The sequence below is a fragment of the Lissotriton helveticus genome, chromosome 4_1, assembly GCF_964261635.1.
Source record: "Lissotriton helveticus chromosome 4_1, aLisHel1.1, whole genome shotgun sequence".
NCBI lineage: Eukaryota > Metazoa > Chordata > Amphibia > Caudata > Salamandridae > Lissotriton > Lissotriton helveticus.
In genome coordinates this window covers 1,026,395,916-1,026,468,004 of record NC_136063.1, presented here as the reverse complement: position 1 = coordinate 1,026,468,004, position 72,089 = coordinate 1,026,395,916, and positions in this window count along the sequence as shown.

The following is a 72,089-nucleotide window of genomic DNA, read 5'->3' as shown; positions in this document are numbered from 1 at the left end:
TGGTTGCTACCACAATGGTGGGGAGCAACCTGGGTTGTTAAAATACCCCTCACACACCAACAGGCCCCTTGGTGTCATGCTTCATCATCGGGGTCTTCGCAAACCTCTACGGAATGCGGCGTGCTACGACTTCACGACTACGCAGGAGCACTTTAAGGTGAACTATGTGTTTGGTGTGTGTGGGTAAACAATGTGAGTGGTGAGGTGAAGGTGAAAAAATAAAAAATACCTGGCACGTGAGTACAGAAAAATTTATTAGGTCTCCGGCTGGTATTATTAAAAGAGTGCTGTGATGGTTGTGGTCTACTGATTAGGGTAACCCAACCATGTCAGTGCGTCGACATGTTTCGGAGTTTGAAGAACTCCTTCTTCAGGACGAGGATGTGCACTACTTATCCCCACCTTACTCACATGTGTGTAGATATAAAAGTGTGCTCTACAAAAAATGGATATGGTGAAAATGTACCTATCTATGTTTAAAGTAAGGTCCGTTGCGCCCAATTGGCGATTCAAGACACTTATGGGAAGAGGTTTACATGGCCTCATGAGCCACAGCGTGTTGGGGGGTCCGTTCTGCCAGATGAGGCAACGGTTACTCTCAGGGCTTCCTGACTTCCTCCCTCTTCACGCGGCTCCGACGAGTGGGAGCCGCGAGTGGGACTTTGCTCAGAAAAGAACTACAATGGATTTATCTCTTACAGACCCTAAAACCACATGGATTAAATGATCGCGTCGAATACAGTTGTTATCTGTAACATGCTACCCAGCATATGTCACCATTCAGCGCATTGCTCTTTATTAGCTTGATTTATTTCTACATGTCTCATTTCTCAACCGTTTTTCTCTTATCTGTCTCATTCTTTCGTTTTTTATTTCTTATCATCAATTTTATTATTTTCTCTTTTCACCTACCACTGTTTTCACTCAACATTCCTCTTGCCCTCCCTATCATGTACGCCACCTTTCATCCACCTTATCCCATTCTAACATGGCCCCTGCACTCTCTTAGGCGTCCTGTCCGCTTTCTACCTCTCCACACCCGACCATAGCGTTCTATTGATCTCCTCACGGGGACCACCATAACCCTACTCTCTAACCTGATGCTCGCACCAGACTAGGAAATGGTTTTCCGTTACTAAGTAAGTACAGTTCACATTTTACTCTACGCATGTACCATCACCCGATTAACAAGCTCCGGCACCTGACCACACTTAGACCGTCTTCTTATCTGCCACGACCACCGCGATAATGCTTGTTACCTGCATGTTTTTATCACCTTCCCCGGCACACGTTTTTCACTATCCCTCTTTACTACCACCACTGCACATCGATCACAATACTTCACCGTCCCACACCCCAGGAACCAAACCACCGGCACTACTTATCACTACCCCACCCCCCTGTCCCCTTTCATATATACTTCATTGTTCAATTTTGTTTTCTGACTCTGGCTTATCTCTTCCTTTCTAGTTCTCCTTGACAAAGGGCGCTCCGCCCGAAATGCATTGGAGCATATGTACGAGCCGTATTGTGAATCTATTAATGATATGATGAAAATATCATTGGAACTTTGTTCTCTATGAATTAATATGGATGAATAAATTAACTTCATTACATTTACTTTGGTAATCATTTCGATGAACACTTAAGGAGTGCCTCATACAGGGGATGTATTTGCAAGTTCTTGCATACACTCATCTGTGTTATACTTTCAGACACCTAGCGGGACCGTCTCCCTGGAGAGCACCCATCCGCGCTTTAAATTCATTCGAATTTTGAACTATTCTGTTGTGCACCGCCCTTTTCTCTTTTTGTAACCTTTACGCCTCACCGCTCATGGGCAAGTAGCACGCCATTACAACCATGCAATTTGAAGAAATCAATAAGAGCACCGAAGCCAGGGCTCACACCCTTGCATTCAATGAAGACGAACGCCAACAAATTTATGCCCTCATTGAGGAAGACATTAGCCTCATTTCCCCATCTCGCAATAAAGAACAGTGCCTTAAACAACTTTTGTATCTCTCTAAACGCCACATCACCCAGAAACTCCATGCGAGTACTCTATTAAGATACCATCAAGCCCACAGAATTCCACGCGGCTTACGGATAGCACTCAAACCGTCCCTATGCAAAAACTCCAAGTCTTTCAAAGATAAATGGAATGGAATACTTAACAAATGCAGCCTAGACCTAATCCTTCTAATTGTCGAAGAACTCGCCGGCATCCTAAAGGACCTGGAACACGAAATTAAAGACATCCAAAAAGAACTTCAAGATGCTATAACACCGGAAGAACTCACTAAGACCCTAGAAGATGTTAAAACTATTCTCGATAAACACCAAAGAGAAATTAATGAACGCAAAATCCGAAAATATCGAAGAGACACGCTTGATTACAAGCTTGATGAAGTGTACACTTGGGCCGAGGTATACGCCCAACGCCGACGCAACCGACCTTACAACGCACAAACAGACACTTCATCCTAGCGGGACCGTCTCCCTGGAGAGCACCCATCCGCGCTTTAAATTCATTCGAATTTTGAACTATTCTGTTGTGCACCGCCCTTTTCTCTTTTTGTAACCTTTACGTCTCTCTTTATGTTGCAGAGTAAGACACAAATCTCAGAGACTATAATAGTAAAATTGTTTAACAAGAGTAACATTTTGCAGCTAATATTTAGCCATGTCCAGCGATGCTGAGGAGGTGAGGCCTATGTCCAAGTTTTCAGTGAACAGGACTCATCTCTTCTTAACCTTGGATAAGCCTCACCGACTCTGTGTCCCCTGCACATACTTAAATGTAAAGGGGCAGATTTATGTTAACTGGCACATCCCCAGGGATTCACCAGTTAACGTGCACCGCTGCTCTGCCACCCATGGTGTGCCGCATTTACAATGTGGAGCACCATTGAGTAAAAACAGCACAGATGCGTCACGCATCTGTGCCGCAAAAGCAGCACATTGCAGGAATCACGTCATAAGCACGACATGTCTACTGCAATGCACAGGAGGAAGCCACACATTGCATGGTGCATCACTCCTTAGGCTATTTCAAACAGGCATAAGGATTTGATTCAGCAATGCTATAAAGCTGACTCAGTGAAATCTTCTAAATTTCACTGTGTTAGTTTTACAGGGCTTTCATGCAAATGAATGCCCACCCTGCAACAAAACACCTATATGAAACCTGACGCAGGTTTCATGTGGCACAGGACTTTACAGCATAACACATCTGCCTAGATGCATCAAGTTGTAAATATGTCACAACATAGCAAATGTTTTGCACCGCCGCTGCATCACAAAAGTGACGCACAGCGGCACAAAAGAGGCACACACCTATCATAAATCTGTCCCTAACATTTTAAATGATTGATTCAGGATGACGATAAGGTGTAGCCTATCCAGAGGTTTGTTTGAGGTGAGGCCTACTCAGGGTTGCAGATGAAATTTAGGGTTGTTGAAGAATACAGAAGAGATAATACATGTGCAGGCCTACCAATGAAGTGAGTCATATCCACTTCACTCTTGAACAAAGGCCAGACCTCTTCTGTGTCCGTGGACAGACCTAAACCTCATCTGCACAATGTCATTCGTAAACTTAGGAAACACAGGTGATGTAATTGAAAAATGTGGAGTTTCTTTTCCTCATTTCACAATCACATCACCTGTGTTTCCTTTGCTTAGGTATCTCGTAGTGCAGATGGAGTCTAGCATATCAAAGAGTACACAGAAGTTCAGCAGTGTATACAACAATTTTGACATTTACAGAAAATTCAGCTTCTTATCTTGTTGGAGATGAAGTGAGGCCTGTCTTGCAACATGGTGCATCTTTTGCATCACTGCTGCATCGGTTTCATGTGGCACGGGACTTTACAGCATGACACATCTGCTTAGATGCATCAAGTTGTAAATATGTCGCCACATAGCAAATCTTTTCCACCGCCGCTGCGTCACAAAAGTGACGCACAGAGACGCAAAAGAGGCACACACCTATCATAAATCTGTCCCTAACATTTTAAATGATTGATTCAGGATGACAATAAGGTGTGGCCTATCCAGAGGTTTGTTTAAGGTGAGGCCTACTCAGGGTTGCACATGAAATTTATGCTTGTTGAAGAGTACAGAGGAGATAATATATGTGAAGGCCTACCAATGAAGTAAGTCATATCCACTTCACTCTTGAACAAATGCCAGACCTCTTCTGTGTCCGTGGAAAGACCTAAACCTCATCTGCACAATGTCATTCGTAAACTTAGGAAACACAGGTGATGTAATTGAAAAATGTGGAGTTTCTTTTCCTCATTTCACAATCACATCACCTGTGTTTCCTTTGCTTAGGTATCTCATAGTGCAGATGGAGTCTAGCATATCAAAGAGTACACAGAAGTTCAGCAGTGTATACAACAATTTTGACATTTACAGAAGATTCAGCTTCTTATCTTGTTGGAGATGAAGTGAGGCCTGTCTTGCAACATGGTGCATCTTTTCCATCACTGCTGCATCGGTTTCATGTGGCACGGGACTTTACAGCATGACACATCTGCCTAGATGCATCAAGTTGTAAATATGTCGCCACATAGCAAATCTTTTGCACCGCCGCTGCGTCACAAAAATGACGCACAGCGGCACAAAAGAGGCACACACCTATCATAAATCTGTCCCTAACATTTTAAATGATTGATTCAGGATGACGATAAGGTGTAGCCTATCCAGAGGTTTGTTTGAGGTGAGGCCTACTCAGGGTTGCAGATGAAATTTAGGGTTGTTGAAGAATACAGAGGAGATAATACATGTGCAGGCCTACCAATGAAGTGAGTCATATCCACTTCACTCTTGAACAAAGGCCAGACCTCTTCTGTGTCCGTGGACAGACCTAAACCTCATCTGCACAATGTCATTCGTAAACTTAGGAAACACAGGTGATGTAATTGAAAAATGTGGAGTTTCTTTTCCTCATTTCACAATCACATCACCTGTGTTTCCTTTGCTTAGGTATCTCGTAGTGCAGATGGAGTCTAGCATATCAAAGAGTACACAGAAGTTCAGCAGTGTATACAACAATTTTGACATTTACAGAAAATTCAGCTTCTTATCTTGTTGGAGATGAAGTGAGGCCTGTCTTGCAACATGGTGCATCTATTGCATCACTGCTGCATCGGTTTCATGTGGCACGGGACTGTACAGCATGACACATCTGCTTAGATGCATCAAGTTGTAAATATGTCACAACATAGCAAATCTTTTGCACCGCCGCTGCGTCACAAAAGTGACGCACAGCGGCGCAAAAGAGGCACACACCTATCATAAATCAGCACATTGCAGGAATCACGTCATAAGCACGACATGTCTACTGCAATGCACAGGAGGAAGCCACACATTGCATGGTGCATCACTCCTTAGGCTATTTCAAACAGGCATAAGGATTTGATTCAGCAATGCTATAAAGCTGACTCAGTGAAATATTCTAAATTTCACTGTGTTAGTTTTACAGGGCTTTCATGCAAATGAATGCCCACCCTGCAACAAAACACCTATATGAAACCTGACGCAGGTTTCATGTGGCACAGGACTTTACAGCATAACACATCTGCCTAGATGCATCAAGTTGTAAATATGTCACAACATAGCAAATGTTTTGCACCGCCGCTGCATCACAAAAGTGACGCACAGCGGCACAAAAGAGGCACACACCTATCATAAATCTGTCCCTAACATTTTAAATGATTGATTCAGGATGACGATAAGGTGTAGCCTATCCAGAGGTTTGTTTGAGGTGAGGCCTACTCAGGGTTGCAGATGAAATTCAGGGTTTCTTTTCCTCATTTCACAATCACATCACCTGTGTTTCCTTTGCTCAGGTATCTCATAGTGCAGATGGACTCTAGCATATCAAAGACTACACAGAAGGTGAGAACTGTATGGAACATGGCTATGTAAGTCAAATAATCAAAATCTAAATTTGCCAAGCACACATGGGGGTGTATTTACAAGGACCTTCCACCACAAGGAAATGTCTTTAATTAAAATGAGAAAAATAACATCAAAGGGACTCGAATGCCTTTTAAATATACCCCAAGCAACCTATGAAACTGTAGCACTACATATCAAGAAACCTAATTGATTTCAAAAATCGTTTTTAAACACATCATCTAAATCAATTATATACCTACATTCAAGGGGAAATGACTTAAAATGGCCTAAGACACATGAAAGCGTTTTTTTAAGGCCCTTGCACCATTTTTGGGTCGCTTTTAACATGGCTATGTTAGTCAAAGAATTAAAATCTAAATTTGCCAAGCACAGATGGGGGCATATTTACAAGGACCTTGCACCACGGGGAAAGGTCTTAAATTAAAATGGGAAAAATAACATCAGAGAGACTCAAATGCCTTATAAATATGCCCCAAGCAACCTATGAAACACTAGCACTACATATCCAGAAACCTAATTGATGTCCAAAAACGTTTTAAAACACATCATCTAAATCAATTATATACCTACATTCATCAGGAAGTGACTTAAAATGCCCTAAGACACATGAAAGCGTTTTTTTTAAACCCTTGCTCCATTTTTAGATCACTTTTAACATGGCTATGTAAGTCAAATAATAAAGATCTAAATTTGCCAAGCACAGATGGGGGCGTATTTACAAGGACCTTCCACCACAGGGAAAGGTCTTAAATTAAAATGGTAAAAATAACATCAGAGAGACTCAAAGGCCTTATAAATATGCCCCAAGCAACCTATGAAGCTCTAGCAGTACATATCAAGAAACTTAATTGTTTTCATAAATCGTTTTTAAACACATCATCTAAATCAATTATATACCTACATTCAAGGGGAAATGACTTAAAATGGCCTAAGACACATGAAAGCGTTTTTTTAAGGCCCTTGCAACATTTTTGGGTCACTTTTAACATGGCTATGTTAGTCAAAGAATTAAAATCTAAATTTGCCAAGCACAAATGGGGGCATATTTACAAGGAGCTTGCACCACAGGGAAAGGTCTTAAATTAAAATGGGAAAAATAACATCAAAGGAACTCAAAAGCCTTGAAAATATGCCCCAAGCAACCTATGAAACTCTAGCAGTACATATCAAGAAACCTAATTGATTTCAAAAAACGTTTTTAAACACATCTTGTAAACAAATTATAATCATACATTCATGGGGAAGTGAGTTAAAATACCCTAAGACACATGAAAGCATTTTTGTAAGACCCTTGCACTATTTTTGCGTCACTTTTAACATGGCTATGTAACACAAAGAAACAAAATCTATTTGTAAAACACTTGACACAAAGCAACATTTTAAATACACAACTTTCTTCATAATTTTCTCCCTAAAGCATACTATTCTCTATCTAAATTAAATGAATCTTTTCTCACCTTAGCAAATACTTTATGAGTTTCAAAACAGTCTCAGAAACACACCAATTTGTCTTTAGCAGAGCAAAAGGTATGCACTCCAGAGTCTGCAGCCATAAAAAGCACAGAAATGCTGTAATTCATCACACATATCTCTCATGTCACCCAATCAAAACTCTTCCCTCACTTTTTTCAAATCAACACCCTTCCCCCCTCTGCCCTTTCTGCCTTTTTTGCATAGCAACCACCTCCTGAAAGACCTCTGATGTTTGCAAGTTCACACAACAATGTTTCAATTGAACTCTGAACTCTCAGTGCACCTGCATATCCAGTGCAATCTTTCATAAAATGATTTTTTCTTGACCATTCAAATTACATCTTTCAAAGAACTCATCCATGCACCCTAACTTTCTGTTTTCAGCAATCAAAATCCACCAATCACTGCTACTGCTTCCTTAACACAGAAACTCCACAGTTTTTTTCATTTTAAACTCTTATTTTTTTAACTGCCATTTCATTGCCACACTTCATCTGACTGCAGCAGAACCTTCTCTCACCGTGTTTTCTGTCTGGATTGTTGGACATAGTTACATCTACTGGGCTCAGAGGTATGCTGATAACAGAAATTTACCTAACCTCAATTTACAAAATGTGGAAATTAAGTGGATTGGCAACAGAGGATTAAAATGTCACCAATTGATACCATTGGTGAAAACCTTTATGCATTTGCCTAAACCTGACCTGTTAATTTTGCACTGTGGAGGTAATGACTTGGGCACTTTGACTGGGGTCGGTCTGGAAATGCTTTTAAAGGACACCTTTGAGCAATTGATGGCACTTTTTACTCAAACTGCCTTGGTATATTCAAATATATGCCAAAGACAGAAATGGAGGTGGTCAAACCAATTTTGTCCACAAATTGAGAAATCGAGGAAGCATGTAAACAAATCTGTTTCAGCTTACATGAGAGACCATGGAATGGGCTCCATGTACAACAATAACTTGCGTTACTACATGCAAGATATCTACAGAGGAGATGGAGTTCACTTCTCAGATGAAGGGAACAGAGTTTTCATTCTGAATTTAAGACTGTGCATTGGTACCTACTTATAAGTACCTAAATGTACCATAAACCCAAAAGCTCTTCTCAGAGCTACCCTACATCTGATCACTCACAATTATTATTTTACTCTAACTTTTTTCACTAATTTTAAACAAAGTACGCTCCCCGGAGCGCTACCCGGTACGCGAACCGGAAGCTAACCGCGCGAAATTTTTAAAAAAAATGTTTTTTTTCGCACATATGGGCCTCCTCAGCCATCCTCAGAAAACCTAGGGGGTCAAAATACGTCTACCGTGTCCCCTTCTACCCATTCTGAATATTATTTGCCCTCCATCTTGTATCTTAATTCGACCGAAACACAAAATGGTGGACTCCCGTAACGCTGCAGGTTCGCGTACCGGGGCGCTCACCGGGAAGCGCTCCATTAAAAAAGGTGGGAAAGTAATTTACAGAAGAAACCCTGGAGACACTTTCCCCAAATATAGATTTGCTCATACTACATACCAATCCCTACCATTTTCACAAATTTGGTTGGAATTCCATTTAGCCATTTAGCCTGTAGACCTCTCTAAATACCCTGAGGTAAATTACTTCACAAAACACATCTGAAGTGTTGGAATTGACAACCAATTAAAATGTTACTTTCATTTTCTACTTTTTTTACCTGACATTTGATTGGTTATGTACCTGAATATATATAAAAAAAAGAGAGAGAAACACAGCCATTTTGACTACTACTTCCTGAACTACATTGCAAGATCATTTTCACTCACAACTTAAACTTGTTTTTAAAAGGTAAGATATTATTTCATAAATTTGAAAACTTTTTCAGATAGTTATATACTATCCCTCTGTAAGAGTTAGACATTGAGAAAGGCTTGTTTATTATAAGTATGGATTGATTTAGGTTTCTGTGGTATAATTATGAATTTACATAGGCTTTCTCACAGGCACTTTTTAATAGTACTACTTCATGCTTCAAAAGTACCTGTCTGAACTTAAACCCAACAGTGCCCTATCTCTACTGATATATTTATTTTTTATTCAAATTTCAGCACAAAAATGCAAGGAGAACAGAACGTTTCCTTTGAAATTGTCCTAGACATGAATAATGAGGAAATAATTGAACCCATTGACTTGGAATTCATGGATGAATCACGAGACCATGAACTTCTACAATGTGTAGAATCTGTGGAGTATTTACTTCATTATGATGACGGTCAAATGTGGGAAGTTATGTTCACTCAACAAGAGGACATATCGGACAGTCAAATGTTAGACGTTCTATTAAATTTTGAAAAAGAATCGGAAAAATAAAATTATATTTAATATTAAAAAATTGTTTGAGTCTTTAATCATTTTTATATGTAATTCATAAACTAGTACCAAATTGATTATAATGTAAAGTCAGACTTATAGTATACTGTGCACAATTCCAAAAATACATTTATATTTAATAATCATTAATACTGCCACTTAAATAAAATAAAAAAAACAACAAAAAGAACAATCAATAAACATACAATATTTCAAAATATCATAGTCTATCATTCTTTTTTCCTTATAGTATGCTCCCCGGACCGCTTCCCGGTGTGCGAACCGGGCGCTCCCCACGCAAAAAAAAAATTATTTTTTTTTTTTTGCCCCACGGGGCCCTTTTAAAACCTCCACATCAAACCTAGGGGGTCAGGGAGGATCTACTATGCCCCCTTATGGTCATTTCCCCCTTTGTTTTGGCCTCCTCTTGTCTCTCGATCCTACCGAGAGACAAGATGGCGGCCGCTCCGTACTATTTAGAATGTTGACAGGCACCGGAGAGCCAATCAGCTTCGCTTCGCGAAGTTCCGTTACGCGTCAAGTACGCGAACCGGGGCGCTGCCCGGAGCGCTGTTACAGATATATATATTTTTTTTAACCTTAATTTCTCAAAATCCACTGGACCGCATATATTGAGACCTAGCAAAGGCACATTGGGCTACCAATCCCTACAATTTTGCCAAGTTTGGTGGAAATCCATTCAGCCGTTCGGGCTAAAAGTGAGTCCAACCGTCCTATGGAAATTAACATGGGGAAAACACGTTTTAGGACCCCCCTTTTATCTCGGCCCCCGCTTGACGAATCCCCCCCAAACTTTCAGGGAAGGAGCGTAGCGGAGCTGGCCATTTTCGTGGAGAAATTCAGCCAATTCCCTCCATCAACGCCAAAGTTATTCCCAATAGAATGTTGCGGATTTCCTATGGAAACTAGGTCCTAACTATAACTACCTACTGGCGACCGCCAGTAGGTAATATATATATATATATATTTGTAAATTTTTTCATTTTTTTATAATTTTAAAATGTCAAAATACATTTAAATTAATAGTTTATTTATTGTTTATAGTAAATAAAAAAATATATATATTAATTATTATGTATGTGACCATCAAATACCCTGGGTCCAAGAATCAATATTAAATTTCGGTTACCGTGACAAATAGGTGAGATATTATTTGCCTTACCAATGAGATTGTATTGACTATTGGTGTCTGTGCCAGTTAAATAGGATATATATATCAAAAATACAGAGTTGCCTTATTTGTTCTTTTTTTATATAAACCATCGCCGCACATCAAGAAATAAGGTAACCACAAAAAGAATAATATGATGTAGCGGACATATGCGAGGTCTATATCAGTGAGCCTCATTCGTATGTTTATGTTTGACCGACAGGGTCGGCTTGAAGTTAACCAAACTAAATGGTCAAGTGAACTCGTTTAAGAAACGAATTCGAGCCGTTTTAAAGGTAATCTCCTATGTATAAAATCGATAGGGAAAGAACCCGCAAATCTGATGATGGTCCAATGCGAATATACCTGGATCATTAATAGTATTTGTATTATATTTCACAGATTGCTTTATTGTTACATTGAAATATCCCGCTTATGAAAATTGAGAATGATTCTCACACATGTGCGATTGCACAGGTGAGTTACTAAATATACACAGTGTGGAGTGAACGGGTTATTGAGAAGGAGAGAGTGTGTTTCTTAATACTGCACTATGAGTGAAGCACTTACAAAGAAAAACAGGGGAAAGAAAGGGTGGGGACAATGAATTTCAGTACATAGAGATATATATGTGGGGGTGTGAACCTTCATCTTATGATGTTTTAATAATGTTTTTAACTTTGATAATAATGGTGGAATTTCCCCTATCGTGTATGTTTATTTGAGCTCTGTCCAGATGAGATTGTAGCAGCCGGGCTCAATTCGATGTTGTAACATTGATGTTTAAACATTGTTTTCATGCTTGAAAGGTAAAAAAATGTTTTGTTTTATTTTGCATTAGGTGACATCAATATTAAGGAGAAATATATATAAATTGTCCTGATGAAGGTGGTTGTAACAATGTAAGATCACCGAAACGCGTCGACGCTCTAGTGTTTGTTAAAATTGAAGGGGTCAACAGCATCGGGTGACAGGGTATGAAAACTCAGGCCTCTGTTGTACCAAGTCAATCTAAATTAACATCAGTAAGACAAAGTCAATTGTCTCATTTTTCTCCTGTTAGTTTGTGTGAATATATTCTGTGTTTTTAATTACATTTCTTCAAGTAATTATTTTTAATACATTTGTGCATTCGGGGTCATGTTTTTAATTTGAAAACAAAAAATCTGTTTTGATATATTTTAGAGAGTAATTCTTCCTTGTAAGTGTTTCACAATTTGCTATTGGCTTAAGTAGAGTGCCTGAGATGAGCGAATAGGTGTGATGTAATTGGTCTTGACGTTATAAAACTACAGAAAGGGAAACCTTTTGTTTTACTTCATAAATTTGAAAATGGCAACCATCAATATGCTAATTGTATGCTCATTTATCAATGCCAGTTCCTGAGCTGATGAATATAGATGAAAGTCAACACATACATGTAAACAAAAAGTCCCACATTGATCTTGTGCCAACAACCTCTTCAGTACATCAACAGGGACTAACAGAAGGCCATCCCATGGAACAAACAATTAAGTGCAAACACAAATAACTGATAGTTACACCTGTTGATCATATGAAAAAGCTCAGTCTCAAAATGTGTTACCCTATGACATTTACATGAAAATAAATTAGTCCAAAAATGTGCCTCAATGATGATAAGCACATAGCAAGAAATGCCCTTGCGTGAGTGCGCGCTTGCACAGTTTTCACACGGATTAACAAGATGGCGACAAAGAGGAGGAGAGCAGCCCTGGGGCACCGCAGTACAAGTAAGTGGTTTTAAATTTATTTTTTAGTAATGTATAATTACTTGTGATAAAAGGGGCGGTGGAGGCGGGTGGCGTTGCGGAGCTCCACGTAGTTTGTTTGCAACTCTGTGGACCTCCGTGTAGCCCCACTATGCACACTACGCTAGGGGTTAAAAATAAGATGTACTTCCTCTTAAACAATTGCAGGTCTGTAAGAACCAAAGAGCTTAGGTTCATATGAGGAAACTTCATTAAGTGTGTCCCATCATTTGAAGAACTGACCAGCCCTTTCATATCCCAAATTGATAATGACATACCTCACTAGAGTTCATGCAATCAGGACTGTCATTGTGTTGCAATAGTCCCAAAAATGTTGGCGAATCTGCTTTGGCAGTTACCTCTTGCAACAACCCACATCCAAGCTGAAATGTAATATATGTCCTGCTTTAAAAACCAATAGTATCATACCTAACAGTTGTGCCATCTTTTTATAGATGATCCCACCCCTGCTGCATGGCAGAGTCAGGCCAGGGAGTAGACTCAAACAAAAGGCCAGGAAGATTCCCAAGAAGCCCTCAATGATGACCATGACCTCGGAGACGTGGACGCTGATGACCCTCTTGGCACTTCTGGGCAGTGTAGCCAGAAAGACTCAGTTGGTCCCATTGGGCTCACATCTCCAACCACCACAACTGGTACATCAACATCCACTACTAGTGTCCCTAGCACAGGTGGGCCCATACTTCGCTTCCAAGTCCCACCTCCTCAGGTGGCTAACACCACCACAGACACTGAGGAGACTGGACCAAGTGACAGTAGGCTGTCCTGTGCAAGGGCAATGACAGTGGGGCCATGCGTGGTGAGAGGAGAGTTGTGCCCAACCCATTTGAGGCCACTGAGGAGACTGACACCAAGCCTGCTGAGCAGACACACTCAGTTGGTGTTCCTGGGCCTACACCTCCAACCACCACAGCTGGTACATCAAGAGCCACAACCAGTGCCCCTAGGACAGGCGGGCTCATACTTTTCTCCCAGTCCTGCCTCCTCAGGTGGCTAACATTGCCACAGACACTGAAGAGGCTGGACTAAGTAGCAGTAGGCTGTTTCGTGCCAGGGCAGCGATCAGTGGGGCCAGAAGTGGTGGAAGGAGAAATGTGGTCCGCCCAGCTGAGGCCACTGAGGCCATACAACAGGAGTTATCTGGGATGGGCACAGAGGTGGCCTCTCTGGTCAGTGTCATGAGGGACATCAATACAAACCTCTGCCAGGCTTTCCCACCTATATCAATCACATCCTCTGGTCCAAGTACATTGCAGCCCTCAACATCAGTAGCAGCCACAGGATGTGATGGCCTGTAAGAAGGGGACTGTCCTGCAGAGACCCAAGATTCACCAGCTTTAGATCCCACCCAAGTTAGGAAGAGGAGACATCCACCCAAGAATCGAGGAGGAAAGATTTCCAAGACCTCAGGGCCCACCAGTGGTCCACCTTGACCATGATGTCTATCTGTGTGTACAACACCTCCATTCTGTTGACTGTTCTTGGCCACCAATCCTGGCACTGATGTGGTTAGCATGTAGGACTTTTGTTCAGGAAATCATGCACTCTATTTTATTGATGTCATCTGCCATGATAGTAGTACTTAGCATATTTTTTGTTACTCACATATAACCTAATTTGCTGTCTTGCACTGTTTATGCCACCTAATCAATTTTTTCATTCAATAAGTATCAGTCACTTCATTATGTTTCAAGTCCTCTTTTTTTCAAAATAGATCATGTGGGTGTGGTATGATGTGAACATCTCCAATTCATGATACAATTCCACTGGAACCATGATAAAGTAATCTCGAAAATGTGTTGCCTGACGAATTAAACAGGATGTAAATGCATAATGTACACAAAGGTGTCTGGACTCGTACCATCTTCATTCTCACATTGAAATCACACTCAGAGATGGTGTCAGAATTTTCAATAGAAAGTAAACTTTACTCAGTCATGCACTGTTTTCAAAACATCTGTGGATGTAGCAAAACAATACATGTTAGAAGTTGACACATCTATCACATCTTTGCTCCACATGCTAAACTCAATCCATAATGTCCAGCATTAGGTGGAAGGTGACAAATCCATTTCAGTGGCATGATACAATCACCTCAAACAACATAGAAAAACACAGAAGCTACAACATCCAGGACCTGGACATTGTGGAGGCACACATGAGAATTTCAGAGTACCCTGCTTTTGCCACAACACATGTGATTTCACATATCAGACACATTGGCTTGTTCAACCAATGCACGTGAAAACAGATGTACCTTAGAAATCAAGTCCCAGGCCTCCATTTGGTGTGCAAACTGTCTTGTTTGTGATTCTGTACAGCACACCTACAAGACACACAGTTCCCAGGAACCTTCAATCTCCACTTCGTACATCTGAACTGCAGCAAATACATACTGAAGTTACTACTTGAAAATGTCCTAGTGAAGAAGACGTGGTGTAGACACCTGGAACACAACAACACTGATACTTCAGATCTACATACATAGGTTTGCGAAAAACTAAATTGAACTTTACTGTTGCACATTGGTGACCATGATAGTATAAATCACATGTGGGCAACCTACCAGCATATACAGCCTTTATCATGTATCCACACTCCTTACCACATACCTGCTATTGTGAGAAGTAGTGCTGTATACAATGCAGTCTAACATCTTCACCTTCATCTGCCTCACTGTTCTTGTCTTTATTAGGCATTTCACTGGCCTCACTCATTGGGATTTTGTGGCCTGCATCATCATCAATGAGGAGGGCCCCACCAATCTTATGCATGCATTCGAATGTGGCTTTTAGGAGCCCAAAAGCCCACTCCACTGGCCGACATGTCCTGTCAGGGTCCTCTTGGTAGTGGACTTCCCCTGGCGTTGTGGGATTCCCCAGCGGCATCAATAGCCATTGCATATTTGTATATGCTGAGCCACCTAGATGTTAAAATGATAGTAGTGTACAATGTGACCACATGAACTTGAAACACTGCACAAGACATGTCACATTAGAGAGGTACCAGACATGACACCTACCCACAAGCCAGGTGCTCTCTGGCCTGAATCATGACATCAGCTGTGCAATGCTGTTGTTTCATAGTATGAAGCCATCATGTGCAGATCCTGGAAACTTGGTACAGATGTGGATGATGTACAAATCTGCAGGGCAAACTACTTGCACATTAATGGAATGAAAGTGTTTCCTGTTCTCAAATACCTGCTCACGGTTGTGTGGTCGAACCAAGCCGATATGTATGCCATCTATGGATCCGATTACGTTGGGGATGTGACCAAGTGCATAAAAATTTGCCTTCAGGTCGGCCAAATCCTCATGTCCTGGAAATTGGATTTAGGTGCCAATGTTTTTCAATAGAGCTGCAAGGACCTCTGTGAGCACCATACTAAACTTTGGTTGTGACATTCCACAAGATGTGGCATCTGTGAATTGGAAAGTTCCTGTGGCAAAGAAATACAACACAGCCAACAACTGTGATATTTTGTGGATTCACAAGTCCAGGTGAAATGTCCAGTTGATGGTGCTTAGTACGATCCAAAATAGTGTTGTGGTCCAGACTGTATTTCTGGATGATATGTCTTTCTTGTATGGTATGCAGATCAGGGAATGGTCGAAAAAGTGGAGGCACATGTCTCCTCCTCCTACGGTACCTAGGGGTGAGAAAGAATCAACATGTAAAGTTGAAGGGGGAAAATGATGAACAAATGTGTTAACTGGATTAGGAATGTCTATGGAAATGTATTAAAACCTACATGAAGGACAACAAAAGTGGCCTCATGACATTACTACTTAGCTCAACATACATTACTTGGCTATCTCACATATTTAGGACAGAATCCAGACAATAATTGTTACTTTACTAATCAAAATGTTGACAGTACTAAAGAGTCAATTTCATTACTTGTGGGTGCAACTATTTTCACCAAGGAATAGCTGAATAAGTCTGATGAACAACACAACTGGACTGGCTAGCGATTGACAACAATTGTGTGTAATGACTGTACAATTAGTAGGTGTATGTGAATACGATATACCAGTGATCAAGCTAAGCATTTTGCAAATTAAGTCCCATAAATTGAATAAAAAGTCAATTTTATTGAAAGGATACAACCGCTATGATGGCGCATGCCCTACATAGCGATAATGACTCATGAAGGCTCCTAACGTCAGCTGTCCAAGACCGCGAATCTGGGGCATACTAACACGGCAGTCTCTCCCAAAGGCTAACTTTGTGGAAAGTGACCACGGCAAGCCAATCACTGTGCACGTATATGCGCATGACCACGTCTGCATGGTACAGCTACGTTCAGGTTTGAAATTACGCTCCATTGCCTAATGATACTGCAGCCACACACACCTCCTTGCCATCAGCTGCTGTGTACGACCTCTGAGAGTAACAATGCCAGGGCAAACAGGTGTGAGGGCTCCTGCCTTCACTACGGAGGAACTTGAAATCCTAGTTGAAGAGGTCCTTCCCCTGTATGGGCAATTTTATGACCTTTCAGAGGAGCAAGTGAGATAGGCAAGATGCTTGCTGCTCCATGGTGTCTTTAACTCTATATGTCTTTTTCTAACAAAATTTAATAGTATTATCTGTGATAAACACATATCCACATGTTATATCTTAGCATCTCTGGCAATGTAATGACTGTGGTGGATGATGTATGAATGTTCAACTCCTGCACACTTTATACTACAATGGGTCTGACTTGCACCATCTTCCTACTTAGGACCATGCATGATCTTCAGGATGCATTTAGCAAAGTTCAAGAAGTCGTAAACCACAAGGCAAACTTATGCCCAAGTGTCAGTTAAGCCCAATTTTGTTGTGTCAGTCAGTCAGTCAAATTAACTTTATTCGATTTGTTAAAATCATACAAAGTACATAAAAACAGTATTATTTACAATTTAAGAAAGAATTAAACAATTTCATTTACGAGCAAGTTAATTTGGATAAAAAACACATTATGTACATCAAATTTCCAAATTCATGCCCCTTCTGGCTCTGGATGCTGCCACAAGAAAATTGGCCATGGCGAATGTGATACAGATGTTACCCAGTGATTTTAAATATAACATGGCTGGTCTCACCTGGGAGAAGCCCGCTTCTCTTAAGACTGGTAGCAGGTATTTTTTCCTTTGGTCGGAAAAGAAATCGCAAAACATAACAAAATGTAAACTGTCCTGAACAGAAAAATTGTCACAAGTGCAAGGGGGAGCTAACTCAGGTTTCATCCAGGTGTTAAAATGGCCCAAATAAAAATGAATAGTGTTAAATCTGAATTTTGTTAACAAGAATCTATGAAACGGATTAGTGACAAAACATAAATAGGGTTCAATTGCAAGTGACTGGAGTGACAAAAAATGCATTCGAACAGAAGGTTTTGACAATTCGACTTCTTCACGCAACATGTATGCCCTAACCATAAACTGTTTTTTTATAAGACTCACATCCTGCTTAGTGATACACGAAGGGGAGGTAAATAAATCTGGACGACCTAGTTCAGTAAAAGATTTGTGCAAATACGCCATCCATGGTATCTTGTGACTATACTCTAAACTCATCACATCCCTCATGATCGTGTGATTTAACACAAGTTCAGGATTTAACCACGTCTTAAGCCAGTATATTAATGGGGCCAGTCTCAGTTTGTCCTGGATGTAGTCCAAACCAAGTTCTGTATGGATTGAGAACACCGGGGAGGATTGGGGGAGGGACAGGACAGAGCGTAAAAAACTATTTTCAGCTACCTGGATTTCTTCTAGTCGTGCATAACCCCATAAAGAGGCACCATACAAGGCCACGGGAAGGGATTTACTGTTATAAACCTTGATGATGGCCTTCATGGGTCTATGTCCCAGCCTTTTGGTGAAACTTAAAATGGCCCTAGATGTTCTTGTAACCGCTAGGCTTTTTGCACGTATCTGTGGGCCCCAGGTACCCCTGCAATCAAAAAGCACGCCCAGGTATGAAAACACGGGAACTCCCGACACAATCTCTCCTTTGCAAAAGAAGGTTTTAATTCCTCTCTTGCCGCTTTTCCCTTGTGTCCCTACAACCATGGTGTGCGATTTGGAGGCATTGACCTTCAAGTCCAACCGGTCCATAAAAGTCCCAAAAGCGTCCAACAATTTTTGGAGACATACCCCTGTGCGTGCAATGAGTACAGCATCGTCCGCATATAGGAGAGCAGGAATCTTAGCTTCTCCTACATGCGGTACGTCACATGCTGCCTCAAGTAGATGCTTGCCTAGGTCATTTATATAGATGGTAAACAACAGGGGGGCCAATATACATCCCTGCCTAACGCCCCGTACAGATCGAAAACTTGACGTACATCTTCCCTCTTTGGTTACTCTTACAGCAGCGAATAAATCCTGGTGCATAGAAGCTATAAAAGCCACCAGATCGGCGTCAATTCCCATATTCGTTAGGATTTCCCAAAGTTTTGATCTGTTTACCAGGTCGAAGGCCGAGGAGAGGTCCATAAATGCTAAATACAAGGTCCCCTCCTTGGCCACCGTATACTTGGAAATCAGAAGGTGCAGGTTTGAGCACTGTTCTAACGTGCCCCTTTTTTCCCTAAAGCCGTACTGTATGTCAGCCAGGCCACCACGCTCCTCCAGGCTATCTCTTAATCTCACTAAAAGGACTCTGCCCAGGATCTTAATGGCAGAGTCCAGGAGAGAAATGGGCCGGTAACACCCTGGGTCATCCCTTCTGCCCTTTTTAAATATTGGGACGATGGTAGACGTAGCCCATGTATTTGGAGGGGGCGAGGTGTTTGCGGCTGTGAACACATTGGCTAGGATACCAGCCCAGAATTTGGGGGAATGTAAATAAAAATCAGCTGGTACCCCGTCTGGTCCGGGGGCTTTATTCTTTGTTGTAGCACAAATTGCTTTTTCCACTTCCCCACTATTAAATTGTATAGGTGTGGCCACCAAACCTACATTGTTTTGTGGCAACGAACAGGCACCAGACTCGCCATAAACAGAGCTGAAGTGGGCCAGCCACTTCTCATCGGGTATTACACAATCGGTATCTAGATTTGAAGAATCAGAAAAATAAGGGTGATTTACTACAGCCCAGAATTGCCTGCTGTCTCTCAAGATGTTAATGTCGTTTAGTTGGTCCCATGCCTCCTGCTTAATGCTATCCCTTCTAGACTTTGTTGCGGCCCTGTACTCTTTTCTCAAGGCTGAAACCAAAACCCTATCCCTAGGTTGTGCTTTAAGGGCCATTTTTAAGGCTCTAAGGGCCCTGGTGCAGTCAGAATCGAACCATTTGTGCGGCTTTTGTTCACCCCTACCCCTTAATACCGTAAGGTTCTCGGCCACTACATGGCATATTGATTGAAAGGCGGACATGGTGTCATTACCTGGCACGGTCGGGTCTTGGCAAATTTTGATGTGCTCTTCGATCTGCTGACCGATATTAGTGTAGAACTCCTCTGCCACCACGTTCCCCCATTTCAAACGCCTGCCTTGATCTGTTGTGCGAAGGGTGAGGCCCTGTTTGGAATGCCCTGGCATTGGACCTAAGGCACCCCCCCAGCAGATGGACAGGAAAACAGGATTATGGTCGCTAAACGGCGAAAACACAGTACAATAGGTAATAATGCATTTACAAATGGCAGAAGTCACAAAAATATAGTCAATAACAGAGCCCATGGGGGAGCCCTTAAACGTTGATGCTCTAGGGGCCCCCTCTCCTGCTGTGAATTCAAGAAGGTTATATTTGGCCAGAAAATCCTCCAGTTCCTCTCCTCGCCTAGTATGTTCGAAGTGTGGGCCCTCCTGATCCCAAGCCTCCGTAACTCCTAGGGCGGGGCAACCCAAATTGCAGGGGTGAATGTTAAAATCACCCATTAACACCAGTTCATAGCTAGAGAGGGAATTTTGAGTAAAGGCGGTTAAAAATGCATCCAGTTGGGTGATGTTATTGCCCCCGAGTTCCTTATTGACAGAATTATAGAAATTAATGAACAGAATGCTCTTTGATGGGCAAATTTGCCTTTCCACAATTAGGCAATTTGGGGAATCACACTCAATTTTTTTCAGCGTGCCAGCAAAGTCTAGAGAAAAAAAGGTCGAGAGGCCTCCCCTCGCTCTACCTGCGGCACTTGGGCGAGCCGCGACTGAGAAGCCAGCAAAGCCATCCAGCCATTGATTGGAAGACAAGTCCCAAGTCTCTTGTAGGGCGATAACGTCGTGGCTTGCGACAAAGGTGACCCACTCGTTGTCGCTCCATTTTGTACTGATTCCGGCAATGTTCCAACTAATAATTTTACATCCTGTTTCTTCCTTCAAGATAGGTATAGTAGGAGAACAGGGGTGAGTAGTGGACTTGTGTGATGCCCTGTCACCATTAGCCAGATTAATGGTGATTACATTTGATGGGCCTGGGGGGTCATTGAACAGATACCCCTGGGTACAGCCTGTTGTTAAATTGCTGATTGCGTCCGAAGTTCTTTTGTCAGAGCAGGGCAGGTTGATGGGATTACCGATATGTGGTTGTCAATCGCAGTCATCTAAATTAGAGAATGCAGAAAAGCGATTTTCCATCCCCAAGCCCCAATCCACCGACGCAACATCCTTCCTCCCTCTTTTGGTCACAATGTTCCATTTGGTTCTCAAGATGTTTGAGTTAGGACCACTGCCCTTTCTGGGATAGAAAAAATCCAGAGTCAATGGAACTATAGAGGTTGATCTCCTTTGTGGTGGTAGGATGTTAGGAAGGATATTAGGCAGAACCCCAGGGTCAGAGAAGTGTAAAACGACACACTCCCCTTGAAACTTTTTCACCCTCTCCCCGATCCACTGGACCCTTCTAGCTTTGACGAGCTCTTGGGAGAGTTGTTGTTTTCCCCAAGGAGTGATTACCATATTGTTGGATAGCCAGGATAAGGATTTGTTAATTAGAGAAGATGTTGTTTCCCGCTCACCTTGAGCCAAAGGAGGAACATTGGCGAGGACAAGTACCAATGGGGAAGCTTCAACCACAAGCTCGAAGGTCCCTTTTTCTGTAGATGGGTCATCAGCAACAGCAGCAGAGGTCGGTGCGAACAGGGGGGCACCAGGAGGAGTGCTATTAGTGATATAGTTTATTGGCGGAGGGTTTGAAGCAGGGGTAGGTATAAGACCACTGATAGCTGTGGATACCGATTTGTTTAAAGATTCCTCTATCTTAGCAGAGACGTTATCAGGGAGTTTTCCTATCTCAGCCATAGTCTGTTGTAATAGGCCTTCCAGTCGGTTGACTTCCGATGTTAGCTTGTCTATTTTGCTGACCAGAGGCTTAACCACGCCTTTGATTTTAGTGTCCATCATAGCCAATAATTTGTTGAATTGGGCGTTTGTAAAATAAGCTTCACTGGTCAAGTCTAACTCGTCTTCCTCAGAATGCTTCCTCGGGAGGTTAGCCACTTTATTTCTAGCTGATCTTAGGCATTCCCGTTTTCCCGGAACAGGTACTAGTGGGGAAATATGACGCTCAATACTAGTAGTTGACTCTAGCACTGTCTCCTGCGTGCTACACTCTTCAACGACAATACCACTAGGCTGAATAATACTAGTGTCCGGGAATGGGTTAGGTGTATCATTGTTTATACTAAAGGTGCTCACAAGACCAAAGGGGTCCTCTGACTCAATGTCTATAAAGGGGGATTGATTGGCTGAGTCTATGCCCAGCGAGGCTCTCCTGTCGCAGTTGATTTTTTCAACGACTTGTACCAGGTAGTTCTCTATAGAGTTGCTGGGTGTGGTTACCTTTTTAGGAGGCATTGTGCTGTTGACACACGATCAAAGTTTTGCAAACACTTACGTGAAAAAGCACGGAAGCCTCGACCGCGGGACAGGGAACCAAGGGGCCAGTCCCAACCCAACCGTGGACAACCTCGGACGGCCTCAGACGGCCCGCCCTTTGCCCGGGCTTAGCCCCGGGCGTCCCGCTCGCGTCCCGCGACGCGGGGGCTCTCCTCCCTTTCTAGGGCTCTGGCGCCCTCTGGTGCACGACGTCCCGCGTCACAGCACACGCGCCGCCGCGAGGCCTGCCGGGATTTGTGGTCTCCCGGAGCGGCGGCGCGGAGTCCGGTGCCCTGGGACTCTTGGCGGTGGCGGCGTCGGTGTTTGCGCTCCTTCGCGCCTGCTGCACTCTGCTCCAGTGACTCTCGAGGCGGTGGCGGCAAGGTCTAGGTAAGAGACAGGTTGACATTGTTGTGTCAATATGTCAATGGTGAGAAAGTAGTCAATATGTGTGTGTTTAAACATGATTTTTATCATTTGAACTTTTGATATATTATTTCTCAGTGAAATGTCAGAACACTGCCTACACATGTAAGTGATACTGTTATGCGAAGTAAGGGCTGAGTACTCATTCTCTCCCTCTGTTGTATCTATTCAGGTCAATGCCCATCTCAGGCAACGTCACTGGAAAGCCATAGCCTGGAATACGGGGTCCTTGGGAGTCCGTCACCGGTGCAGCATCCATTTCCAAAAAAGGTGGGAGAACCTACGACGGAGTTGCTACTACATCGCACAGTTCTAGCTTGGAAGGTCCACCCACATCGTAGGAGCGCGAGCAGGACCATGAATCCCATGATGGACTGTATCCTGGTGGTGGCCTATCCAGAGCTAGATGGGCTGTTAAGAGCCAAACAGCAGCTTGGAGGCTGTGAGTAGTGTACTTCACAAAACACATACAGCTTAATGACTTTTGTACGTAACAGGCAATGCCATTCCCAACTAGCTGAAGTGTGATTGCTAATCATGGTTTGGCCTGCTTTGCTAATTAAACAAAAAAATGATATGGTTGTCAGCATAGGCACAGTCGTCTCTTACCATTGTCAAGTTTGCTAATTATGCTCCTGTCAATCTGATGTCTTCAAATGTAAGCCATTGCGCTAAGCACAAAGGTGTATTATGTGGAGAAACGTCTTTGGACATTTGCGGCGTGGACACCGGAGATTTTTAAATCCCAGGCACGTAAGCAACGTCATTGACACAAGAATGAAAACAATAAGGAGGATAGAAGTTCGCGGACTTCATCTTTAGTGAGAAGGATTGACAATTTGAATCTAGTGAGGCTCTAAGCAATTAAGACTGGCACTCGTGAATAAACCCTGTCTGCCTATTTTATTGGGTGCGCAGAGATTGGAATTGTGACCCCTCTGTTTCTTGGTGGCCGAATCCTTCTGTCCAATTGACATTTAGCATTGGAAGGAGAGATTCATTATCAATAGAATCCTCCTATATGAATATCGATCCAACTACATCCTGGTAGCTATTGCTGTCAAAACCAAGTATTAAGAAGCCTGAAGGAGGAGGTGGACCTGTGTAACCTTCCGAAACATGTCGCTTTTTTTTGGCCTACTAATAGAAACATAACAATACAAAAATTATTTTTTAATAATTTTATTTGTGTGACAAATTAACTATGCAGAATTGATATGTTAAACCTATGAGTCCAAGTTATTGTGGTTATGTCTTTATGAATTGTTGATTCATTGATATCATGTTAGAATGTTTTATTTTTATGGTTTTTAATGTCTATAACTATGCTGTATTATTTTTAATGTGAAAAGGTGCTCATATATATATATCCTTTGGAATGAACTCTAATAAAATTCAACATATTTTTTTTATAAACTGTATTAAGATTTGAATTTCTGGCAACTGACATATTGACCCGGTGGTGTCTAAGTGGAATATGTGGTGTGATTGCATGATTGGTATGCTAAGTGAATATCCCAAAGGGAGTTTATTCTAGACTTTATCGTCTTTGTGGTGTCCTGTCCCTTTGGAAGTGTTGGACCCCTCTCTCTTTTTTTAGAGAAACATATTAGACCGCATCATTGCCCGGTTTTTATGATCATAAATGTGTTGAAAAGTAAAGGAAGGTACTAAATTCAATGCAAAACATGAGATGCTGATGGGGACCAGGATATGTACATGGTCAGAGGTATATCAGTATTGTCTCAATATGAGATGTTCCATACTGGTGACCAGCCATTACTCATGTATTTGACATGAAAATGACATTACATGAGAATAGTCAAAATACTCTGCCTTAAATCATATGTTGTATAGTGTGTCCATATTACATAAAGTATGGGTACACGTCATGGGGTACATAACCATGATACTGTTGTGTCAGTTGAACCTTGTCATTAGGTGTCTAGTGTCTATGATTTCACAGTTCTCAGCAGTGCCAAAACTTAACTAATTTAAATATGCTTTCTTAATTAGATACAGATACCTTGTATGTAGAATCATTTGGAAGGCATATTGGCTCAGAACAGTTTGGTGTAAGTGTCTGACTTGTGCATATATTGTGCCAACATTGACAACAGAGATATCATGTATGGTAGAAATGTAAAGTGACTGATATATTCAATCAATCAATCAATACATTTGTAGAGCGCGCTACTCATCCGTGAGGGTCTCAAGGCGCTGGGGGAGGGAGAGGAGGGAGTGCCGCTACTGCTCGAAGAGCCAGGTCTTGAGGTGTTTCCTGAATGTGAGGTGGTCCTGGGTCAGTCATAGGTGTGCGGGGAGGGAGTTCCACATCTTGGCCACCAGGTAGGAGAATGATCTTCCTCCGGCGGTGGTTCTGCAGATCCGTGGGATGGTGGCGAGGGCGAGGCTGGCAGAGCGGAGTTTGCGTGCTGGAGTGGAGAACGTGAGGCGGTTGTTGAGGTATTCGGGCCCTATGTCGTGAAGCGCTTTGTGTGCGTGCGTAAGGAGCCGGAACGTGATCCTTTTTTTGATGGGGAGCCAGTGCAGGTCTCTCAGATGGGCTGATATGTGGCTGTGGCGGGGGATGTCGAGATGAGTCATGCGGATGCGTTCTGTATGCGTTGGAGTCTTCTCTGAAGTTTGGCTGTCGTTCCTGCGTATAGGGCGTTCCCGTAGTACCATCGGCTGGTGACGAGGGCCTGGGTGACCGTCTTTTTAGTACCGGTAGGGATCCACCAGAAGATCTTACGGAGCATGCGCAGGGTGTTAAAGCATGAAGATTAGATGGCGTTAACTTGCTTGGTCATCGTGAGAGAGGAGTCCAGGATTAATCCCATGTTGTGTGTGTGGTCAGTGGGTGTCGGGACGGAGCCCAGTTCTGTGCGCCACCAGGAGTCGTCCCAGGCGGATGGGGATGGTCGGAGGATGAGGACCTCCGTCTTGTCTGAGTTCAGTTTCAGATGGCTGAGTTTCATCCATTCAGCGACGTTTCTCATTCCTTCCTGGAGGTTGATTTTGGCAGCGGCTGGGTCTTTGGTGAGGGAGAGTTTCAGTTGGGTGTCGTCGGCTTATGAGATAATGTTGAGGTTGTGTTTGCATGCGATGGTGGCGAGGGGGCTTATGTAGATATTGGAGAGGGTTGGGCTGAGCGATGAGCCTTGGGGTATGCCACAGATGATCTCGGTGGCCGTGGCGTGGAAGGGAGGGAGGCGGACTCTCTGGGTTCTGTCAGAGAGGAACGAGGTGATCCAGTCCAGGGCTTTACCTTGGATCCCGGCATTGTGGAGGCGGGTCATTAGCGTGCGATGGCAGACTGTATCGAAGGCGGCTGAGAGGTCTAGGAGGATGAGGGCGGTAGTTTCCCCGTTGTCGAGTAGGGTGCTGATGTCGTCGGTGGCTGTGATTAGGGTGGTCTCGGTGCTATGGTTGGCTCGAAATCTGGACTGGGATGGGTCGAGGGATCCATTGGCCTCAAGGAATGCTGTCAGCTGTTTGTTGACAATCTTCTCAATCACTTTCGCCAGGAAGGGAAGAAGAGAGATGGGGCGGACGTTTTTGAGGTCTTTAGGGTCTGCTGTGGGTATCTTCAGTAGGGCGTTGATCTCTGCGTGCTTCCAGCTCTCTGGGTAGGTGGCGGACCCGAGGGAGTTGATTATGTTGTTCCGCTGGTGGGTAGCGATGATGGTGTCGGCTTTGTTGAAAATGTGGTGAGGGCATGGGTCGGAAGGAGAGCCGGAGTGGATGGTGTTCATAGCGTGGGAGGTGTCTTCGGTGCTGATGGGAGTCGAAGCGCTGAGGGTGGTTGTAGGGGGTGTTGGTTCGGTGGCTGGGGACAGAGTCTGGGCACCAAAGCTGTTGTGGATATTGGCGATCTTGCGGTGAAAGAACGAGGTGTTCGGTGGTGGTGAGGGCATGTTTGGAGTTGGTCATGACATCAATGGTGTTCCTGTAGATGACGACAATTCCTCCTCCGGTTTGGTTGATTATGCTCACCTAAAATCGATGAAGTGTGAGTACATATTGGACAACTGTCTTACCAGGACATGATGGCATGACAAGATTAATCTCTCAGTCCCATCTGCTGTAAGATTACGGGATCTAGGCTGGAGGTCCCCAAGCACCACTTCATTATCATGTACACAATCTTCCAATTTGTGTTAGTCAGACTGTAAGAGGTTGAAGTCGGAAGTGATGCTGTCCATCCAACTCTCTAGGAAAGTGCATGTCTGTTCCAGTGTTGTGCCTATTTTTTCCACTGCGGCCAGCACTGAGTCTAACTTGGCTGCGAGGTCAGGCTGGTTTGGTCCTGTGGATGTTCCAACACTCTTGGGCATTCCCCTGTTCACTTCATGTGACGGGTAATCTTGGTGGGCGTTTGAGCAGAGACAGCCCATGGCTAACTGGTGTGTGCTAGGCATGGGGGGTAGAGTGTGCACAACTCTTGCCTGTGGCCATGGTTCCGTGAGAGGTACTCCGGCAATAAACTATACTAACCTCCCCTCCCAGCCACTTTCAAGACATGCTATAACTTCTGGGCTGGTTGCGGTGTAGGTTCCTAATGAGTTGCTTACACACCCAGGCTAGCAGACTGCCGACCCCCACACCGCACTTCTATTGATGCAGCCGGCAGCACTATTGTTCTAGATTGTTTTCCTAATGCTGGAAAAGGGGCTAGAGACCAGCTCCATACAGGGAGCTATATGCAGCACTAATGGGTCCCTTGTCAAGCTGGGGCCCCTTTTTTTCTCCCACTCCATGAAGCTGAAGTGTTAGCTCCTCAGGGGGAACTACCCAGGAAGCTGGGCCACAGTCCTGGCAATCTTTTAGAACCTATGGGCCACCTGGGTCCGTCTTCACTGCAACCACACCACTTGTCACTTCCACGGTTCCAATCAGAAAGGGGAGAGACAGCACCCACTCATCATGCCCACAAAACAGGGCCAGACAACCTCGCCCCCTTTGTTCATATGCATGTTGCAGCTACCTAGCAGGGCCCAAGCACGCTCAACCCTCCGGGCCTCTACTACGCCAATTACCGACTTGAGGCTGCCGTGGGAATGATCAAGCAGGGGAGTCTTGGCCCGACCAGCCCCTGGATCTCCCCCGCGTTGATCACCTGCAAACACAAAGTCCAGAGTCTCTTTAAGGATCCGATATCAAGCGGGGGTCAGCTTAGGCCCGAAACGGCCTCCGCACTGCTTGTAAGTGTCAGGCAGCTGTTCCTATGCCACCATACACCACCCGGTATCAGTTTGCCGCTGTGTATCTGCACACAAGGGGGGGGCTGGGCCTGATCAACCCCTGGACTGCCCTCACCCTTCACCACATCACAACACCACTGCTACAGGCTTACCTGTCGTGTCCCAAGACAAGGAGTAACTGGTTTCCTGGAACGGTGTGTTCTGTTACGAGAGGGGCTCCAACTGCTACCTCTGCTTCTTGCCACTCCACAGCGCTGTCACAGGCCGCCACGTCTGCTCAAGCCTGCCTCAGGTTCCGGCGGCTCAGAGGGCGCACTACGTGCACACCAAGCACAACGGGCACTGCGTTCCTGGCTCTGGCGTCAACTACCTCGTCCCAGGGGAGTCACTCATCCGGCAATATATGCGGAGCTCCAGGGCCGGTTCTAGGATTTGCGAGGCCCTGGGCTAAAAGGGAATGTGTGAGGCCCCGCTAATGTAGATAAGTGGCCCCTTGCAAGGAGACCATTCACAGACACTGTGGGAGGCCTATTGTCCAGCATTTTGTGGCCCCCCCACAGTTTTAACTTTGAGCCCATAAGCATTTCTCACACCTTCAGTCCGATAGGTGTGAGAATTGCTTGTGGGCTAAAAGTTAAAACTATGGGGGCGCCAAAATGATGGACAATGGGCCTCCCACAGTGTCTGTGAATGGGTCTCCTTTCCATTGAAGGAAGCGTCTCCCTCCCTTACGTATCCAGATACCATCCCTGAGAAGCCCGGGGAGGGGGGCCCCTCCATTTCAAAGAAAGGTGACACCTTTCTTTGAAATGGATCGCCAGAGAACCGACAGGACACATCACCAGTGCGTGACCCCATGCTGGTGGGTTGAGTGCTTCGCCCTGGGCAGCTGCCCACGCTGCCCATGCCTAGCGCCGGCCCTGCGGAGCTCTACGGCTGACATCTGTGAGGGAGAGGTGCCCCTCCTCAGACCCCGAGAGGGCTCCTCTCCGTCTTCCGCCCTAGCAGGTGCCTTTCACCACTGTCTGTCACAGCTGCGGCAGGACCGTTATTGTAGCCTCATTTTACGCTACAGTTGCTCCACAGGGCTCCGCATCCACTCTGGTCTGCCTTGAGTGCCCGTAGCTCTGGAGGGCGCCACCCTGCAAGCACCCCAAGCACAGAGCATTCCGCATCCCTTGTTCCAACGTCCTCCACCTCGTCTCAGAGGAGCCCGGTCAGCTGCGTGTCAGGCCACAGTCGTAGAATTCTGCCAGAGCTACACATGCAGGAGAGAGGAACCTCTCCTCAAACCCAACGAGGACTCCTCTCCGTCCTCCAGTCCAGCAGGGTCAGTCTCCAGCCGTCTTTCGCCACTATGCACAGGATAACCGGGGTCGGGACTCGGAGCACCATTAAAGCACAACCGCCATCTTAGGTGCTTGACCACGCCCCCACACCTGGGTGACATTCATAGTGTGGCATGTATGTCCTACAGGGATCTTTTCAATCTCTGGGCTCCACAACAATGGCAGCATTACACCCACCCCAGCCCTCCCACCCACATTGTTCCTCTTCCCCATCCCTAGTCCACATCTCTAAGCCTCTACCTGTCCAGAGCACAAATACACATGTCCATGCATGCACACAGACAGGCAAATGCAGCACATCACAGCCATTCCCACCCAATCATCCAACCCACCACACCTGCCCCCAGTCAGCCTTGGCTACCCACAGACATTCAACCCACCACAACTTCCCCCATCAAGCCTTCCCCACCAACAGCCATCCAATCCACCACACCTCCACACACAACACATGACAACATTTCAGTTCATTCCACTTCCTCTACCTCCTAAGCTGACCCCAACCTTGATTTACCTGGACCCTCTGCCCAATCCCAGTTCCTCATGTGTATTGGATTTTGCCCTGTTGGAAAGCTTCCTTCCAACCTGCCAAGCAAGTCCGCTTTTACCATCCCCAGCCTATATACCACCATGCCCAGACCCACCCGTACAAAATCAGCCCCCCGAAAAAGTAGGAGGAGGAGGTGTGCCTGCCTTCTGAAAAAAAAACCTTCGAAGGCAACATTCATCCCTTCCAACACCTGAGCCCCCTTTTCTGAACAGTAGTCTGTTTCTCCCTTGTGTGGTCCTTGAAGTGCCTATCTGTTGCCCCTCCCGAGGTGGGATTTTTTTTGCAGAGAACAGTAGGCAATGGTTTAGGCACAGATGCCTAGTGTACAAAAGATCTTGCCAAATGGACTTGCCTAAGGTCTTGTTAGGTGTACATATTTGGATGTTTCATTTATTAAAGCACTTCTTTCAAATTTCACCTTGAGTCCTGCCAATGTTTATCATCAAAATTGTAAATCTGACATATTGATTTCATTAATTTGTGACATGTGAGGACCTCACATCTTGATTTATGTTGACTGATATGAGCCAGATTTGATGAGGTTGTGAATGTTGGAAAACTACAGGAGCAGGTAAAAAAATCCAGTTATATTAAATGTACCATTCTGACAACTTCACCTTCAACAATCATATGTATTTCTGTGATGGCATTGTTGAAAATGTGAGATGTCATGAACATGCATCCAGTTGCTTGGTGGAATGTATGACGGGCTACAGATGTAAGGCTACATGTGTGATGCTGTACATACATGTATTATGCAGTTTTGGTTGATCTAAATTCATAATATACGAAACCAGTACCAGTTTCGTATGCAGATCATGTGTTCAGTTACACATCTAAATGAGTTTGCATGTCTGAAGGTGCATTACAGATGTGCTCTCTCTGTATACTGGATGAAGGCACTATAGATACATATATTGCTTGAAAACAATATTGGGCATTGACAGTAGACATTTCAGTCACAGCCATCAAAAAGCCCTATGCTTCAGTGAGAAACATGACAAACTACTTTTCCTTGTAATATGTATCATGGTTTGTTACTATGCTCACATACATGATGAGTCAATCAGGTTATGAAAATGGAGAGGTCTCAAGAATTTCAGACACTAATCTGGGAATTAACGTTTAACACATTGTGTGCGTCTTGTAATGGCCGCATGACTATGTTGTGATACCAGTGCAACACAAACAATCGATCCAATTTGTACACTGACATACCAGCAAACTGTAGATGATTGAGTAAAATCACAATGGGCATTGATGTCACCCTTACAGTGGATGTCATGTCAATTTGATATCCTCTTATGTACATCACATCATGATATCTGTTGTGGAGCTGCAGATTTATAACTGAAAAAAACCACTCTCAGATAAGTAGCTTTGAGTAAATACTTGCCGTAAACAAGGTGATACTGTTTGCTGTTGAGTAGATGGGGACATAGGAGGCAGTGGAGGGAAGATCAGTCTGTGGATGAAATATTAAATATGGATTCTTCTAAAGCATCTGTGTATGTTTTTTTAAAGTTATTAAAGATGGGGCAGTTCCTCATATGCCAGGTGGTCACCAAGGGTTGAATCGTTTTTCTTCCACTACTGTTGAACGAAGAACGGAAAGTTAGATCTTGGTGCCCACACACACCTGTTAAAGTGCCATGCTTCATCATTGATGGTGCTCCTCGTCGGGCCGGTGCTGCAATGCCTTGAGGAACTACCCCAACTTTGATAATTATTATGCTGTTCTTTGGGACAAGCATAGGTGTAGGACCTCTGTAAAATAATGTGCTCTTCCTTCCCTCCTTTGATCTAGAGTGCTTCTTTTAAATGCCTGTGGCCAGCCTGTTTCTATGGGTCGCTTGATGTAGACTCTGTTGATGACCCCTAAAATGGTGCATGTGTTGCCTTGCATGTCATTTATTTCTTTTTCAAATGTTGCAAGGGCATGTTCAATGCACCATAGGCAATCTTGACCATGGCTTGAACTTCCTTTGTACAGGATTGGATATTTTTTAGCATTGTGGTCCAATAGTGGTGTGCATTCATGACGTTTAAGTATGTGGCGTCTATGAAGGGGGCAGTGACTTGACCTCTTCACTTGCCAACTGACACTGCTGTCATACATACCGCCTCAACATTAGCCGCTGTTTACCTTCTCTGTTGGCCATAATGGCAGGTCCTAGAGGGTTGAGGGACCAGTGGCATAGCTAGGCCTTGTGCAACCCGTGGCAGCCTGTGCACTTGTCTCCGCGGCCGAATTTAATTGTGGCGGGCTGGTGATTTCTGTGTTATATACTCCTCGACAGCTGCAGAACTTCCCCCCCCCCCCATGCTACGACACTGTGAGGAACCCTGCCTGCTATACTGAAGAGCTTGAACATCTGGTACAAGAGAAAGTCTTCCCTATGTATGGGCAGCTGTATGGCTCAGCAGAGGAGCAGGTGTGTACGACAGCTCGAATATCTTACTTTGTCAGGATGCATACCTTTCAGAGTCTCGTTAAAAACTGTGTTACATGTGTGCTATATGTATCATGATTAATGAGAATGTGTGACAGTATTTGCTCTCTATGTCAATATCCTGTACATGGAGAATGTCTACAATGTTCATTAAAAGAGACTGAAGTTCAATATCAATGAGCATTGGTCCGTTCTGGTTTCCATTAACAATGGGCATCATCTGTATGAATGATACGAGATATGATGTATTATCTTAGGTGGACATGTATCTGATCAATTATGGTTATTGGGCTTTCTGTATGTCATGTGTATATCTCATGTGACTTAGAAATAATGATGATGTTTGGCATGTGTGTTAAATGAATGTTGATTCATTTGAGATCAGTGATTCTAATGACATGTCCATGACCACATACATGTCAATGGTCACATCAGTGAGACTCACTAAGCTGTAGGATCATGTAGCTTGACGTTTTCCATGTTATCAGCCTGTTTCTAAATATGTGATGTGAACAGCACACTTTGTGCTGGCAAAGAGGGATGCTGCAAGTGGAGGCAGAGCCATTGACTGACTCCACATAAGCATGGTTACATGATATATATGCCCAGGCCATTTGAGTGTATTGTAAGGACCTGGTGTGACCAAAATCACATGACTGTTCTCAATCAGACTTATTCACCATACTGCTCTCTCCATTCTTCTTATCCATGTAGATAAAAGATTTTTAGAAAAATGTCTGCCACTGACCATGGACTTTTCCATGTAGTCCCACACTGTGTTGATAAGTGTTGGAAGTGAGTTTGGGCAGGGTGGTCTTTGGTGTGTTCTTCTTACCAATATTGTGACTGAGGAAGTGATGTACTGTTGCTTATATATATATGTTTGACATGCCTTTAACTAGTCCATGTGTGCACAACTGAACTTGCCCAGTTGTCATGCTCCTTCAGACGTGTGCATTGTATCTGCATGTCATAGTATTTGGGGGGGTCTTCCATGTGACATTGATGGTAGGTAGTATATACATGTGTTAGCTCTGCATATCCCTTACATCAAGTTACACACGTTTGACATTACCGGATCCTTGTCTACATGACCTTTGCCTGCCACTGTGTCAGATAAAAATGTGACACATGCTAACATACACCCTGTGCTGTAGATTTTTGATGTAGTACATCATATTGACTGTCAGGCAGCATGTGGCATTAGCTGGATGATGTTATGCCAGATGGATACAGGGTACATCCTGACATGGCTAAAATTCTTGTCCGTCATCGGTTTGCAATGGTTTTGTATGTACCTCTGTAACACCAGCAGGCAAAGATGAGCATAAACATGAACATGTATGTTTTATGTGGAATGTGTACCAGGACGCTGTGTTCAGGCATGTTTCTTAATGGCTGTAGGACAATACCTTATTCTTCTCCTCTATCAAGGTGACATTGACTTGGTTCATCTTTGTATTTATGTGCAGGTCAACGCCCATCAGAATCAGGCATTTTGGAAAGGCGTTGCCTGGAAATTGCAGGCCCTGGGAGTCTACAAGTGTTGTAGCATCCACTGTTGCAAGAGGTGGGAGGACTTCAGATGTAGATGCCACAACAGCACTGAGTACCAGCTGGAAAGGCCCTTTCCACGTCACAGGGGCGTGCGCCATCCCTTGACTACCCTGATGGTCCGTGCCCTGGCCTATTTGGAGCTTGATGGGCAGTTGAGGGCCCAAACGGCAGCTCTGAGTGGGTGAATGTAGTCTACCTAACGTTCTCTAACATTTTACCCACTTTCCAGACTGATCTTCATGTAGAAGGGGTGATGGAAATTTTCCACACTTGAGGCTGGTGTTTTATATCACGGCTGGATAGTAAAAAGGATGTATTTTTCTTGAAATCTCATATCTAATTTTGGAATCTGATTATAGCCATCACATGGCTTAGTGATGTGTCATGATGCGTACAATTTTGTGACGCTGTGATAGTCAGATATCCCACTCATGACAGATCACAAGTTGTTGTTCATGAAGTTGCTGCAACAATTGTGTGTGGCATGCCGTATTAAGTGTTCACATATGTCATGTTTGGAAATGGCCTGTTGACACCCATACTTTTCCATATTTGGCCTTGCTATAACGGTGTTTAATCTATATAGGGAAGTCTGTATATGATTCAGAAAGGGGGGTGGTGATGGACAGAGTATCTGAATTAAGCAGAACACTCCTACCCAGTCAACAGATCAGGGCTTGATCCATCACCGTTTTTTAGCTCACTGCACCATCCCAGTTCAGAACCTGACTACATGCAAATTAGTCTGTCCCTGGCCCAGTGCATCATGGGAACAGGGCAGACCAAACTACCAAGCCAATTCTTTACTGGAAAGGAAACAAGCTTCCGGGGACCGGTTTCTGGCATTACAGCCGTATTCGGCCCGGCTTGCTTGAATCCTGATGGTGCAGTGAGCAAGGGACTCACATCTGAGCATACCCTTCCACACTTGTGGTGGCCAAAACGATTCAGAAAGGGGGGTGGTGATAGACAGAGTATCTGAATTAAGCAGAATACTCCTACCCAGTCAACAGATCAGGGCTTGATCCATCACCGTTTTTTTAGCTCACTGCACCATCCCAGTTCAGAACCTGGCTACATGCAAATTAGTCTGTCCCTGGCCCAGTGCATCATGGGAACAGGGCAGACCAAACTACCAAGCCAATTCTTTACTGGAAAGGAAACAAGCTTCCGGGGACCGGTTTCTGGCATTACAGCCGTCTTCGGCCCGGCTTGCTTGAATCCTGATGGTGCAGTGAGCAAGGGACTCACATCTGAGCATACCCTTCCACACTTGTGGTGGCCAAAACGATTCAGAAAGGGGGGTGGTGATGGACAGAGTATCTGAATTAAGCAGAACACTCCTACCCAGTCAACAGATCAGGGCTTGATCCATCACCGTTTTTTAGCTCACTGCACCATCCCAGTTCAGAACCTGGCTACATGCAATTTAGTCTGTCCCTGGCCCAGTGCATCATGGGAACAGGGCAGACCAAACTACCAAGCCAATTCTTTACTGGAAAGGAAACAAGCTTCCGGGGACCGGTTTCTGGCATTACAGCCGTCTTCGGCCCGGCTTGCTTGAATCCTGATGGTGCAGTGAGCAAGGGACTCACATCTGAGCATACCCTTCCACACTTGTGGTGGCCAAAACGATTCAGAAAGGGGGGTGGTGATGGACAGAGTATCTGAATTAAGCAGAACACTCCTACCCAGTCAACAGATCAGGGCTTGATCCATCACCGTTTTATAGCTCACTGCACCATCCCAGTTCAGAACCTGGCTACATGCAAATTAGTCTGTCCCTGGCCCAGTGCATCATGGGAACAGGGCAGACCAAACTACCAAGCCAATTCTTTACTGGAAAGGAAACAAGCTTCCGGGGACCGGTTTCTGGCATTACAGCCGTCTTCGGCCCGGCTTGCTTGAATCCTGATGGTGCAGTGAGCAAGGGACTCACATCTGAGCATACCCTTCCACACTTGTGGTGGCCAAAACGATTCAGAAAAGGGGGGTGGTGATGGACAGAGTATCTGAATTAAGCAGAACACTCCTACCCAGTCAACAGATCAGGGCTTGATCCATCACCGTTTTTTAGCTCACTGCACCATCCCAGTTCAGAACCTGGCTACATGCAAATTAGTCTGTCCCTGGCCCAGTGCCTCATGGGAACAGGGCAGACCATACTACCAAGCCAATTCTTTACTGGAAAGGAAACAAGCTTCCGGGGACCGGTTTCTGGCATTACAGCTGTCTTCGGACCAGCTTGCTTGAATCCTGATGGTGCAGTGAGCAAGGGACTCACATCTGAGCATACCCTTCCACACTTGTGGTGGCCAAAACGATTCAGAAAGGGGGGTGGTGATGGACAGAGTATCTGAATTAAGCAGAACACTCCTACCCAGTCAACAGATCAGGGCTTGATCCATCACTGTTTTTTAGCTCACTGCACCATCCCAGTTCAGAACCTGGCTACATGCAAATTAGTCTGTCCCTGGCCCAGTGCATCATGGGAACAGGGCAGACCAAACTACCAAGCCAATTCTTTACTGGAAAGGAAACAAGCTTCCGGGGACCGGTTTCTGGCATTACAGCCGTCTTCGGCCCGGCTTGCTTGAATCCTGATGGTGCAGTGAGCAAGGGACTCACATCTGAGCATACCCTTCCCCACTTGTGGTGGCCAAAACGATTCAGAAAGGGGGGTGGTGATGGACAGAGTATCTGAATTAAGCAGAACACTCCTACCCAGTCAACAGATCAGGGCTTGATCCATCACTGTTTTTTAGCTCACTGCACCATCCCAGTTCAGAACCTGGCTACATGCAAATTAGTCTGTCCCTGGCCCAGTGCATCATGGGAACAGGGCAGACCAAACTACCAAGCCAATTCTTTACTGGAAAGGAAACAAGCTTCCGGGGACCGGTTTCTGGCATTACAGCCGTCTTCGGCCCGGCTTGCTTGAATCCTGATGGTGCAGTGAGCAAGGGACTCACATCTGAGCATACCCTTCCCCACTTGTGGTGGCCAAAACGATTCAGAAAGGGGGGTGGTGATGGACAGAGTATCTGAATTAAGCAGAACACTCCTACCCAGTCAACAGATCAGGGCTTGATCCATCACCGTTTTGTAGCTCACTGCACCATCCCAGTTCAGAACCTGGCTACATGCAAATTAGTCTGTCACTGGCCCAGTGCATCATGGGAACAGGGCAGACCAAACTACCAAGCCAATTCTTTACTGGAAAGGAAACAAGCTTCCGGGGACCGGTTTCTGGCATTACAGCCGTCTTCGGCCCGGCTTGCTTGAATCCTGATGGTGCATTGAGCAAGGGACTCACATCTGAGCATACCCTTCCACACTTGTGGTGGCCAAAATGATTCAGAAAGGGGGGTGGTGATGGACAGAGTATCTGAATTAAGCAGAACACTCCTACCCAGTCAACAGATCAGGGCTTGATCCATCACCGTTTTTTAGCTCACTGCACCATCCCAGTTCAGAACCTGGCTACATGCAAATTAATCTGTCCCCGGCCCAGTGCATCATGGGAACAGGGCAGACCAAACTACCAAGCCAATTCTTTACTGGAAAGGAAACAAGCTTCCGGGGACCGGTTTCTGGCATTACAGCCGTCTTCGGCCCGGCTTGCTTGAATCCTGATGGTGCAGTGAGCAAGGGACTCACATCTGAGCATACCCTTCCACACTTGTGGTGGCCAAAACGATTCAGAAAGGGGGGTGGTGATGGACAGAGTATCTGAATTAAGCAGAACACTCCTACCCAGTCAACAGATCAGGGCTTGATCCATCACCGTTTTTTAGCTCACTGCACCATCCCAGTTCAGAACCTGGCTACATGCAAATTAGTCTGTCCCTGGCCCAGTGCATCATGGGAACAGGGCAGACCAAACTACCAAGCCAATTCTTTACTGGAAAGGAAACAAGCTTCCGGGGATCAAGCCCTGATCTGTTGACTGGGTAGGAGTGTTCTGCTTAATTCAGACACTCTGTCCATCACCACCCCCTTTTTGAATCGTTTTGGCCACTACGAGTGTGGAAGGGTATGCTCAGACATGAGTCCCTTGCTCACTGCACCATCAGGATTCAAGCAAGCCGGGCCGAAGACGGCTGTAATGCCAGAAACCGGTCCCCGGAAGCTTGGTCCTTTCCAGTAAAAGAATTGGCTTGGTAGTTTGGTCTGCCCTGTTCCCATGATGCACTGGGCCAGGGTCGGACTAATTTGCATGTAGCCAGGTTGTGAACTGGGATGGTGCAGTGAGCTAAAAAACGGTGATGGATCAAGCCCTGATCTGTTGACTGGGTAGGAGTGTTCTGCTTAATTCAGACACTCTGTCCATCACCACCCCCTTTTTGAATCGTTTTGGCCACTGCGAGTGTGGAAGGGTATGCTCAGACATGAGTCCCTTGCTCACTGCACCATCAGGATTCAAGCAAGCCAGGCCGAAGACGGCTGTAATGCCAGAAACCGGTCCCCGGAAGCTTGGTCCTTTCCAGTAAAAGAATTGGCTTGGTAGTTTGGTCTGCCCTGTTCCCATGATGCACTGGGCCAGGGTCAGACTAATTTGCATGTAGCCAGGTTCTGAACTGGGATGGTGCAGTGAGCTAAAAAACGGTGATGGATCAAGCCCTGATCTGTTGACTGGGTAGGAGTGTTCTGCTTAATTCAGACACTCTGTCCATCACCACCCCCTTTTTGAATCGTTTTGGCCACTACGAGTGTGGAAGGGTATGCTCAGACATGAGTCCCTTGCTCACTGCACCATCAGGATTCAAGCAAGCCGGGCCGAAGACGGCTGTAATGCCAGAAACCGGTCCCCGGAAGCTTGGTCCTTTCCAGTAAAAGAATTGGCTTGGTAGTTTGGTCTGCCCTCTTCCCATGATGCACTGGGCCAGGGTCAGACTAATTTGCATGTAGCCAGGTTCTGAACTGGGATGGTGCAGTGAGCTAAAAAACGGTGATGGATCAAGCCCTGATCTTTTGACTGGGTAGGAGTGTTCTGCTTAATTCAGACACTCTGTCCATCACCACCCCCTTTTTGAATCGAAGTCTGTATATGAGCTATTGTCAAAGTCAAAATAGTCAAAATATGATTTATTCGATTTTAGCCATTAAAAATCATAAAAGCAAACAGGTAAAATACAAATATGCACTTGTCATATGTATTGTTGAAAATATCTTGGTCTGTTTAGCTATGATCAGATGTTGAGCCTTAAATGGCCATGTACATTTCACTGTGTATTAAACTGTACATATATGTTCAATTTGATTGTGTGACCTAGTCATGTGTTAGCAGATAAATGAAGGGCATTATTTTATCACTCTGATTGTGTGTACATGAGTGTACACCCAAACAGTGTGTCATGTGTAAGTTGATCATTTCAACATTGTAATGGTGTCATCTCCCTTTGTTAATGGTCTACTGTGGGGCCTATGTCTGTTTTAGACTGTGGAGTTAGAATTGTGTTCTACATTCTGGTTATCTATGGGTAGTATGTGATATTGTATGACTATGTTGAGTAATCAATTCCAAAGTTGATGTCGGTCTCAAATCTGTACTACTATTATAAAGAGAGAGCTGAAACGTTTGAGGCGGGTAAACTCAAGAAGTACAGCACCAATCACAACACCCAATACAGCATTGTAAAGGGGAGATGCAGCAGATGGACATAGGCTATACAGCTGCCCACCATATGCATTACAAAGGTCAAACAACCTTAGGGGTAAAGTAGTCCCTTGTGGGCGTTGGTGTGGGCGTGTCAAAGTACACTTGGGCGTTGGCGAGGGCGTGTCAAACTCCACTACATTATTCCTTTGTGGGCGTGCAGCATTGACAGAAGGGCATGGCACAACAGCGTTGTCAGGGGGGCGTGCCACGAATAAAACAAAAAATGGCCCCGTACTTCAGTAGCACGCCTTTCACAAACAATGTGCGCGCCCATTCACGATACACCTTCGCGTCTCACACGTCCGTCTACAAACACCAAGCTGCACCGCATTCACGCACATTCCCATTCCGGCGCCATTAATCACATATAGTACGGCACAACCTTTGTGGGCGTCAGTGTTGTCAGTGTTGTCAGAGGGGGCTGCACCAAAATTAAAATAAAAAGGAGCGCGCCTTTCGCCAGCAATGTGTGCGCACATTCACGCTCCACCTTGGCGTTCTGATGACGCGACATTAATGATTGATAGGCTTTATTTTGATATATAAAAATATCATAAAAGCTTTACATATTATTTAAAAAAGACACAATATTTACAACAGTCACAATACAAATATATGATCCTTAAAAAGGGCAATATTTACAGCAATCACAGTGTATTACAAATGTTAAAATAAGGCTAGATAAAACAAGAATTAAATTGCCAATGAAAGCCTTCGTAGTCGAATCAACCAAAACCACTTTAAAAATGTAGACACACCACAAACAATCAAGGTTGATGTGTCAGACATTAGAATACGAAGTGCAACAGTATGCTGACGTGTTCCTAGCCGTCTTCATAGAGGTCTAAGCCAGCGCTTCCTCGGTGCCTGATAATCGGGACATTCGAAGAGAATGTGGGCTACAGACTCAATTCGATTGGGGCAGAGTGCACAAAAGGGTGAGAGCTGGTGAGAGGATTTCCATCTGGAAGTCAGTTCGCCTACTAGTAAAGTCCCCACTCTGAACTTAAAGTACAGAGCCCGGTCGAAAGGGATAGAAATCATATCCAGATATGGCTCGTAGGCTACCATGTCTTTAACCCTCACAAAAGCCACAGTGGAGTTACAATGATTGGTTTTGGTTATAAGTTTAATATGAACCCAACTCCAATATAGTTTCTTTAGAGTGGCTTTAGGGGGGGGCAGATCTCGCGGCCCACGCATCACCAAGCCCGAGCTCCGCCAACAACCTTTTGACCTCCCTCAACCATTTGATCTTAGACCAGCCCTCTAATTCCATAACCTCTCGGAGCGCCTCGGCATAAGAAGCTAGCTCTGGGACACGCCATAGACGTGCCCAGAGTAGCAGGGGGCGCAACTGGACTTGTTCCGCAATCGACCTACAACCTAGATCTAGGAGCACAGGGACTGTAGGTGTACTCAATGGGAGAGCCATCAGGTCTTTCAAAAATTTGCTCTCCGCTTTTGCTAGTATGTCCAGGTTACAGGATCCCCACAATTCTGCCCCATACAACGCTGCGCTTACCCCTCTAGCTTTGTATATTTCTACTACTGGGGCAATAGGTTTGGTTGTGGAGGAGCGTTGTTCCCTAAGAAGAACACCCCCCACCCTTTTATGGTTTAGGAGCATCTTCTGGATGTGGGGGTTCCAACTCAGAGTGTCATTGAGCCAGATACCCAAATAGTCGAACTCAGCCACCCTCTCCAATTGAACATAATTCAGGGCCGGGGGCGCCCAGGTTTCTTTGGGGGATTTATAATCAAGTACTTGGTTTTGTCAGTATTGATGACCAAACCCCTGGAAGCTGTTCAGGAGGCTTTGCAGGCCCGTTTGGGTTTTTGAAATGAGAAGGGTATCGTCTGCAAATAGCAGGGTGGGGATCCGTTTGCCCGCCAGAGACGGAGCATCTGCAGGAGTTTTTAGCAGATGCTCAACCACTCCGTTCACATAAAGTGAGAACAGAGTGGGAGCTAGCACACAACCCTGGCGAACACCTCTTCCCACCGGGATTTTATCTGTTTTTTCCCCGTTCATACCCCATCTCACCTTCGCAAAATTGCCGGCGTGAAGTCTCACAAGAAAGGATAGGATGTATGGAGGCATCCCTGATTCAGACAAGACCTTCCACAGCCTCTCCCTTGGAACCAGGTCAAAGGCAGTCTTAAGATCTATAAATGCTAAATAAAGGCTGCCCTTGCCTAGCACCACAACCTTCCAGTACAGAAGGGCCAATCTAAAGGCCTGTTCAATGGTTCCAGTGCCAGAACGGAAACCCGCTTGCAGGTCCGATAGAATGTTATTATCGTCCACACACTGAAGCACCCTTCCCAGGATCATCTTCCCTGCCACCTTCTGGGTAGAATCTATAAGGCTAATGGGCCTGTAATTAGTGGGGCTGTCCCGACACCCTTTTTTGAATATTGGGACAACCTCTGCCCCCTTCCAGGACTCAGGAACGGACGCGCCGCTCCGGATGGCGTTTAACAATGCTGAAACCAATTTTCCCCACTCTTTCGGATTAGCACGTATCAAATCACCCGGAATCCCATCCGGCCCAGCTGCCTTTAATGGCACTAAAGACTTGATAACACCCTCCACTTCTTTAGGAGTGAAGGGGTCTCCCTCTAGATCACCTAAGCAGTCAGCTAATAGGTTGGTGGCATAGGATGATAACGGTGGGGACACCTCATTGGCAGTATAAAGGGCCAGGAAATGATTGTACCAGCTCTGGGCAGTGATGTTACATGTCATCAGGGTACTGTCTGATATATATATATAGTGTGGCGCAAACTTTGTGGGCGTCAGCGTTGTCAGAGGGGGATGCACTAAAATTTACAAAAAAAGGGGCGCGGCTTTCACCACAAATGTGCGCGCACATTCACGCTCCGCCTTGGCGTTCTGATCACTTCTTACACAGCCATATCAAAACACCAACGGGCGCTGTATTGACGGACCTTGCCATACTGCCTACAAAATTAAACTAACAAAACAAAACTTTACTCCTTTAGGAACGTAAGATTTCTCAGAAGTGGGTGCAGGAAAAAACCCAAAAAGGGCGCACATGCGCGCCATTCACTCACTGTGACATTCACGCTCCAACGGCTCCAGCGGACACTGAAGGCAGGCAGCGTACCACACGATCTAAGCCACTTCACAATTAAAATTTAGTCTGGGGCTCAGGAGGGGCCTCAAACCAGCCCTCGCAAACACGGGTGTTTTGGACAAGGGGTCCCGGACTTGAAAAGAGATAGAGATGATAGGAGAAATTAAAGCATGGAATCAAAAAAGGAGAAACAAATTCAAAGTACCATGTTTTTATTCACAGAGTACTTATAAAAACCTTACCATAGGTTATATGATATGTATCAACAGAGATATTTACTTTTTCATATTATTTATACCCACATATGATGGAACAGTGAAGGAGGGGGGGTGCCGTGAGGGAATTCAGTGAAAAGGGTAAACAGTAACACAGTTCTCATTGGTCAAGCAGAAGCAATTCATTAATCAATACTTCTCTATACAATCATAGGATGGTCCCCTGGAGTCAGGGCCAAACGAGAAAATAGCGAATGTCATTACAGGTCTTATAAGCCAAACAAACCATATAGCTGTACAATTCTTGCTGGCGATGGGAGTTGGTAAAATAGGCGAAAGAACAGTCTAAGTTTCGACCCAGTAACATGTAGGGATGCTTGCCCCTACAGCGCGGGTCTTCTTCAGGACAGTGAGGGCGGTGGGCTGACCTCCTAGGGTTAAAAAGAATGAGAGAACTAATCAGGGTTCAGGGTCTAAGGAAGATCCCTAATTGGCCATAGCAGCGAAGGGCTGCTTGGACAGTCCATTAAAAACATACACAAAACGAGGACTATGGGACCATTACGGTTCATCACGACATATTAGAGACAACACACCACAGGGCTTAGAAAGTCTCAACCAAGCCACGGTGTTGCTAGACAAAATAGAAAAGTATGAATTACCTTAAGGAAATGAATAGGGTAGCGGGCGCATCAAGGACCGCGTACTTAGAATCACTGGACCTCGTGGTAATCTGGGGGCCCGAATACAAATTGCACTAAGATTACACTCAAAACTACGGGGAATTAGGAAATAAACACGTCATAAAAGCATTATGCCCTGCATTAATTACCTTAAGGATCGTACGTCAGGTGATGGAGAGTAGAGGAGATCATTGTCGGAAAAGGGAACAAACTCAATTAGTACCATATACTTATTGATCCCCAAACGTGGAAAAACGATCCATGCTTCAAAGAACCACATATAAGCGACTCACCTATCCAATACACGGCAGAGTTGCGATGGAAAACCAGGAAAGCAAGCAATGCTCACATCCCATAAGCAGGAGGATATCACGATGCTCGTGGTCTGGGACTTGAAGGTTACAGGAATGCAATACCTGTGGAGGTGGGACATAATTAGTAACTCGTTCCCAATACCTGATAGCTATGGTGCACGAGCGTTTCAGAAAAACGCTCCATACCGACTCACCTATCTACTTGGTATTGATGCACGGAAAAGTCGCGCCCGGTAACTTGCAGGCAACTGATGCTCAGGTTCCGTAACCAGGAAGTGAGAGAGGGGGGTGTGGTCACGCATATCACACATTGAATGAAGAGCAAAGAAAGACTAAGCGTCCATGTCATGGTTCGGTTGCCAGGTGACTAGAGGCGCCATTCGAAATATTGCGAGTGATCGGCATAGCATTTGCCAATTGCGATATAGTCAAGGTTAATAATATCTAAAGGAGAAGAAGACGGCTCATAACTCCGTTGAGGATTGTCAAAGCATTGGTATAAACACCTTATTAAGTTGAGTGGTTCACATAAAATTACCTTTCGGTGCATACATTAAGACATCTGTGCATGTGTCAAGGTTTTACAGCGTAGTGAAAACAAACGTTAAAGGGTGATAAAGGTTAAATACAATCACCTACGTGTGTGTACCTACCCAACATGGTGGTAAAACACATGGCATTATCAATAAGCAACAGGTAAAGTTGGTTGGAGCTACGTGTATGTACCTACCCCACATGGTGGTAAAACACATGATATCACAGATAGTGGTAGTGGTAGTAAAAGCCAGAAAAGGGTCATAGAGCAAAGGATTACAGATTGGCAAGTTGTGCAAAACTGTTCTCGAACTCATTAAGACCATTTTGCACAGAATCAAAATAATCAATCCATTTGAGTTCTCTGATATTAAGGATGGGAGCTATATTGCCTCCCCTGGGTCCCATTTTTACATGTTCCAGTACAATCCACTTTCGACACTTTGCACCTAATGCAGCTGCAATGTTGCAGAAAACGTACTTTTGCGCGCTGTTGAGTTTGGCCAACGTATATTAGATCGCACGGGCAGACCACACAATAAACCACGTCCGTGGTGTTACAGTTAGTGTGTGATTTTAGACTAATGCAGTGATGTTTGAAATGAAATTCCTTCGATTGAATAGCCGATGGACAGGCTACAGTTGCCACATCTATAATGCCCCATAATTGGTGGCAGGTTCCAAATTGAAGTAAGGGTAGACACCGTCGTAGTATCCAAAAATGAACATACCACGTGGTCACGAATGTTTTTTGCCTTTTTAAAGAAATGCAAAGGTAAGCTGTTACTATCCAAATCATCCGAAATCATGTCCCAATGCTTGTTAATGGCTTTTTTAATTGCATTGCTCTTGGTGGAATAAGTGGTCACACAAATCAGGCGTCGTCGCCCTCTTTGTTTCTTTCGCTAGGTTGAAGCAGAGATTCTCGTGGGTTAAACCACGCTCTTTTCTGAGATTTTTTGGTTAGACGTTTGGGATAGCCCTGTTCAATGAGGCGGTTCATTAGGTTCTCCGATTTCTCCATGTAATCTTCCTTCTTGCTGCAGTTGCGGCGGATCTTCAGAAACTGACCAAAGGGCAGGTTGTCCCTAAGGCCTCTCGGATGGTGACTAGAGTACTGGAGTAATGAGTTCCGCTCCGCAGGTTTCCTGTAGAGAGTAGTATGTAATACTTCGTCTTCAGCGACGATGGAGAGATCAAGGAAATCTATTTTGTTTTTGTCAAATTTGATGGTAAATTGGATATCCTTAGATTTCATGTTGAGCCAGGTATAAAATTCCATTATCTCGGTTTCAGTGCCCAACCAGACGAAGAGGATATCGTCAATATACCTCATCCACAGTTGTATGTGCGACCTGAAAGGATTAGAGTTGTTAAGAATAAAGGTGTCTTCAAAAGTTGACATAAAAATAATTGCCAGGTCAGGGGCGTAGGCAGCCCCCATCGCTACCCCCTTTGTCTGAAGGAACAGTTTTGAAATACAAAGAAGTTTCTCATCATTGCCATTTTGAGAAGCAAAATGATGAATGGGGTAGGCACACGTACCGGTGCTTCACGTCTGTCCAGGGCCATGGCAACCACAACCAAAGCTTCTTCCTGGGGGATACTGGTGTAAAGAGACACAATATCACATGTTGCCAGAAGTTCTTCATTGGCGTTAAAAGGACGTCCGTCCATTATATTGATGGTATGCGTGGTGTCACGTCGATATGTCTCCGTATGCTCAGCAAATAGTTTCAAGAAAAAATCAATATAGCGACACAGAGGTTCAAGTATCGAGCCGCACCCTGATACTATTGGCCGACCCGGGTGGTTCTGCATGTCCTTATGCACTTTCGGTAGTGTATGTATAGTAGGAAGGCTGTTTTTTTTTTTGTTGAGATACTGGAATTCCTGTTCGGACACAAAACCTTGATCTAAACCAGCATTGGTTACTTAAGGATTTCCAATGCAAGATCTTTAGACGGATCCCCAGCCAGTTTCTTATAACTGATCCCATCTCCAAGCTGTCTCATAATCTCATCTGTGTATTTGTCCAAATCTTGGACAATGATTGCACCACCCTTGTCAGCTGGTTTGACGATGACATCCTTGTTGTTTTTTATAGATGACAATGCCAACTTCTCTGCCTTACTGATATTGTATTTAGTGTATTTTTTCTCATCGAGAATCTTTTTCACGTCCCTTAGGACAATACTTTCATTTTTTTTTTTTCAAATATGTTTTTATTGCAGGAAATAAGTGTGAGCACATTATTGGCACCTGACACAGAAGAAGAGCTACTAGGACATTAAAAAAAAATACCAACTCTATACACGGCCATTCAGCCCACAACCCGGGGGTCAGGCGGCGTGTGCCAATGGTACACAGGTAATAACTCTCCGTTCTGGCAGTGTTCAGTAGGTAGAAAGAATGAAACACTCCTGCTTTTCTAAACAACCCAACGAAAACATCCCCCTTCCCTTACTCAAACATCCCTATCCCCTCAGAAGAGCAATTCGTCAGTCTCATCGGTATCCCATTCTAGTGTACACGAAAGTCGACAGTGCTTCTTTCCTCTGTCCCCCTCCCCCCTCCCCTCTCGTCATTGGCAGAGTATCGTGTGGTTTAGCAGAGTATTGTAAGAGACTCGGTTCTTCTTCGGGGGCCCCCCCCACTAGCGATTCGTTAGCGGGATCCAGGCCGCTCCCCGTCTGTACATGCAGAGTCAGTATGTGTGTTGTGGTCGCGCAGGGCCTGCACCAACGTCTCCCATGCCTGCGCCGTCTCTAGTGCTTTCTCATCTCGTCGCCTCCTCGCCTGTTGGTATCGCAATGTGCTTTCACTCCCCGCCCACTTGAGAAGTTCATTACGCCATTTATCTCCTGTAGGACCAACTCGCGCCTTCCAGTGTCTGGTGATTTCTTGTTTGGCCAGAAGCAGTCCTAAATCTATAAACTTATTAGTAATCTTCTGTTTGGGGGTATGCGGGAACCAATGTAGGATCACTACAGCGGCATCTATCTGCAACGATCTGCCCGTCACTTCAGCTAGTGTTTCTCCCACAAACAACCAGTAGGAAGTCAGAATAGAGCAGGACCACAGCATGTGTAGTAGGTCCGCTCCGTCCGTCCTGCATCTAGGGCAGGCCGCCGTCTCTAGATCGAAGTATTTCTGCAGTTTCACCGGTGTCAAATAGGCGCGATGTTGAATGTAGAAGTGGACCAGTTGGAAACGGGCATGACGCGTGCCCCTCCAGGCCCGCTGCACCAGCTGGGCCCACGTGGCCTCTGGGATTTCCTTCCCTATGTCCACTTCCCAACTGGACTTGAGATTCGTCAAGGGGGTCAGCCTATCCTCCACCATTCTGGAATATAAGCATGAGACTGCTTTTACCGTTCCCGCAGACATCATGACGTATTGGCACGCCTTCGATACTAGCGGTTCCTCCTGGCCCATCTTCCAATGTGCTTGGAGTGCTCTTGTGACCGCTGCATGGAGCAGAAAATCGCCTCTAGGGACATCATAGCGGTCCAGAAGCGCCCGGAAGGGCATCAACGTCCCGCCCTCGTAAAGATCACCCACGGTCTGTATGCCCATCTCTTCCCAGTCACCTAGTCGTGACCAGTCTCCACCGTGGGGTAGAGCAGTGAGCACTCCCAGCGGGATCTCCGGGGCATAAGGTCTCGGGCTTCCCAGTGTACGATGCGTTCTGTTCCAACACAAGCGTATGGTGCGTTCCTCCAGAGTGAGGTCTCTCAGATCGAGTTTCTGTTGTAACGCAATATATGCCAAGACGTGTCTGGGAATGCCAGTACCCCGGATCTCCTCCGGACCCCGAAACTCACGCGCCATCTCCTGGGTGTAGGTCTGCAGCTGTGCAGCCAAATAATACTTCTCAAAGTCAGGCGCTGCCAACCCCCCTTCCGCCTTAGGTCTCTGCAAGGTTCTGAGCGCCACTCTGCGGCGACCCACGCCCCATAGGAACGTCACTATCATGGACTCCAGGCCCTGAAAATGAGATCTAGGGATCCAGATCGGCAGCGTCCTGAAATAGTACAATAGGCGGGGCAGTGCGACCATCTTCAATAACGCAATCCTTCCCGTAACTGAGAGGGGTAGGGTGGACCAAAAGGCCATGCTACCCTTAAGCGCTCAGATACCCCATGAGACGTTACCTTCAAGTGTGTCAGTAGGGCGATGGTAAACGTGCACCCCTAAGTACTTAAAGCAAACCGGCTCCCTGCGAATGTCCGGTGCGGGACTATCGCTTCGGATCGGGAACAGGCAGGTCTTTGCCCAGTTTACTCGGAGGCCCGACACCGCACCAAAGGCCGTGAGCGCTAAGTCCGCTCCAGCCAGGGCCGGCCCAGCGTCCTCTAGGAACAGCAACAGATCATCCGCGTACAGGGAAATATACTGGTGGCCCGTCGGAGACTGCAACCCCCTGTAATGGGCCCCAGTGCGGATAGATATCGCCAGTGGTTCCACTGCCAGGGCGAATAGCAATGGAGATAGGGAGCAGCCTTGCCTCGTGCCTCTCTCCACAGGGTAACGTTGAGAAATCAGCGGACCCGATTTCACCCTAGCCACCGCCGAGGAATATAATACCTTGGTCCATACCAGGAATCCTTCGCCCAAGCCAAACCGCTCTAGAACCCTGTGTAGATAAACCCATTCTTAGCTGTCGAAGGCTTTTTCTAGATCTATCGAGAGAACCATAGGGTCTGAGGCATAGGTGTGATCTCTGTCCAACAGTCGAAACAAGCGCCGGATGTTCATCAGGGTATTACGTCCGGGGATGAAGCCCGCCTGGTCCGCATGCACCAAGGAGCTCATGTGTTCCAACAGTCGTGAGGCCAGTATGCTGCTCAAAATCTTATAATCGACCGTGAGCATCGAGAGCGGTCTATAAGACGCCGGCTCCCCACCCCCGCGGCCAGGTTTAAGTAAAGGTATCACCAGGGCCTCTCTCATCGTGCCCGGTAATCTCCCCAGAGTCCCCGCTTCCTTGTAAACCTTTAGGAGTTTGGGGGCCAGGAGCTCTATGTATACAGCATAAAACTCGATGGGGAGGCCATCCAGGCCCGGAGTTTTATTGCGCGCCATGTTTTTTATGGCACGTCTGATCTCCCCAATCTCCACGTCCCGCCCCAGGGCTTTCGCCTGCTCCGGTTCCAGAGTGGGGATCGGGAGGTCTCTCAGGAAGGTATCCGTCGGAGTGACATCTTGGGCCAAACGGCTACTATAGAGCCGTTCATAGTAATTCCAGAAGCAGTTAAGTATTTCGGGTTGAGTATATACCGCGCTGCCTTCCGCAGTCTGCATGGACACAATCGTCGAGGTACGTCTAGCCGGATTGGCGAGCCAAGCCAGTAGCGTACTCGATTTGTCGCCCTCAGCTAGCGACCTAGTCAGGTACGTTTTATAGTCATAGCTTCGCAGTCGCTCAACTTCCACGGCTACAGCTTCTTTTGCTGCTAGGACCTGCTGATGGAGTTCCGGACGGCCAGGGCGGGTGACTTCCAGGTCGCGGAGGGCTCGATCAGCTTTCGCTAGGTCCTCCAGGAGTATACGACGCACTCCAACCTTCTGTGTTATGCAATAGCCCCTAACAACCACTTTAAAGGCGTCCCATTCCGTGGCCCTCTCTGCGGTCGTGCCCTCGTTCGACTCAAAGTATTCCGCAATCTTGTTCTCCAAGTCACTACGGAACACCTGGTCTTCCAGGAGTTCCGGTCGTAACTTCCAGGTTGGTACGCAAGGGGTGCCCCGGAGCCAACGGAGATAGACCAGTAGCGGATTGTGGTCTGAGATGGTTCTCGTCAAGTACTCAGACCGCAAGATCGAAGATACCACCTCTCTCGAACCCAGCAGACCATCTAGTCGCACATGTAGCTCGTGCATGCCGGAGAAATGGGAGTAGTCTCGGGCGTGCGGGTGTTGCGCTCGCCAAATATCCACCAGACCCCATTTGGCCTGCCAGTCCATCCTGCCTCTGGCCACCCGATAAGTCGGGGAGTCCGGGAGGGGAGGATGGGACCTATCCAGAGTAACGTCGGTCACCGAGTTAAAATCGCCCCCCAGTAGGATGGGCCCCGATAAGTAGCGGGCCAATGAACCCGACAGTCCAGTCAGAAAGGCGAGTTGGTCTGTATTAGGCGCATAAATGCAGCAAATGTTCACTTCCCGACCCCCTAGTCTCCCTGCAACTGCCACAAATCTCCCTTCTGGATCTATAGTGTGACTATGTACCTGGAAGGGCACTCCCGCCTTTATCCATATCAGCGCACCCCTCGCGTAAGCTGAGTATGTGGTGTTATATACCTGACCTCGCCACCTGCGCTGCAGCGCTAGCCCCTCTGACTTGGTGAGATGCGTCTCCTGTAGGAGCGCAATCTGTATTCCCCTGCGCACTAGATAAGCATGAACCTTATGTCGCCTGGTCATAGTGTGCAGACCCCTCACATTCCAGGTGATGCATTTCAGAGTTGAGATATCAGCCATTATCCCATACTTCGCGTTCCAGTCTCTCTAAGTGCAGAACAGGCACAGGTAAGTACCCAGCCACTCCCCCACCAATGACGAGTTCCCCCTTCAACAACAATGAATTAACTTCCAAACAAGAATCCCTCGCCCTCCCCCCCAGAACAGGTTCCAAATAGTACCATCTAGTCCCCATCCAAACTGTACCCTCAGTAAATCCCTCCTCAACTAACCCAGCGGTAGCCACCGCAGGTATGCCTTAAGGGCGATGTGGGGGGCCGAGCAACAATGTGGGGTCACCTCACTGCAAGCTATCGCGCGGTCGAGCCCCATGACCTCCGGGACCATATAGGGAAACCCCGCAACCCCACACTCAATCAGTAAATCAACAGTTCCCCAGTCGAGTCTCATCCCCCCCTCATGCAATTGCCCCCCCCACCTCCCGTCTCCTGTCCCCACAAGTAGAACCGGCTCACCCAGCAGTTTCATTGTTCATCCAGCAGGCCCTCTGCCGTTTCCGGGGTGACAGCTGGGAGTTTCAGGCTATCAACTTCCGAGCCCTCTGTGTCCGAGCGGCCCCCGCTTTCACCAGGCTCTGATTGTGCTGTCCCCAGGTCTCCCTGAGGGCCAGATATGGAAGAGACCATTTCCAACACTCCACGTCTCTCCGCCGCCGTCTCCACCGTAGATGGGCGAGTGGTCTTGCCCCTGCGATGTCTGAATCTCTTAGATCTCCGCGGCAGACTGTCTCCCAATGATGCTTGAGAAGAGGCCTCAAAACCATCCTTGCCAGCTCTGTACAATTCAAGCCAGCTGCACGCTTCGTCCGGGGTGTCAAAGAACTTGGTGGAGTCGTCGATTATGATGCGGTGTCGTGCCGGAAATAGCAAGGAGTATTGGATGCCCTCAGCACGCAGTTCTCGTTTCACCGCCAGGAAGGAGGACCGGCGTCTCTGCGTCTCGTAGGTGTAGTCTGAGAAAATGTTCACATGGCTATTGTCCACCTGATAGGGTCCACCCTTCCTGGCCGCCTGCAGCAGCAGGTCCCTGTCGCGGAAATGAAGCGACCCTGCAACGGCGGCTTAGTCGGCACCCTGTGTGCCCGTTCCAACGTATAGAAGGGTGACAGCCCTTCCGGCGCCACCGTCGTCCGCAGCCAATTCTCCAGGAACGCCACCATGTCCTCTCCCTCAATTTTCTCCGGAAGGCCCACTATCCGAATGTTATTTCTCCTGTTGCGTCCTTCCGCATCCTCCGCGCGTTTCTCCAGGGCTTCTATTCTGGACAGGGCGTCTTTCATCGTGGCATCCAGTGCTTTCTGCGCCGGTTCTAGGTGGCGCACCGAACCCTCTACTTCCTTTACCCTGTCCGAGAGCTTACCATGGTCAGCTCTAAGTAGGCCCAAGCCCGTCGCTACTTGGGCTATATCCTCTCGGAGGGCCGATCTAGTCTCAGTGATTGCCCGTAGGATTTGGTCTAGACGCTCCTGAATTGGCGGATTACTCGGTTCTTCCTGGTGCACTCGCTCTTCCGCGTCGGGTGGTTCTACGTCAGAGGCGGTCTGGGCACCCCCTTTGGGGCCCTTCGGCTTTCCCATGTCGTGGATAGGCCACTGGAGGGTCTCCTCAGAAACGGGGGGTAGTGCAGTCTGCACGGCGTGACCACTAAAGTCCTCAAAGCACCTCCCTCGCGGTCAACAGCTGGGTTCTAGGCGAGTGGGCCTCAAGGTGGTCAAGGCGGGTGCCCACTGGTTGGCTCGTTTTGGGCGGAAGGACCGTTCTTAACGAGGGCAATGGTTGTCCACTTGTGGGTGCAATGTCAATGTTGGGGAGGCAGGGGACGTCCTGACGAGGCGCCGATAGTGCTCGAGAAGCCGAGCGCACTCCATCCGTTCCAGGACTCCAGCGCGTTATCCGGGCTCCCGTTCAGAAGGCACAGCTCGGGCTCCTTAAGTGTGGCCGAGGAGCCCCCTCCGCTAGTCGCAACAGTAGTCCCACTCCGGTGTTCAACCCTGTGGTGCGGGGCGACAGCGAAAGCCAAGGGCTATCCCAGCTTCTGCCGCCGAGGAGAGGGCCCTTCCACTGCCCCTGCTCTCAGTCCCGCCACAGCGCCCCCAGAGCACTGATCCGGGGCGTCCTCTCCCTCGGTCCTGCACCAGGTGTTCGCCTGCCCCTCGGCCCCCCCAGCTGAAGGCCCACTGATCTGCGCCACTCCGCACCACTCAGTGTTTGCACAGCAGGGAGCGATACGGGCGGCCTCCGGCTCCTCCTCAGTGTTGCGGTGCGGTCTGCTTGTCCGGCCAGTTCGAGCGCCAGGACCCTCCTCGCAACTCCCCGCCTCCGCTCCGCTCCCGACCGCGGGCAGGCCGGGCCGCCCCTCCCCCGCCGGCACTTCCTCGCAGCTCTTCGCGGCAGAGCCCCAGGGCTCACCTCATTGGTCGCCGGGCGTTCGCGATCGCCTCCGGGGCCGTCAGGGGGAGATCCTGCGATGTTCGCGTCCCAGGGAAGGATCCCCCTGTTCGCCCGATCTCTGGCGTCCCCGGGCCCCCGGCCGCCTCCGCCGCGGTCAAAGCGGAGCAGGCGCCATCTTAGCTCGCGCCGCTCGGCTCCTCCACCATGGCTCCCCCGCGTCCCAGAGGCCGCCGCAGACCCACGGCCAGGCCAGGGAGGTCCACAAGGTGTGGGGGATGTCTGTGTGGGGTCGGGGCCCCCAGCAAGTCCCCGGTGACAGGATTAATAAAGGCTCGACCGCAGAGCCGAGCTCCTAGGCGACCTCTGCCATTGGCGCCCAAGCCACGCCCCTTAGGACAATACTTTCATACGGCAAAATCCTTTGGGTCATTGCATACGTGGGAGGGTCAAAAGTCGATGGTATTCGGAGACCTGTGGTTGATGAGTTCATCTGTGGCGGTTTATTTTTTAAAAAGTACTGAAGTCTAATTTTCCTGAAGAAACTGTGCAATTCAGCTATTGTTGTAAACACGTTCGGTAGGGCAGTAGGTACATATGATAAACCTCGGCTGAGCACCTTGACTTAGTCGTCTTTTAGAGCATAAGATGAAATGTTAATCACTGGTGTGTTCACAGGTTTCACCACCTGTAATTCTTTCGACGGGTTGACCTCTCCCCTTGTTCCTCTGGAGGGAAACGGACCTGCTTCATTCCTCTCCCTCTCCCAGTGTCCCATTCTGCTCCCGAATTCTGTTGGCCCCTGCCAGTGCCTCTGTTCCAATTGCTGCCACAGCCCCGTGGCGGTCTCCATCCTCCCTGTCCTAAAAAAGGGTTTTGTGGGTATGATGGATCGTATGAGTCTTGATAACCGTAAGGTCTACTAGGGCCAACCTGTTCGGAGTCTTCACCAGAGCTGTACGATGAATCGGAAAATGTTGTAAAGTTCTGTCTGCCCCTGAAACCTCCACGTCCCCGACTGATGAAACGCCCTTGTGGGTCTTGACGGTAGTAGTCTTCTTGTAGGTACGGATAAGTCTTTTTTTTATCATAGAAACGTAGATCACGCGCAAGCTTCTCTAGTTTCTTCTTGATAGTGGCTGTTTCAAAGTCTTGGAGTGTCGCAACCAACTTGGTCAGAGCTTCTTTGGAGTTGGTGAGTGTCGAGTCGCCTGCAATCTCTGCTTTCAAATCAGCTATCTGTTTTGTCAGAACTTGGACCTGCCCTGCCGCCGTCTCGATTCCCAACACCATCCAGTGTCGGGAACAATTATTAGCGACTAAGCTAAATCCTTCCCTGAACTTCGGGATATCCACAAAAATGGCCGGTTCTATCTTTACTTGTAACCCAACAGGTATGATATTGGATTGTAGGCACTGAGCAAGGAAGTGGCCGTGCAGTTTGGTCCTGATCAATTTTTTCTCAAGGCCTTCAATTTATTAATCTTGTCATTGAGTGTAAAATCGATGGCCGGTGTGTTGGGAGATAGAAAATTATGTGAAGGGTCATGAAGAAGTTGTTGGATATAGTCCTCAGTGTATGTGAGGATGTCTTTGTCTACCATTCTGTGGTAGCTACAAAAGCCAAAATATTTACAAAGATTAAATAAAACGAAAACCTTGCAGACACTGTCTGCTCGAAGTATGTTATAGTCAACAGGGTTGAACCCAAATGAAGTCACAGGGACCTGGGTAGATAAGTGTTATGGACAAGGGGTCCGGGACTTGAAAAGAGATAGAGATGATAGGAGAAATTAAAGCATGGAATCAAAAAAGGAGAAACAAATTAAAAGTACCATGTTTTTATTCACAGAGTACTTATAAAAACCTTATCATAGGTTATATGATATGTATCAACAGAGATATTTACTTTTTCAGATTATTTATGCCCACATATGATGGAACAGTGAAGGAGGGGGGGGTGCCGTGAGGGAACTCAGTGAAAAGGGTAAACAGTAACACAGTTCTCATTGGTCAAGCAGAAGTAATTCATTAATCAATACTTCTCTATACAATCATAGGATGGTCCCTATGGGCAAACACGGGATCACGCTGGGCACTGTCAGCGTACACACATTAACGTTTACTATTACAAACATTACACACATAACATTTCATACCCGGACAATGTCGGGACGGGCTGCTGGTGACACTAATAAAAAGGAATTATTTCAGATTGATGTTGTCTGGTAATGTGTTTGTCCATACAATGGTGGGGCCTATTTGTTTTTTTGGGCACAGGTTATGTGCTATTCATTTCCCTTTATTTTTAGTTATAGGTGTGCCACTTTAACAGGTAATACGACTTAGGAGCCCATTCTAGCCTTTTGATATCTATACCGTGTAGTGTAGCTGTACTGTGGGGATGATGTTACAAATGAGACCTATGTGCAATGAGCATTTCCATTATTGTGGTAGTGGTCTCTTGCCATGAAAATCTATGTGTGATCTGATAGTGTCACTTAAGATCCCTAGTGGCCAAAATTGATGCAGTTGTGTATGCCTATTTGATGTTACTGTTGTAGAAATGTTAGGGAGATTAGTATGTATTTATATCTCATACCTGTTTCACTGTTTTTTCAGCATCAACTGAGTCAGGCAGAGGAGACATTGGGGAGGCAGCTGGAGAGAGTGGCTCTGGCCAGGAGACTTACAGCAGCCGAGTCACATTGTTGGAGGGTGGGGGGCATGCCCTGGTGGAAACAGACTCGTAATCGTAATCCTCGGCTCCAGTTGCAGCTCTGTGTTGATTGTGGACACCACAGGAACAGTGTCTCAAACACCCTTGTCTGCCACCACCCATTACATCTCGACCCTCCCTGCTTATCCCCACACATGTGTTTCCCATTCACTCCCGTAAGGGGCGTGACGTCACACAGGGTTAATTTTCATTGCTTGCATTCAGGCGCGTGACACCGAGGCTACGCCACTGGTTCCCAGGTTGTCATATGCTATTATTTGTCCAATCGATAAACTCAGCCCAAATATAAAAAAATAAAAAAATACATTTATTACTTTGCGGTTTGTCATTCAATTACAGCGTAACAAAGCCAACGCCCTGAAGCAGTATTGCGCTTTATAGGAATAAGAACATAGCATATACATTTCTTATTTAAATCGCATCTTATCCCTTTCCGGGTTGGTCGTTTCATGGTTCCAGCTCTCTCAGCCATCCCCTATGACATGAAGGATTATGATTACATAAAAAAGTCTTTTTACACAGAATAGGCGAAAATGCACAGGCATTCGTTTGGAACTGCGTGTTTCTATAACCATATGTTACAATTTTAAAATATTCTTTCCCTAACATTCTTCTCCGTCTCTGAACACCACAAGTTACTTAGCGCACGTTTTTCTAGCATATGAACTCGGGGAAACACTGTCTTAATGTGATATATTGCGCGCTGTCATTTGTCTTTTATTACTTAATAACCTAATTGCTGATAACTGGGACACCGAACACCTTGTACCTTCTGCTTATTTCATAAATCAATCTTACTGTTAGCTTCTCACTGTTTAAAATGTCATTAAACTTTTCAATAGGAAACACCTGGAGCCATTCTATAGATTGAAGACTTGGCAAAAAAGATTCGATTATAAAAAAAGTATTCGAGCTCAGTAGGCTGCTGGGCTGCTATGACTGATGTGTTAATTTGATCCAAAATGTACTGCGAGCCATAAACCAGCAGACATATGAAGCGAGGTTTAAAACCCGGTGTTTTTTTTAAAGCGGTGCCATTTAAATTACTGCAGGGATTCAATTGTAACCTTTCTTATGTAATGTAATGATAAAAATAAATGTTTGATCCTGTGATTACAGAATCATACATAGTGGCACTCATCATACTGAGGACCCTCTTACAATTTCACAAACACATAGGTAAAAATAAAAAATGAGAACACACCATTCACTTTTTGTTTTCACTTACTGGATAAGTAACCTAAGGCTAGATGTATGAGGCAGATGAATATCGATTCGTGAATTGATAATCTTACCGAATCGCAATTTAAGAATTGACATTTGGTATGTACAAATGTGATAGACTGGCCATTACTGTTTTGGTATGAGGCACATTCGCAATTAAAGGAATCGCAAATAGTGATTTGGAAAATAGAATGTAGAGTCAGATTTTTTTTTAATGTGGCAGTGAGTAATGACATCATAAGCAGGAAGTAGAGTGGCACCAGGCCATAAGAACAATGGATAGCATTGAGACAGGTGATTGACTTGTGTCGATTGGTAGCCCTGGCTTGGGATCAACCTTAATTATTAAAGCAGGCAAATCAAATATGATTAACTTAGAGTTTGAGTATCCACAGATAGTGGCACCCACGTTGAATGATGATGATAAGCGTACACCAGGCTCTAGTCCAATGGCAGTGGTGAGGGAGAAGATTTTTAATCGTGTTGGTGACAACACTGGTATCCTAGGAGAGGCCAGTATACATCGTACCGATAGTACTGTGCCTGAGGAATCCATTGCTGGTAACACCTCACTGGAAGTAATAAGTACTAAATCTGTCCCTCTAGATGATAAACCCACTCAAGATATACTGTTGAATGCACCCTCATCCAGACCCAAGGACAAACTATCTGTAAGACTAATATCATGGAACATAGCAGGGTTAGCTAGGAATCTTCGTGACCTAGTTTGGTGTACCTATATTGAGGACTATGACATCATCCTCCTCCAAGAGACCTGGGCTTTAGAACCCCCGCACAGGCTTGGGTATAAAACCTTTCATTGTGACGCAACTCCCTCAGTAAGAGGGAGAGCGTCTGGGGGCCTGGTGATCTGGGTTAGAATTAATATAGAAATAGAAATTACTCAACTGACAATCCCTTCCCCTGATTTACTGGGATTAAAGGTGGTGACAATGGAAAATGAAATTGTATATTTAATAAATATATATAATAGACCACACCCAGCAAATAAAGAATCTAAGGTTATAGAACTTCTAGACTCCCTTTTAGATACTTTAGGATCAAACGCCCAAGTGGTAGTAGGAGGGGATTTTAATTGTAAATACGAACCTGTGTTGGGCCTTGATAACTTCCTTGAAGAACAGGATATGGCAAATGATATTCCAAATTTGGATTCTACTGGGTCAGTTAAATGTACTGTAGCAGTAACTCAAATTTTCCAGCTGACTGTAGGCCACGATTTAAGGGCATGTAATGGCCGCTTGCAATCGGATAGACCAGCAGCACCGACATTTTATAAAGGCAATAAGTCACATATTGACTTCATATTGGTCTCCCTGAGTTTATGGTATTTACTCATTGATCTCAAAATAGACGTTAGGACAGAGAGTGACCACCTTCCACTCCAACTATGGCTAAACCCTCAACCTTTTATAGCTAAACGAGACGAAGAGGTTGCACTAAATAGTTCCCCTGGGGAACCTCCGATATCAAATAATAGACGTGCACTGAGATGGCCCTATATCTTGGCTAAAGATGGGACAATGTTAAATATTTATAACACCTTTTCTGACACTATCACGTCTTGCAAGGAGCCCCTATTGGGCAGCCAGGATGTTTTAGATCTACATTACAAATTGGTTGACGCTTTAATCCCCTTTCTGAGTAAAATCTATAAAAGGGATAAGATCTCAAATGAAGGTCATCTAGAGTTGGTTAACCCTTGGTACAATAAAGAATGTCGTCTAGCAAAACACCATTTGATCCAGGCTGTCAAAAGTAAAAAGTCCCATTCTATAAAAGAAAGTAGACATGCATATAATAAAACCTTGACCCAGGCGAAAAAAACATGGGATGATGCACTATGGGATGATTTATTAATAGCAGCCAAATTGAGAGATCAAGGTACCTTCTGGAGCCTAACAGCCAAGGGCAACAGAAAGGGTAGATCAGCTAAGGACCTTTATCTAAATGAAAAAACATGGTGTGACCATTTTACTAAACTCTATTCATTTGATGAACACGGGTCGCCTATACAAAATAAAGAGAGTAATCTAGAATTGAGTATTGCGCCACTACGATTTAGTATAGAGGAGACTACCCAGGCACTACAAGCGATTAAAGCGGGCAAAGCTCCAGGACCGGACAAGATCCCTGGAGATCTATTTAAACATGACGTAGAAGTATGGGGGCCTTACATTAATTTTTTATGTAACTCTATAGTGGCTGGAACACCAATCCCCGATAGTTGGAAAGGGGCAGAAATTGTAACGATTTTCAAAAAAGGGGATCGTTATGATCCGGGCAATTATCGCCAATCAGTTTAATTGATCTTTTACAGAAGGTTTTTGCCAGACATATTTTAAATAGACTCACAGAATGAATGGAGGGGACACAGATATTGTCTAAATACCAAGCTGGGTTTAGATCAAAAATTAGTGTGGTGGATCAAGTGTTCAGGTTCACGTGCATCTGCTGGAAGTACATTATTATAAGAAAGGGCAGTTTGTACGTGGCATTTATAGACTTGAGGGCCGCCTTCGACCTCGTTCCACGGAATCTTCTGTGGATCACACTAAGAGATATGGGGGTCCCCGGCGAGCTATTTAAAGAACATATCAGATTACACACAGGGAATTATGCTAAAGTTAGATGGGGGAAGGGAGGCGAACCTTCAAAGCCCATACCTGTGAGCCGTGGCGTGCGTCAAGGCTGTGTGCTGGCGCCTACGCTCTTCTCATTATATGTTAATGATATACCTGCTTATCTAAGGGACTGCGCCCACGACTCCCTGAAGCTAGGAGATGAGGCGATTACGGCATTACTCTTTGCCGACGATACAATCCTCATCTCACAGACTCAGAGGGGTCTTCAAAATCTGGTGAATTCATTTTATGGTTACTGTGTAAAGAAGGGGTTGGAAATAAACTCATCTAAAACAAAATATCTGTCCATAAACCCACAAAAGTCCTTTAGGAAGAACTTGGTTCTAAATAACCAAAAATTGGAATATGTGGGGAGTTTTAATTATCTAGGCATTATGCTGGATAGTAACCTTTCATGGAAGGGACACCTAGTAAAAAGTAGGTTATCCTTTAAGCAGAATTCGATGCCCATCCTAAAAGTGCACGGAGCTAGTTATTCTAAAGCCATTACACCGGCACTTGAAGTATTCAAGGCAAAGGCCCAAGCAGCGGCACTTTACGGTGCCGAGGTTTGGGGGCATTGCTGTAAACGCAACTTTGAAAAGGAAGCAAACCATTTTTTTCGTAGATTACTTAAAATACCAACCAGAACTCCCCTAGTTCCAGTGTTTTTGGATTTGGATCTTAAACGGACAGATTACCAAGCAGCTCTTAGACCATTGCTGTATTGGGTATGGTTATGGACAACCCCGAAGCTGTGTAACTATAAAAGTGGACTGATAGAAATTATACAGATTGATGAGTACAAGAAAGTCGCTTGGTTAAAACATATCTCCCTTTGGTGTACCAGGCTAGGGCTGTCCCATTTTTGGGAAGAACCCCAGAATATGACACCGGTGTGTAAAAAGCTTTTAAAGTCTACTCATTGGTCCTATGTCAATGATGAGCTATCTCATAATTCATCTATTGGCACATTGACTCAGAAATTTCTGATCATAAAGGTTAACGCTGCATTCGAACCATTTATGGATGAGATAGGACCACCATTAGCAAAAACTTTATACTTGCAATTCCGATATGGGGTATTACAGACGAATGCTAAAACATGCAATTGGGGAGGTAATAATGATAATGGTCTCTGTGCCCTCTGTCCATTAAAGGCAAAGGAAGACGATGTCCATTTACCTCTATTTCTGTCCGGCCTATAAGTCACCTAGGCACCGTTGGATGAGACCCCTCTGCAAAAATATGGGTGTCAGGACGTACAAAGAGGCAGAGCGTATCATTAGGTCCAACACCTCACAACTGGTAGTTTTGTGCATTAGTAAGTTTTTGTTCAATGTGTATCTCATCAGGAAACGACTTGGATACAAGCTGTAATGCAACATTGGAGCCCGTAGCCTTCTCCATTCAGCATTACCCAATGCAGAATGAACTGAGTTCATCTTTTGTAAAATGTGTGGTTTTAAAGGTTTTAATCTTTGGTTTTAGTCTGGCTTTTTAATCATGGAAATAACCTTTTCATTTAAATTATTTAGATTTTAATGTAGTATTGTAAATTTACTTGTGTTGAATCAATTGTTACCAAGTCTCATTCTATTAATTGCCTCCTGTTCATGTGATTAATTGTTGGTCAGGGCACTGTAAATATTTATCTGTAAATGTTCTCTTTTTGTTTTTGTGCTTCCTGCTTTTATGGCTATATAAGCCGAAATAAAGTTGAACTGAACTGAACTGAGACAGGTGATTGCCATTTCCGTCCAATTGGTATCAGAACCAATCTCAGCCATCCACCATTGGAAAGCAGGAAAATGTCCCAGCAGAATCCTGAGAATGAGAAGGCCCTTGGAGGAAGCAAGAGAAGTATACAATTCTCAGTGAAAGAGTTGACAATTCTCACTGAAGACTGTATCTTATTGATCCAGCGCGAACCCAGTAAATTGATCAGGGATAAATATTCAATAACATCACCTACTTTTTCCATACACATTCACCCTAAACCCTGATGTGCTGGGGTCTAGTTTGTAAACTTTACTTTGATTTACTCTTGTTACTCAGATGCAAAATGTATATATTCTGTACCTTTTAATCCTATGATAATCGACTTTTCATCTACTTGGTTGATGGACCAATTAGTTGAAGAGTTGATAGAAATGGTTATTCTCAAAAGACAATTAATTGGGCGTGGTTTCGGCACCGAAGGAAATGACAGCTGGTCCGGTGGGCTCCGCAGGAACATAGTTGCGACTGTAGTCTTCCAAGTGCTCCCAACGACTACGTGGTCCCCAAATTCGGATATTTCAACTCCGGAATTCCTGCTGTCTCCATTGTTGTCTTTTTTACCGAGGGAGGTGAGCGACAACATGTTTATCTTCGTTTTTTCGGCACGGACGGATCGCTCTTGAGCCGCGGCCGCCATTTTGCCACTACTGTCACTCTGACAAGCGCTACATATCGTTTTCCTCACGCTACCTTCTAACATGGCTTGCACATCTCCAAAACGTTATATTTTTGGACTGTTTTGCCCTCAGTGAAGTTTGGACACAATGAACCTTTATTGCTGCTTAATTTTCTTCATTTTTTCAACACAAGGCTTTACATTACCGCCATTTTGATGTGGGTTTTACCTCACCATCTTGAAGCTTATTTCTCTCTGTTTATTCTAATGTAACCAACATTTTTTCTATGACAAAATGCATACGCAGTGTGTTTTCCACAACTACTTTCAAGGATAAAGACTGCTTTTAAGGAATTTACACGCTTTGCTCTCTCTATCAAATTTGTTCCTTCGCCAACCTGCCTATTTTGAAACTCTATGATTCTGTTATTACATCTTTAGGTCAGTTTTTCTTCTACAATGAAACAGTTGGTTTCCTTTTCGTGAATTGGAACTATTTTTCATACAGTTTATTGCTGCATCATCAATTCACGTACTCAGAATACCTACTTTGGTTTTTGAATCTTGTTGCAGTTTTGTATTTTATCCTTCATCTTCTCAATGGCAATGCTGCGCCACAATCGAAACTCTTCTCAACAAGTTAATGCTGCCAACATACCCTTGAAGGATGTTAACCCTTTTAGTGTCCTGCAAGAGAACTTAGAGGATGCATCTAATGACTCTCCTTCCATAAAGTGTTCCTCTCCTCATACTTCTCGTTCAAACGTAAAAATTGCTTCTAAACAGCCTTCTGTGTCTGCTTCTACTCCAGGGAAACAAGTTAAAACAAATCCCCCATCTCCTACTAATACAGCCTCTTCTATCTCTATGGAGCTTCTACTAGAAGAAATGTGTTCACTCAAACCCTACATGGAGGAAATCTGCTCACTCAAACCCTACATGGCGGACACAAATGCTCGCCTTCAAAGTCTTGAAGTCAATTGGTCTCTTACGGAGCAAAAAGTTGATCAACTTGAAAAAAACATTTCTTCAGTTCAAGTTGTTACTGACCAAGTTCCTAGTATGCGCAGAGAAATTCAAAACCTTAAGCAACAAGTGGAAAATTTGGAACATTGAAACAGATGCAACAACCTACGCATTTACAGACTTGCAGAGGGACTTGAAGGGTCGAATTCCATTTCCTTTTTTCAATCATTTTTACCTACACTTCTTGGTCTTCCAAATTCTTTGACTTTAAACATCCAACGAGCTCATCGCCTGGGTCCACCATCTCGCACCTCTACTTCTTCATCTTCTACAGTTGAACCCAGAGGTGTTATTTTGTACTTTTTGGAGTTTACTGATCTACTCAAGGTTCTTCAGTCTGCCAAGCAAAAAGGAAGAATCACTTGGAATGGTTCCAATCTCTTCTTCGCACAGGATTACGCCAAAAGTACTGCAGATCGTCGCAAGAAATTTCAGGATATGAGACCTGCTCTTCGCTCTTTGAATGCTCGCTATGGCTTATTCCACCCATGCCTTTTTAAAGTTACTTACAAGACGACGAAATATGAAGACCCAGTTGTACTTCAGCAATTTCTAGACTCTTGTATGAATGTATCGATGGAAATCCCTCGACCATGAACACTGCGTTTAACGCCTCTATATAATGGAGTGATGATGCGTCATGTTGTCCTCTCTGTATTTCTCCCCTTTCGCATTTTGTATTTTGTATTTTATATCTTGTATTCTATATTTTCTTTTTTATATTGTATTTTGATTCTGTTGTGATTTCAATTTGTTAACAGTATCTCTTTTTTTCTCTTCCAGACGCGGTTTTGTGACCCCTTGACTTGTGTGTTCTTCATGTTCGCTTGGAGATCGTTCTCCCTGCACGCGTCCCTGTGATCTTTTTGGCCCGGTGTGCTACTTTCCTCATGTGGTTCCACCACCCCCAGTCTCAATGTTTTCTTGTGGTATGTCTCTTTGATGTCTCTTTTCATTATCAACTGTTAATATTGATTTTCGTTTTTGTTCTCAGCTTCTTTCTCCTCCAGTTGTTTTCTTCCTTATTCTTTCCTTTTCCCTTCTACTGTCTCTTTACTTCTACATTCTACAATACTCTTTTTGCCTTTCCATCGCTTCATCTTTTCTAGTTTTTCTGCTCGATCCTGAATCTATTTCACTTTCTTTTCTTCTCTATTCTCTTTCTCCTAGGTATTAGGACTCTGCAATGTTATATTGTTTGCATACTAGCTGTTCAAATCTTATTTGATAGATACTACTCAATTGTTTTTATAAGAATGTTGCATGTTTTTGTTAATAATATAAACCTGAATTCTTCTACAATTTACATACTCATAATTATTCTTTATGTTATATTTCATAGATACTATTTCGCTGCTTTTTTTAATAATAATTGTGCATGTTCGTTTTAATGGTTCTCTTTTAGAGTCTTAACTTGGAATGTTAAAGGAGTTAATAACCCTATAAAGAGACAACGTTCGTTAACTCTTTTAGCTAGGTTGAATGCATCATCAGATGCTAAAGCAGCCAAACTGAAAAGAGGTTGGGTTGGTCACGTTTTCTCTTCCCCAGCCTTAGGAAAGAAAAATGGCTTATCTATATTGTGTCATAAAAAACACAGACTGTCAGTAGCCCATCATGAAAATGATTTTGAGGGCCGTTGGGTAATTGTTAAATTACGTATTAATCAAATACCCTTGGTATTGTTTAACGTTTATGCTCCTTTTAGTGTTGATAATATGTTTTGGAATCAGATTTCATATAAACTCCTTATGTTTGCTGATGACTATGTTATCTTTGGAGGTGACTGTAATCAGATCCTTGACCCTATTCTAGATAGACACTGCTCTGTAAAATTCTCCAATACCAAGATGCATGCACAGTTCAACTCTGCTATTCGTCGCAAAGCTTTAACTGACGTTTGGAGACTTTGTAATCTAGATCTACAGGAGTATACTTTTTATTCTCCTCCTCACAACTCACAATCTAGAATAGATTATCTTTTCTTCAGTAAGCCCCTATCCCAACTCGTCTCACATGCTAAGATTGGCTCCATCCTAATACCAGACCATGCTACAGTTTTTGTAGACTTTGATTTATTACCTTTTACCCCTCATACAGGCAGATGGCATTTCAATATTTCATTATTATCAGATCCCAACTTCACAGGCCAATTCACGTCTTTTGCGTCTGAATTCTTTTCTATTAATTCTTCTCCAGTCTCTTCTCCGGTAATGATTTGGGACTCCTTTAATGCGGCTGCTAGAGGATTTATCATAAGTTTTGTTTCACAGAAAAATACATTTTTTGAAGCCAAAAATACTCAGTTATTAGCCAAAATTAAACACCTTGATTATTCTTACTAACGATCTAATTCTGAAGTCTCATTGAAAAATCTTATTGCCTCTTCCTTTTAAAAAGCAGTGCCCGTTATTACGGAGGCCAGAATAAGATGGGCAAACTACTTGCAAATGATCTAATAATTAGCCAGCAAAGAACTAAAATTGAATCCATTCGTAATATTGCCGGTGATTCATTATTTAAAGATAATGATATTTTAAATGAATGTGTCTCTTTTTATAAAAATTTGTACACACCGGAACAACACCCGTCCTCTGCTGCCCTTTCCTCTTCCTATCACTCAATTCACCCTCCTCCCGCCTATGACACGGATTTTGCCTCATTAGACTCGGATATCACTTTATCCAAAAATAAATATGCTGTTTCTAATATGAAAAGAGGTAAAGCACCTGGCCCTGATGGATTTACTATTGAATTTTATACTCACTTCGCCTCTTTATTACTTCCCCATCTTTTATTGCTTTATAAATATTTTGTAAAAGAAGGTTCCTCTTCAGGTTCTTTTCAAGAAGCCGTGATCTGTTTAATTCCCAAAGAAAATAAGGATCCCTCTTTCTGTAAAAACTATCTTCTGATCTCCCTAGTTAATTTGGATTATAAGATTTTTGCAAAAATTCTTGCTCTTCGTATTGACCCCGTTCTACCAAATATTATCGTCCCGTACAATTCGGCTTCATCAAATGTCGTCTTTCATCAGACAATTCCAGAGTTTTCTTTAATATTCATAGTAAGGCCTCTTCCCTTGATTATCTAATTGCTGCTATAGCATTAGATGCTGAGAAAGCATTTGATAGAATTGGATGGGACTTCATGTTCCAAGCACTTAAATGGATCGGTTTCCCTGCTAAATTAATCTCTCTCATTTCTTTATTATATTCTGGACCTAAAGCCTCTATTTTTGTTAATGGGAAAACCTCTGAATATTTCTCTCTTTCCAGAGGAGTTCATCAAGGTTGTCCTCTATCTCCCCTTTTATTTATAATTGCTTTAGAACCTTTCCTAATGAAAATCCGGCATGATGATAGAATTTCTGGTTTTAAACTTGATACTACCCATGTCAAAATGTCTATTTACGCTGATGACATCCTTCTATACTGTTCCAATCTTTCTATTTCTCTTCCAGCTTTTCTCTCTGAAGTTGATATTTTTTCTCAGTTATCCGGATATCGTCTCAATTCAGATAAATGCGAAGTCCTCCCCTTAAATATTCTTTGTCTAAAACAATATTTTATCTCTACTGGCTTCTCCTGGAAAACCTCTAAAATCAAATACTCAGGTTTATGGTTCTCGCCCACTATTCCAGAAACCTCGAAAGAAAATGTTGATAATCTTTCTAAAACTCTGTCTACATCTATTGACCGATGGCATCCGCTTTTCCTTTCCTGGTGGGGTCGATTAGACTCAATTAAAATGATGCTCTCTCCGCCAATTCTTTATCTTTTATCTATGATTCCAGTCCACATTCCTGGTTTCTACTTTAAAAAAATTGATTCTATACTAAACAAATTCACCTTGGAAAAATAAGTCTCCTCGAATAGCTCTCACTGCTCTCAAAGCTGATAAAGCCTCTGGTGGCCTTAAATGTCCTGATTTCAAGGCGTATCATTATGCTATTTCTTTGAAACAATCCTCTCGAAGGCTTGCTCAGGGTCTATGTGTCGATCCTCTTCTTTGGTTGAATATTGAGAAACACTTTATAGCTCCTTTCCATTTCAATGAATCTTTGGCTTTTACTAACAATATTTCCTCCTTTCGTCCTCGAGTGATCTCTCATACTCGCAAAATATTAATACCTCTTCTTCCGTCCTCATATCCTGCTAATACTTCGTTAGATCATCAACCTATTTGGCATAACCACTTATTACGTATTAAGGGTCGTACCATTTATTGGAAAGTGTGGAGAATCAAGGGTTTACTCTGGATTTCGCAGCTGGTGTCTAATAATCTTCCTCTCTCTCAGAACTTCAACTAAACTTCTCTTTACTATCTTCCTGTAAATCTCAATATGGTTCACTTCTTCCTCCTCTCTTACAATACCTTCTTTCTTTACCTCCTAGCCCCACTATTTCTACCACATGTTCCAATCTTTTTTCTCTATTATCTACCAATACATCGGCCTCTTCTCTATACAAAAATCTATTTTTCTCATCTGATCGACCCAAGGGGAAATCTGAATTTGCCTGGGAAAAAGATCTTGTAGAATGTTGGTCTATTCCTTTTTGGGATAAATTATGGTTAAAAATTCATAAAACATCAAGAGCAGCTAATACATCTCAGACTCTATATTTCATTTACAAACGCCTTCTTTTCACTCCAAAGAAATTAGCCTCCTTTTCCACAGCCCTCTCCTCAGCCTGTTGGTCATGTACAAACACCTTAGCTGATTTAAAACATATGCTTTTTGATTGCCCCTCTCTCTCTCATTTTTGGCTTTTTGTTTGGTCTCAAATTAACAAAATTTTCAACACCCAAATCCCTTTTTCCGTTTCCAATATCTTTTTAGGCTCCCTATCACCCGCCTGGCCACACCCAACTCCCACCCCCTCATTAATTGATTTGTTATTAACGATAGCTCTACACTTAATAACTTCTAATTGGAAACAAGCTGATAATGTTACCTTCAAAGCTTGGTGGAATGCTGTTTGTTTCCATAATAGATTAGATACAAGCAATGTCACCCCTGTATCTCTATGCATTAAAAGAGATCTTTTATGGCTTCCTCTATCCTCCTACCTAACGGATTTAGCCTCAGCCTCTTCTCCTATAGTTAATACTCCAGACGAAGTTAGGAAACCTCCATAAATTCCCTGTTGTCTTTTTATTTTACATTCCAGTTGAATATTTTATGATATTACTCCTTTTTACCTTACAAATATTCTATTTCAAGGTTTATATTTTATAGTATACTTAACAATGTTCTTGTTGTTAATTTAGAAGTACGATTCAGGTAATACTCTTACTTATACTGTTTTATACGATATTACCCTCCCCCGTTTTTTCTCTCTTCCCCTCTCTCTCCCCTGAATTTGTTAGATATGGATTGTAACTTGTGTTATAATGTAATCATTATTTTATCAATGCGATTTCTCTTCTATGATAATTCTTTTTATGTTTGTTATGTTTTTTCTTATTCAATACACTTTAAACTTAAAAAAGACCCACACAATTAATCATAGAAACTGACTAAATAACCATCAATCAATCAATCAATCAGCATTTATATGGCGCACTACTCACCCAGAGGGTCTCAAGGCGCTAGGGGAGGGGGGTCCGCTACTGCTCGAACAGCCAGGTCTTGAGTTGCTTCCTGAAGGCGAGGTGGTCCTGGGTCAGGCGGAGGTGGGTCGGGAGGGAGTTCCATGTCTTGGCGGCGAGGTAGGAGAAGGACCGTCCCCCTGTGGTGGCTCTTCGGATGCGGGGGACGGCAGCGAGGGCGTGGCTGGTCGATCGGAGCTGGCGTTTGGGAGCGTAGAAGTTGAGGCGACTGTTGAGGTAACCTGGGCCTTGGTTGTGTAGGGCTTTGTGTGCATGGGTGAGGAGACGGAAGGTGATTCTCTTGTTGACCGGGAGCCAGTGCAGGTCTCTCAGGTGTCCGGAGATGTGGCTGCGCCGGGGGATGTCCAGGATGAGTCGTGCTGAGGCGTTCTGGATCCGCTGGAGTCTCTTCTGGAGTTTGGCGGTGGTTCCGGCGTAGAGGGAGTTGCCGTAGTCCAGGCGGCTGGTGACGAGGGCCTGGGTGACCGTCTTCCTGGTCTCGGTGGGGATCCACCGGAAGATCTTACGTAGCATGCGCAGGGTGTTGAAGCACGACGAGGAGACGGCGTTGACTTGTCTGGTCATGGAGAGGGAGGAGTCCAGGATGAATCCCAGGTTGCGTGCGTGGTCTGTTGGTTTGGGTGCGCTGCCCAGGGCGGGGGGCCACCAAGAGTCGTCCCAGGCGGAGGGTGAGGATCCCAGGATGAGGACTTCCGTCTTGTCCGAGTTCAGTTTCAGGCGGCTGTTCTTCATCCATTCGGCTACCTCTTTCATCCCTTCGTGAAGGTTGGCTCTGGCGGTGGCGGGGTCGTTGGTGAGGGAGAGGATCAGCTGGGTGTCATTGGCGTAGGAGATGATGTTGAGGTTGTGCTGGCATGCGATGGCTGCGAGGGGGCTCATGTAGACGTTGAAGAGGGTAGGGCTGAGCGAGGAGCCTTGGGGAACGCCGCAGATGACTTCGGTGGCTTCAGATCTGAACGGCGGGAGGCGGACTCTCTGTGTCCTTCCGGCGAGGAAGGAGGTGATCCACTCCAGTGCCTTCTCCTGGATTCCGACATTGCTGAGACGCTGAACTAGTGTACGGTGGCAGACAGTGTTGAAGGCCGCGGAGAGGTCTAGGAGGATGAGGGCTGCAGTTTCTCCGTTGTCGAGCAGTGTTCGAATGTCATCGGTGGCTGCGATCAGGGCGGTCTCGGTGCTGTGGTTGGCCCGGAAGCCAGACTGCGAGAGGTCGAGGGATCCGTTCGTCTCGAGGAAGGCGGCCAGCTGCTTGTTGACGGTCTTCTCGATGACTTTTGCAGGGAACGGGAGCAGCGAGATGGGGCGGTAGTTCTTGAGGTCGGTGGGGTCGGCTGATGGCTTCTTGAGAAGAGCGCTGAGTTCGGCGTGCTTCCAGTTCTCTGGGAAGGTAGCGGTGTCGAAGGAGGTGTTGATGATGTCCCGCAGGTGGGGTGCGATGACAGCGTCGGCATTGTTGAAGACGTGGTGGGGGCAGGGGTCGGTCGGAGATCCGGAGTGGATGGAGTTCATCGTGCGAACGGTGTCTTCGGTGCTGATCGGGGTCCAGGCGCTGAGGGTGGTGGTGGGGTGCGGTGGTTCGGTCATGGCGTGCGTTGGTTGAGTGCTGAAGCTGTTGTGTATGTCCGCGATCTTGTTGTGGAAGTAGGTGGCGAGGGAGTTGCAGAGGTCTTGCGAAGGGGTGATGTCGTTGTTTCCGGCGTTGGGGTTGGAGAGCTCTTTGACTATGTTGAAGAGTTCCTTGCTGTTGTGTGCGTTGTAGTCCAGTCGTTCCTTGAAAGCAGTTTTCTTGGTGGCGCGGATGAGTTGGTGGTGTTTTCGGGTGGCGAGCTTGAGGGCAGTCATGTTGTCCGGTGTTGGGTCTCTGCGCCAGGTTCTCTCGAGGTCTCGGCAGTTCTTCTTGGAGCTCTTGAGTTCGTCGGTGAACCATGGGGCTTTCTTGCTGCCGGGTCTGCTGGGCGGGGTCCTCAGGGGGGCGAGGTCGTCTGCGCAGTCGCTGATCCACTTGGTGAGGTTGGTGGCCGCTTGGCTGGGGTTCGTTGCGCTGGTGGGTGGGTTCTTGCTCAGGGAAGACGTGAGCTGGTCGGCTGTGATCTTGTTCCAGCTTCTGCGTGGGACCTGTTGTTGTTGGTGGTGGATCGTGTTCCTTTTGAAGCTGAAGTGGACGCAGCTGTAGTCTGTCCAGTGGAGTCCGGTGGCGTGGCTGAAGGTGATGTCCTTGCTGGATGAGAAGACGGGGTCGAGTGTGTGTCCGGCGTAGTGGGTGGGGGTGGTCACCAGTTGTTTGAGTCCGAGGTTGGCGAGGTTGTCCAGCAGGGTGGTGGTGTTGCGGTCGTTGTTGTTCTCCAGGTGGAAGTTGAGGTCCCCGAGGAGGATGTAGTCAGCGGAGAGGAGGGCGTGAGGGCTGACGAAGTCGGCGATGTCCTCGCTGAATTGTGTGCGTGGTCCCGGGGGTCTGTAGATGAGGGTGCCTCTGAGGGTGGTCTTGGGGTTGATGTGGACCTGGAAGTGCAGGTGTTCGGCGGGTGCGAGGGAGTCGTCGGTGTCGGTCGTGATGCGGATCGTGTTCTTGTGGATGATGGCGATGCCTCCTCCGGTCTGGTTGATACGGTCCCTACGGATGATCTTGTAGCCGTCTGGGATGGCGATGGCGATGTCGGGCGCTGAAGAGGCGTTCATCCAGGTTTCCGTGAGGAAGGCGACGTCTGGTGAAGTTGTGTCGAGCAGGTTCCAGAGCTCGACGGCGTGTCTGTGGACGGAGCGGGTGTTGAGCAGGAAGCATTTCAGGTGGCTGCTGCTGTTACTCGTCTTGGTCTTGGTCGGTGCTGGAGAAGTGCAGGTCCGGATGCAGGTGAACTTGCAGGAGTGGCAGCAGAAGGGTCCGTTGGTGCATCTCGGGGTGGCTCGGTAGCAGGCCGGGAATCTTCCGGTGTTGAGTGCGTAGAGTTCGGTGGCGTCATACGTCCGGCAGGTGGGCTGGTTTCTGCGGGGGTCAGGGG